The sequence below is a fragment of the Quercus suber genome, unplaced genomic scaffold (genome assembly GCF_002906115.3).
Source record: "Quercus suber isolate HL8 unplaced genomic scaffold, Cork oak 2.0 scaffold_445, whole genome shotgun sequence".
Taxonomy (NCBI): domain Eukaryota; kingdom Viridiplantae; phylum Streptophyta; class Magnoliopsida; order Fagales; family Fagaceae; genus Quercus; species Quercus suber.
This window is the reverse complement of record NW_027069896.1, coordinates 31,667-96,175: the sequence shown is the minus strand read 5'-3', so window position 1 is coordinate 96,175 and position 64,509 is coordinate 31,667. Positions and strand designations below refer to the sequence as shown.

Below are 64,509 nucleotides of genomic sequence, written 5' to 3'. Positions count from 1 at the left end.
ATATATATATATATATATATATATATATATATTTTTTTTTCTTTTTTGGTTTGTATGGCATTTCTTTTCTTTAGAATTAGCCAACTTTAATAGACATTTATATGTGGTTTGTTCCAAATGTGTGATGTGTAAGTCACAAATTAGAACAGGGAATAAAAAATTTCTATTCTTTTTTATTTGTGAGAGAGCTTTTTAGATGTATTTTTGGTTTGGTTTTTGTGATATTTATCTTTATAATATCCATATTTGTTAGTGAAATTTTCTCTTTGTTGCTGCATCATATTGATGAATGCTTAAAGCGAAACTACGTAAATTTTTAATGTTCTTTTTTTTTTTAAGTTATGATTTTTATCATAACATTAGTATTGGCTTATTCCATAACAAAAAGTGTTGTAATTGCATAAATTTATTTCCTTGTATTTTTGTGGGATTTATTTGTAATGGGTTTAGTATTAAGTGGTGGATATTTGATCAAGACAGTTAAAAGTCACATGAGCAGCACATGTTAGAAGCTGAAGAGTCATGTCAGGTTGTCGATTTCGCGAGTGTTTTGTGAGTAAGGCCTTTTTGCGAAGTACTCGCGAAACATTCTACTTTGAGGATTTTTAAGTGTGACTTTCTTACTCTTCCACCATACTATATATACCCTCATTAACCACAAAAGTAAAAGAGGCAATTTAGAGAGAAAAGCCCTTGATAGGTTTTTTGCAACACACACACACCCATTTTTTGAGAGAGAGCTACTCATTTTTAGTGAGAAATCATTCTAGCATCTTCTCTTTCCCTCTCCCATTGTCATACCTTGAGAGGGAATTTGTACCCAAACACAACCCATACCTATTTAGAGTGTAGAGAGTATTTTGGAGCTTGGGAAGTTTTGGAGATTTGCCAAAAGAAGCCAGTAAGGCTTGGTGGATGCAATCGTGTGTATTGCGGGATCCGAAAAGCTAGAGAAGACATAACTCTGAGAAGTCCACTGGTAGCAGGAGTTTGGAGGGCTCAAGTACATTTGGTAGACTAGGCTTGGAGGGTCTTTTGTTTTTCTTGTACTCTAACTTTATTCTCTAATGGATCGATTACTGCTTGGTGGGTGGTGGAGAGGTTTTTCACTGAGTTTTTTAGTTTTCTCTTTGATAACATATCTTAGTGTTATTTTGTGGTTGCATCTCTCTTCCTTACTCTTGTGTTTTACTTTTATTGTTTGTTGTTCATGTTTATGCACTAGAGTAGTTATCAGTTTATTGGCTTCATTTACTCTTCTTTCGCACTTAGATAAGTTAGAGTAAAGCAATCTAGCCGTATCTTTTAAAATTTGGGTCTAAACAAGCTCTTGTGTTCTTACACAAATTCGACCTTTCATTTTTTCGTGTGTATCGCTAGCTATGTCTACTTTCTTTTAGGTTTCCATCGTTCCTTTTATTTAGTTATGACATTGTTCTAAGTCTCACAATAGATTCCAAGTCATCTTGTTTTGCAGTGCTTCCTTGGCCCCTTTGTGCCAGAAACTATGATAAAAGGTTTGCCATCTAAATGTTTAGATTTGATCTCTTTGGAGAGAATTTGTTGATTGGTTATAATAATAAAATGCTTTGACTAATAATGAGGGAGATGGATAGGGATGGCAATTTTTGCCTGACCCGCGGTACCTGGCCCAACCCGACCTTAATGGGTCAGGTTTTACCCAGTCCGATTAGGAATAGGGTCAGGTATGGGTTTTTTTTATAAAAAAAAACCGAAGTGGGTCCAGGTCAGGTTCGGGTTTTATCAAAAAAATTTGAGACCCGACCCGAAACCCGGCCCAGATAAAAACTTAGTACCCTGAAATTACAAAAACACCCCCTATATATTATATATATACCTAAAATCTAACCCTAATCCTTCATTTCTTTAGCAACAACTCAGAACTCACACCTCACTTCTTCAGTCTTCACCTTCACTCCAACACTCCCTTTCCCTCAGCTCAGCCCTCATTTTAGCTCATGCAGTCATCCAGTCACTCCAACACTCCCTCAACCTTACTCCCACACTCCCTCAGCCATGCCTTCCTTGCCTCCTCACCCTCACTCCCACACTCCCTCAACACACGGCCTGTTTAGGCATAACCATGTCTAGTGGATGGCAATGACATGGCAATGGCTTTCTTCAACCCTTGAATCAGTGAGCATGTTTAGGCAAACTGGTATAACCTTTGATGGTTTAGGGTTTATTGGAAGATGGAGGAGGAGATAATGGCCGATTTGGTTTGGGATTCCTGCTTACAATAGCACTGTGGAGAACATTGCTAAGGATGGGTGTTGGAGTGGGTAGTAAAGTTCCGATCTGCAATATTTCCTTTTGTTTTCTGTTTGGTTCTCAAGAAAAACAAAGAGGAAAGTATAGTGGGAAAAACAAATCCATCTGCTACTTCTTACTGGCTTTATATTATAGTTCATTTCATTTTGTTCTTATTTTCGTTTTGCCTGAGTTTACTGCACTAAAGCTCTTGTGTTTCTTGAAATGTCTCTATGATATTTATTATATATTATTTTTCAATTTGGTTGCTTTGAAAATGAAAGTGTATTCAAAAATAATTGAGACTTCTTTGCGATGGTTTTAATTGTTGATATTACTTTTGGTTGCTGGTAAAGCAAAGAACCGAAAAGGATGTGTGTTGCTGGAAAAGCAAATAAAATGGGCTTCAAAATTTTTTTTTTTGGGTTGGGCCATGAATTAGGCCATCCCTTAACGGGGCCCGGCGGGGCGGATCCGGGCTCCGGGAAAAAACTCGCTTAGTAAATGGGTCGGGTTCGGGCCATGGGTCTTGGCCTGCGGGTTGGGTCCAGGTATGGAAAAACCCGGCCCGAACCCGACCCGTTGCCATTCCTAGAGATGGAATCTAAGGATTTGTGAGAAAAAAAAAAAAAAAAAAAAAAAAAAAAAAAAAAAAAAAAAAGAGGAGTACAAATACATGACCACGAGTGTGGAAAACCAACTCAATTTGAAGAAAAAGTCTTTCGTTTTTAGTATCGTAAAGGCATTTCTATGTCAAACTCTTGTATCATTAAAAAAAAAAAAATGGTAAAATCAACTTTATCCCAAAACTCTCAAAAAACTGTATCACAAGAGAAGGTTGAAAAAAAAAATTATCCTTAATACCCTTTACAGGTTTCAGTTAGCTTAACTAGTAAAATCTCTAATGGTTGAATAAAAGATTTGGATTCAATCCTCGCCTACACCAAAATTGATTGGTGTCTTGGTCTAATGATAAAGAGCTATCATCTAGAGAAAGAAGTTGGTGACACCAAACTATTTCAACTTTTAAGCTTCATCCTCACAAGAGTGCAATTCGTCTCACCTAAGAACCACTATGAAGAGCCCCAGGAAATAAACCTATCCAAGCACCTCTAGAAAGGATCTTAGGACTGATGCTTCCACTATTACATACCAAGGTCAATTTGTGAAGAAAATCTTGTATGCTTTATGTTCCATGACAGTTGGTAAGTTTGGATCCATATCTCTGTCTAATATAGAAATTCCTCTACTCGTAATTCTCCTTTACCTCTAAAGTGAAAGATTCATTTTGTTTAGGTATGGATAGACTCTAACTTGAGAGTTTAGCATTCCATCCTTGATCAAATTCTTCTCATCTTTTGTAGGACCTACTTGTACATTAGGCATTGAATCTGCATGCATTTTACCTTATGCTAGCTGTTTACTGCTTTAGGGTTTTTTCTTTTCTTTTCTTTTCTTTTTTTTTTTGGTCTATGCTTTTGGTTTTGATCAAAAGTACCAAAAAAAAAAAAAAAAAAAACTTTCAACAAGAGTGTAAGCATATAAGATTATGATTGGCCCTTGTGCATTTGTATATTGGCTTAGTGCAGTTGTTGAAGTTTAGGCTTGCATATGTATACACAAATGAGTTTGACTGTGTTTGACCATATGTGTGAGTGTTTGATGGGTAATCACTCATGTGACTAATTTCTCTATATTATGAGTTTTGTGAAATTTTTTTCAATTTCTTGATTGGGCTCTGTCCCATTTGATCTGTTTGTGTTTGTGTTGGCCAATTATGGAAATTTAACATTTATTTAGGCAAGATTCACTCATGTTCATGCATTGCTCACATGTTAGTTTTATAGGTGCACATGAAGTGTTTGATAAAATGCCCAAATGGCATTTTGGTGTTGTTTTGGACTCCAATGAATTCCAAACTTTGGGATTACCATGATTGGACTTGTTTATCATGTTTTGATCATTGGGTGTGTGTTTTACACACTTTGACCCAAATGTGCTTAGTCATGCCTTGCACTTGCATCATATATGCACAACACATGCACACTTGATGCATACCCTTGCACACGTGTCATGTTTTTGCATTTCAATGATAATACATGTTTTAGCGCTTATAACATGACTGTATGACATTGTTTATGTTCTTTTTAGGACTTTGTGTTTATTTTATGGACTAACTTGGGTCTAATCAAGTTTGTGTTCTTACTTTCTGTTTTTGCACTTGTTGCTTTTTTCTTTGTATCTATTTTCGCAAATGTCTCCTACTAAGCACTCTGCCTCCAAGAAATCCTCAAAGCGTCCACGCACGAACTCAGAGAATTTTTGAACCATTAAGGCAGGCGTGACCTACAACGACTGTTATAAAAGGGCAACGATCATCATGGAAAGGGTTGTAAGAATGGAGGCCCTTGAAAACACATCCATCCCTGAAGTGTTTAAGGAGAGAACTTGGACAAAGTTGTTGAATCCAAGTGGAAATGTCTTTGTTGAACTCATAAGGGTATTCTTCACTAATGCCACTGTGGAAAGAGATCACATTAACTATTGGGTGTGACAAAAAGAATTCATTATCACAAGGGATTCCATTCAAGAGTTCTTAGAAGTTCGTCCACCATCTCAACAAATCTCTATACTATATGATGATAGATTGGATTCTGTTGAGCCAATGGCAGAGATCCTCAGTGGCTCTCTAAAAAAGAAGTCAATAAACACCATTCCTTTCAATGCGGAGATGAGGACATTGGCTTATATAATGATCCACAATCTCTACTTGGTGATGAACTTGACAACATTGTTTGGACCAAAAACTATTTTCTTGTATGATCTTTTCACACATAAGGAGATCGACATATGCAGTCATATATACTACCTCCTGACCAAAAGAATCACCAAGAGGAACTCAAGGGCAATTTTGCCATTCCCAAGTCTCATTATGGCTCTCATAGCAAAGACAAAGTTGAAGATTCCAAACGGTTTTACCATCGTGCAAAGAGACTATCCATTGGTGCTCAAATGGTGACCCGAAGTAAAGCCCACATCATCGGATCAAAAATCGGCATTTCTCAAATCCCAAGGGATGATGTTGAGGAAGAAGGTGGGGACACAGAGGAAGTGATTGACAGGTTCACATCAACCCCAGAGGGCTCTGCACAACCATCTTCCCAAGCACAAGCATGGGGACCCGATCTTGTCTCATTGTTAGGGTTGAGCAGATGTATGGTATGCTAGAATCCCATGTAGCACACCATGGATCAGTTTACCTATGTCAAAAGCCAGATTACTACGCTATCGTCTTAGATTGAAGACATGATGATGGAGTAGCGGCAGCAACAAGAGGGGTCTGACTCAAAATTTGAGTAGTTGTAGCTCCTTTGGCAATTCCAATCAAAAAGGGGGAGAAAGTTTTGAGGGGGAGTTGCATAGTTTGAGGGGGAGCATAGCATAGCATTTCATAGATATTGGTTCATTTTGGTGGCTTAACGGTTTAATTCTATTTTTACCTTTATAACTCTTGGATATTTACATTGCTTTCTTTTATAGCTTTTAAAGTACTCTAGTAAATCTTTCAGTTTATATTTAGTACTTGTTTTTGTATCCCTGCTTTGTAGCGTTTTTAAGTATTTTTAGATTTTTTTGCATTATCTTTAGTACTACACACATGTGCCCTTGTTGGATCTTATATCCTTGATGCAAATACTTTTTGTATTTCGCATTGGTTGTGTGTTGGACATGTAATTGATTTTTGCATTGCTTTTAATTGCATTGCATGTCCGAATGATCATTTACTAGCTAAATGTTCATTGTAGCCATTCTGTTATGACTACTCTTGTTTGATCAAGTTAAGCTTTATAGTTTATATCATGTTTATTACCTTGATCTCATTTTACTTACTCATATACGTACCGTGTATTAAACTTGTCACAAGCTTAATGAAAGTTTTGTTTACGTGCAAATGTTTCAAGTTATAGGTGTATACGTGCAAGTGCTTCACAGCTTCTAGATTAGGAGTGAGTGAGTTTTACCATTGTTCCCAAACTCACGTTTAAGTTTAGAGTCCGTTTTAGTGGTTTTTTCACGGAATAGACAAAGGGGGAGATTGTAAAGTTGTGATTTACAACTATTTTGTGTTGGCTTTAATTCCGTACCAAATTTGATTGTAATTTTGTTCAATCTTTTGTATCCTGTATTTTATGTGGAATTTCATTATAAGGGTTGTGTGTGAGAGAGAGTGTGAAGACTTAAGACTCATTGAAGATCAAATGTGTTTTCACGGGTAGCTTGCGAGAAGCCTTCCCTTGAAGTGAAGCATGTGCTCAACACATAACTAGAATGCGAAGAGTCATGACAGATGGTGACAGCTAGTTTTTGCGAGGGTTTGGCGGGTAAGGCCTTCCCGCGAGATACCAGCGAAATATTCTGTTTTGCCAATTTGTCATATCTGATATACCAGGTCTCTACCCACACTATAGATACCCACATTACCCACATATTGAGAGGAGTGCTTTTAAGAGAGAAAACCCTAGCCATTACCCTTGAGAGTGAGAGATTGTCATACCCACAATCCTTTACACAATCCATTGTAGTTTTCCTCAATTCCTACCTTCCCATATCCAAATCCTTAAGAGGTAATAGCCCAAACACTTACCATACCCATCCTGAGTGTAAAGTGAGGTTTTGGTGCTGCTAGGAAGCATTGGAAGAGGTCATTTGTTTGGTGGATGCAATCGAGCTGAATTGTGTGATCTGGAGAGCTAGAGAAGACAAGGTTTTATCAAGTTAGTTGGTAGCAGGAGCTTGGAGGGCTCAAGTACATGGGGGTAGACTAGGCTTGGAGGGTTTTTTGTTATTCGTGTAATCCAACTCAATCTCTAGTGGATCAATTTACCGCTTGGAGGGCAGCGGAGAGGTTTTTCACCGAGTTCTTTAGTTTCCTCTTCAATAATACATCGGTGTATTATCTTGTGTTTGCATTCTTCTTCCTTACTCTTTTAGCTTTCATTTTATTGTTGTGATTTGATGAATATGGCTTAGAGAATTTATATTGTTTGTTTGCTCGCATTTACTCTATTCTGCACTTAGTTTAAGTTAGAGTAAAATTAATCGAGCCGCAATTTTAATTTGGGCGTCTAAACAGCTCTTGTGTTTTCACACAAATTCAAGTTTTCAACACCAAAAGAGATGAGAGAAAAAAACGGATGATTTGATTAACCCACAAAAAAAAAAAAAAAAAAAAAATTGGAGGAGAAGTAACATAAAATGAAAAAAAAAAATGAAAGAATAAAGAAAAGGATGAAAAAAATAGAAAAAGAAAGACCAAAACAGATGAGAAGTAAAAATTAAATGAAAAAAAAAAAAAAAAAACGAAAGAGGAAACTAGAATGTTGTTGCACAAATATTTTTGATCAAAACGCCAATGAATTTTGTGTTTCCATTAATTTTCTCTCCTGATTTCTCCCCAATTTAGGGAGATTGTATTTTGGTGGGTCCGAAGAGAAAACACCCGGGTTCTACCAAATTTCCCTCTCCTTTTCTCTCCCAACCAAATAACGCAAAAGTTACTTTCTCTCATATATATTTTTTTTTCATCCTCTTCTAAATCTCCCCAACCAAATGGACCGTTAGTTGTTGAGTTTGTATTAGGGTGTTATGTCAAAAAAATTTCAATGAGGGAGTTTGTTAGGACTTTTAGTGTCGGCTAATTCTAGGACAAATTTAATTATAATTTTGAATATTTTAGTTTGTAATAAGTATGGGTAATAAAGGCTGAAGGCTAAAGTTTCTTATCTAAAGACTTCAGTTAAGTAAAATACAGACCTCAGTCATGCAAGACTGAAGGTTCTCAATCGATCAAGATCCTAATATGGAAATTCCGGAGTTTTCCTTCCAAGTTTATATTTGTAGCCACCTCTAGAGCAAAGGCTACTTATATTTAAACCTTATTTCAACTCTAATGAGTCTAATCACAAAAGAAGGAAAACGGAGGCAATAAAACTTAAAAGCCTTCTAGTTCTTCACCTCTCTAATTGACTATTCTTAAAAGTTTGTTTACTTCCAAACACAAGATCATTACTTGTGTATTGGAGTTGTTTGAAACCACAAGTTCCACAACAACAACATCGAATCTTCAAGAATCCTTGGAGTGATTAAGAGATCAATTTTACGGTCTGCAAATTGAGTTGCAAAAATAACAACTTTGAAGGCACAAGAAAAGTCTACAATTGCTAGCAGGAAATGGAAGCTCGGGTACTTAATTTGACTACATATACGGGAAGTTATGCGAGCGTCATTTATACTACAACAACCTTCATAGTTGACTTATTGAGTGTGACTACAAATACAAGAAGTCATGTGTTTTTACTATTTATGTTTTCACTCCATGAACAAATATTGTTTCTCTCTCTCTCTCTCTATGTGTATTTATTCTTTATTGTTTTTCTTTTTCTTTTTTCTTTTTATTTAAAATCCATTTTGTATATTATACTTAAATACTGAATTAGTAACTACTTAGTTGAATAATGTTATAAATGATTAAAATTGGTAGTTAAGCTTACTAAGGGTCTAAACATAATCCTCCACATTGGACAAAAGATCGTACTCTTTTGAAAAATAAGAACAAAAATGATTCCAATGCAAACGTAGCACAATATTTTGAATTGGACTTGATTGATTCATCATTTGTTTGCTATTCAGATGAGTGTATAGTAAATTTTACTGGTACCTATCATATTTGTCCCCATAGGGAATGGTTTTACAATTTACAGACTTGAATAGTTGTAAGGTGGTTTTATCTACATGAACGAAATTGAAATTGCATGATGCAACAATTCGTTTCCTAACGAAAGTTCAATATTTACCAGACATGAAGAAGAATATAATCTCAGTGGGGATTTGTTAAAATCCAAAGCTTTGAATATTGTTATGGAAAATGGAACTATACAAAGTAATATTAGGTGCATTATTAGTGATGTGGACTACACATCAAAGTAACTTATATTTCCTTAAGAGCCTGTTTGGATTGAGGAAAGTAGAGTAGAGTTAGCTGAAAAATAAGCTATTTTTCTGGCCATTTTTTGGGCCAACTCTATTATACTTTTCTTCACTCTACCTTAATCTAAACGGATCATAAAGGGAGTACAAAGTTCAGATAGAGCTACCAAAGTTTTGGTAAAATTAGGGAGAATCAGGGTTTCAATGTTCACCTTTTTAGTAAGTATAGAGACATACCTATAATGACAATCTTCGATTTAGATTTTCTCTTGTTGCAAATATAACCACCATCTGTGTTTTCACATTCCAACTTGTTTCCGCAATAATTGAGATCATTGTCTTCACATTCATTAATATCTGATAGGATAACAAAAAAATTAATAAACTTATTTTTGGAGCTCTCACCATTCGTATCCTTTTCATTTATGCGTGATAGTTTGACAAACAAATTAATAAATTCATTAAAGTTTTGTGCAATTTATAGCTCAACCTACACATAGACCGAAAGAGATTATGAAATGAAGAGTAATTCTTAAGTACTTTCAGAATACGAAGAATAGTATTCATTTCTTTCACATTCATGTGAGAAGAGAGAGCATAATTTCTTTACTTTGAGAGTACATACCTAAGAATTTTCCCAAAATGTGAAGGAAAATGTTAATAATACTACCATATTTTTCTTTAAAAATATTTATAATTACAAATTGACATTGTAATGAATTTTATTGATAAAACGCCAATAACATAATAAATAAATTTACTAATTAAATATCATAATTATTTTTTTGAAAAGTTGACACTTGACATAATCTATACTATTTATTAGATGATTTCCCTATTCGAATTGGACTTTTATGTGATGCAAAAATACCCTCATTAATGAAGGGTAACTTCTTTTAGAAAAAAAGGTCATAAATGTTAAATAACAAATTTCATTTTGAATTCGAAAAGAGAACTCCTAAATTTTATGATGTTTTTCCCTTCAAGTTCATTTTCTTTTTATTCCCTAAAATTTAGCAGTTTTTTATTCTTTTTTCATCCAAATAAAAGTAAAACACCCCCAATTTAAAAAATAAAAAACTAAGAGAACTTCTAAAATTTAGCTTTCTTTCCCTTCACATATTCATCTTATTTTTCTTACCCAAAATTTTCTCTATATCACTACATCACTTCAAACACATGTTCAAAAAAGAAATTACAGTTATTGTTTATCTCTAAAGTTTATTATTTTTTTTTCAAAAATAAAAAATATTTCAAATTATAATAGATGCAAATTATTAAATTTTACCCAAAAAATAGAAAAGCCTCTAAGTACGTGCAACGCGCGTGTTTAGAGGCTAGTAGTTTATAAACTAAATATTGTAAAATTTATAGTATCTTTAATATTAACCAAAATAGTACTATAATTTTATTGTAAACATGCTTGGTTAAGAGATTAATCCTTAACCCAAAATGATTTAGTGATAAAAAAATGATTAATCCTTAACCCAATATATTAGCCCAATAATAATAATGGACCTACCATTAATTTCAGGGGGAAAAAATTGTCAAATTCTAAAAATAAAAATAAAACAAATTGAAACCCGAAGATTGAAACTTGAAGATTAAAGTGGCCGCAATACTAATTGAGGATTAGTTGTGATCTTAGTATTACTAATTGAAATAATGAATAGTGGATGGGAATTGACTAAACTCTTTAGTCTTCACTCTTTAGTCACAGTTAGGTCATGTGATCACACAAAATAAGAAATTTAAAAAGAGAAGCTAAGGGACAGTGACATAGAAGCAGAGAGTGAGAAGATGAAGAGGCGAAGAAGCCTAAGAAATTCAAAGACAACTGCAATAGACGGAGAAATGTAAAGACAAAGTGATTGAATTGAATTGAAGAAGAAGAAGAAGAAAGGCAAAAGAAACAGTAAAAATTTTGGTTAAATTCTGGCCCATATACATTTATTGACTGAAATCCGGAATACATCCTAGCATAGGTGAAACAACCTGATAAATCCTGGTATTTCTAGTGGTATGTTTCAACTTTGTTTCTATACTGACTTGGGTAACAATGGGGTAAATACCAATCATATTGGTCATTACGGTATGAAATTGACTCTCTTATCAAAATTGTGATTTAGGTTAAATATGTTTAAGTAACAAATAATAAGTGTCCATTTAAAATGTATTATATTATCATTTGATAACTTTCAATGAAGAAGAATAATTGAAAATATTATTATGCAAGCGGCTTTATATTTTTGAGTTTATATTTCTAACATAGAATACACTTTCAATTATGAGCTATCTATACTAGAATCTATCTGTTTAAACTCAAAGGCCTACTCATTACTGAACCTAGTACTAATTAAAAAGCATGCAACTATAGGGTATACAGGTGTGAGTAAAGTTCCACATTAAATAATGATAAGAATAATGAGTTGTTAATATAACATAATTGAGCTTATATCTATTGAGCATAAACTTTTTGGGCTGGAATGTCTAGATCTATAGTCCAAGATGGATACAAAATAAATTACATTAGATTGTGTTTAGAGAAATTCCTAGAAGGATGTAAAAATAAAATATATTAGTTTGTGTATTGGTGTTCAGTGGAGGAGCACGGTTAGTTGTATACATGACTCAATGCCTAGAACGCTTTTAAAAAATGATATAAAATTCAATATTTCTTAGTAGATAACATTTAGCTTTATAGAAAAAATTAAAAGTTTGAAACTATGAAAATAAATAGGAGATGAAAATAAATAGGAGATAAAGTTTGCCCCCTTCTTGATGGTTATGCCAGGCACGGGTTCGAGTCCTCATACCCCACGGGTGTGGGGTTTGGACTTTGGTTTCTAAAAAAAAACGAAGTGCATGGGTGGAGTCCAAGTCGCGGGCACCATTATGTGCTGGTGGTACTCACAGGCGATGTATCTGTGGGGTGTGGTCGGCTATGATATCACACATGAGCCACCCTTTTTTGATTCTCAAAAAAAAAAAAAAAAAAAAAAAAAAAGGAGATGAAAAAGAAAAAAAATTAGTGGAGGTGCTAATTTTAGTGTCATGTAAAGTAAAAGGACATCAGTACATATTTGATTCACAAAAAAATAAAATAAAATAAAAAATATGACTACGTATTTTAAAATTTAACCATTGAATTGTATATTCTTTATGCTCTTAACACACATGTTAAATTTTGTGTCAATTGAATATTATTTACTATATGATCTACAAACTTCTTTTTCATGCATAATTTTATACTTCAAAAACTTGTAATTTATTTTATACAATTGATTGATGATATAGTCATTAATATTTAATTTTATAGAAATTTTGCAAGCATGGAGTATATAAGAAGAAAACGTAATCCAATTGGTGATTTATCAAAATTCACATTCAATAAAAAGATATTGAGTGAAGTTGTAGTCTTAGGCTACAATCAAGTTTGTAGCCAAACTTTATCTTTTTAAAAAAGGTAAGATTTATTACTTTTATTTGAAAAATGTTAAAGCTAATATAAATTTTATATAGTTAAATTTACAAATTGATAAAACAATGAATGTAATTTGTAGAATTCAACCATCGAATAAATGAGTGTTAGATTTTTTATTTTTATTCTTTGTAATTAGTGACACATAAATTTGTGTACTCTATATAATAAAATTTATAATATTACCAACTTCACTTTTTTCATTATTGAGTGTGATCCACTATTTTAATACGTTAATGGTGAAATTGACGACACGTGACAAGTAAAGAAATTTTGTAAGGGTGACTTAAGTTGTGTATATATATATATATATTCCTCCCCTTTTTCAGGAGAGGTAAATTTTGTGAGAGGCAAACAATTTTCTAAACTAACATATGGATGCAACCAAAAAAAAAAAAAAAAACCTATTTTACATTATCAAATACCGCTTTATCTATTTTACAAATCTATTTCATAACTCACCCAACATTTCAATTTTTATTTTTACATAAAACTCATTAAAATAATATAAACTATGTCAACAAATAAATAATCGCTTTTATGAGGAGAAAAGAGAAGGGAGAAGAGAGAGAGTCTAATTGGTTTATGAGGAGAGAGTGATTAAAATAATCACTTTTATGTTTACAACCGTGCTACATTTGCATATATGCAACCTTACTATAATAAGGATTGGAAAAAAAATTTGGGTTTGCACAGCTGAATGTTGCTTGATTTTAAGGGTTTATGTGATAAAATAGCAACTGAAGGGGTTTAACACCCCAATGCTAGGGCTAACAAGCATTATGTCCATTCAACAAAAAGTAACTACTAATCAGGGTCGTTAAAAAAAAAAAAAAAAAAAAAAAAAAAAAAAAAAAAAAAAAAAGAAAAAAAAAAAGACAAACGAAAGAGGAAACTAGAATGTTGTTGCACAAATATTTTTGATCAAAATGCCAATGAATTTTGTGTTTCCATTAATTTTCTCTCCTGATTTCTCCCCAATTTGGGGAGATTGTATTTTGGTGGGCCCGGAGAGAAAACACCCGGGTTCTACCAAATTTCCCTCTCATTTTCTCTCCCAACCAAATAACGCAAAAGTTACTTTCTCTCATATATTTTTTTTTTTCATCCTCTTCTAAATCTCCCCAACCAAATGGACTGTTAGTTGTTGAGTTTGTATTAGGGTGTTATGTCAAAAAAATTTCAATGAGGGAGTTTGTTAGGACTTTTAGTGTCGGCTAATTCTAGGAAAAATTTAATTATAATTTTGAATATTTTAGTTTGTAATAAGTATGGGTAATAAAGGCTGAAGGCTAAAGTTTCTTATCTAAAGACTTCAGTTAAGTAAAATACAGACCTCAGTCATGCAAGACTGAAGGTTCTCAATCGATCAAGATCCTAATATGGAAATTCCGGAGTTTTCCTTCCAAGTTTATATTTGTAGCCACCTCTAGAGCAAAGGCTACTTATATTTAAACCTTATTTCAACTCTAATGAGTCTAATCACAAGAGAAGGAAAACGGAGGCACTAAAACTTAAAAGCCTTCTAGTTCTTCACCTCTCTAATTGACTATTCTTAAAAGTTTGTTTACTTCCAAACACAAGATCATTACTTGTGTATTGGAGTTGTTTGAAACCACAAGTTCCACAACAACAACATCGAATCTTCAAGAATCCTTGGAGTGATTAAGAGATCAATTTTACGGTCTGCAAATTGAGTTGCAAAAATAGCAACTTTGAAGGCACAAGAAAAGTCTACAATTGCTAGCAGGAATAGGAAGCTCGGGTACTTAATTTGACTACATATACGGGAAGTTATGCAAGCATCATTTATACTACAACAACCTTCATAGTTGACTTATTGAGTGTGACTACAAATACAAGAAGTCATGTGTTTTTACTATTTATGTTTTCACTCCATGAACAAATATTGTTTCTCTCTCTCTCTCTCTATGTGTATTTATTCTTTATTTTTTTTCTTTTTCTTTTTTCTTTTTATTTAAAATCCATTTTGTATATTATACTTAAATACTGAATTAGTAACTACTTAGTTGAATAATGTTATAAATTATTAAAATTGGTAGTTAAGCTTATTAAGGGTCTAAACATAATTCTCCACATTGGACAAAAGATCGTAGTCTTTTGAAAAATAAGAACAAAAATGATTCCACTGCAAACGTAGCACAATATTTTGAATTGGACTTGATTGATTCATCATTTGTTTGCTATTCAGATAAGTGTATAGTAAATTTTACTAGTACCTATCATATTTGTCCCCATAGGGAATGGTTTTACAATTTACAGACTTGAATAGTTGTAAGGTGGTTTTATCTACATGAACGAAATTGAAATTGCATGATGCAACAATTCGTTTCCTAACGAAAGTTCAATATTTACCAGACATGAAGAAGAATATAATCTCAGTGGATTTGTTAGAATCCAAAGCTTTGAATATTGTTATGGAAAATGGAACTATACAAAGTAATATTAGGTGCATTATTAGTGATGTGGACTACACATCAAAGTAACTTATATTTCCTTAAGAGCCTGTTTGGATTGAGGGAAGTAGAGTAAAGTTAGCTGAAAAATAAGCTATTTTTCTGGCCATTTTTTGGGCCAACTCTATTATACTTTTCTTCACTCTACCTTAATCTAAACGGATCATAAAGGGAGTACAAAGTTCAGATAGAGCTACCAAAGTTTTGGTAAAATTAGGGAGAATCAGGGTTTCAATGATCACCTTTTTTGTACTAACATATTATTAAAATAAAATAAAAATAAAAAAAAAACTGTTATTTCATATTTTATTCAAGTCATTTAAACTAAAAGCTGAAATTCGAAGTTTTTGTTTTTAAATACAAATGAACCATAAGGAAAAAGAACACTAAAAAAATATATATTTTAAGGTTGAATTTCATCAAGATATTGAAATTACTGCATGTATTGCTTGTTAGGTCTAAGACAATCTCTTTCCCCTATCACATGAAAAATTATGTTTGGGGAACCTTAGACTATTGCTAGCGATAATTTAACGAAGTTAAATTAGCTACAAGGCTCTTCGCGGAGAGCCCTGTTCTCAATCATGTAACAATATGATTTGTGTTTTTAGTTTTATATTTATTTTGATAATTTAGTAAGTATAGAGACATACCTATAATGACCATCTTCGATTTAGATTTTCTCTTGTTGCAAATATAACCACCATCTGTGTTTTCACATTCCAACTTGTTTCCGCAATAATTGAGATCATTGTCTTCACATTCATTAATATCTGTTAGGATAACAAAAAAATTAATAAACTTATTTTTGGAGCTCTCACCATTCGTATCCTTTTCATTTATGCGTGATAGTTTGACAAACAAATTAATAAATTCATTAAAGTTTTGTGCAATTTATAGCTCAACCTACACATAGACCGAAAGAGATTATAAAATGAAAAGTAATTCTTAAGTACTTTCAGAATACGGAGAATAGTGTTCATTTCTTTCACATTCATGTGAGAAGAGAGAGCATAATTTCTTTACTTTGAGAGTACGTACCTAAGAATTTTCCCAAAATGTGAAGGAAAATGTTAATAATACTACCATATTTTTCTTTAAAAATATTTATAATTACAAATTGACATTGTAATGAATTTTATTGATAAAATGCCAATAACATAATAAATAAATTTACTAATTAAATATCATAATTATTTTTTTGAAAAGTTAACACTTGACATAATCTATACTATTTATTAGATGATTTCCCTATTCGAGTTGGACTTTTATGTGATGCAAAAATACCCTTATTAATGAAGGGTAGCTTCTTTTATGAAAAATGGTCATAAATGTTAAATAACAAATTTCATTTTAAATTCGAAAAGAGAACTCCTAAATTTTATGATGTTTTTCCCTTCAAGTTCATTTTCTTTTTTTTCCCTAAAATTTAGCAGTTTTTTATTCTTTTTTCATCCAAATAAAAGTAAAACACCCCCAATTTAAAAAAAAAATAAAAAACTAAGAGAACTTCTAAAATTTAGCTTTCTTTCCCTTCACATATTCATCTTATTTTTCCTACCCAAAATTTTCTCTATATCACTACATCACTTTCAAACACATGTTCAAAAAAGAAATTACAGTTATTGTTTATCTCTAAAGTTTATTATTTTTTTTTCAAAAATAAAAAATATTTCAAATTATAATAGATGCAAATTATTAAATTTTACCCAAAAAATAGAAGAGTCTTTAAGTACGTGCAACGCGTGTGTTTAAAGGCTAGTAGTTTATAAACTAAATATTGTAAAATTTATAGTATCTCTAATATCATCCAAAATAGTACTATAATTTTATTGTAAACATGCTTGGTTTAGAGATTAATCCTTAACCCAATATATTAGCCCAATAATAATAATGGACCTACCATTAATTTCAGGGGGAAAAAATTGTCAAATTCTAAAAATAAAAATAAAACAAATTGAAACCCGAAGATTGAAACTTGAAGATTAAAGTGGCCGCAATACTAATTGAGGATTAGTTGTGATCTTAGTATTACTAATTGAAATAATGAATAGTGGATGGGAATTGACTAAACTCTTTAGTCTTCACTCTTTAGTCACAGTTAGGTCATGTGATCACACAAAATAAGAAATTTAAAAAGAGAAGCTAAGGGACAGTGACATAGAAGCAGAGAGTGAGAAGATGAAGAGGCGAAGAAGCCTAAGAAATTCAAAGACAACTGCAATAGACGGAGAAATGTAAAGACAAAGTGATTGAATTGAATTGAAGAAGAAGAAGAAGAAAGGCAAAAGAAACAGTAAAAATTTTGGTTAAATTCTGGCCCATATACATTTATTGACTGAAATCCGGAATACATCCTAGCATAGGTGAAACAACCTGATAAATCCTGGTATTTCTAGTGGTATGTTTCAACTTTGTTTCTATACTGACTTGGGTAACAATGGGGTAAATACCAATCATATTGGTCATTACGGTATGAAATTGACTCTCTTATCAAAATTGTGATTTAGGTTAAATATGTTTAAGTAACAAATAATAAGTGTCCATTTAAAATGTATTATATTATCATTTGATAACTTTCAATGAAGAAGAATAATTGAAAATATTATTATGCAAGCGGCTTTATATTTTTGAGTTTATATTTCTAACATAGAATACACTTTCAATTATGAGCTATCTATACTAGAATCTATCTGTTTAAACTCAAAGGCCTACTCATTACTGAACCTAGTACTAATTAAAAAGCATGCAACTATAGGGTATACAGGTGTGAGTAAAGTTCCACATTAAATAATGATAAGAATAATGAGTTGTTAATATAACATAATTGAGCTTATATCTATTGAGCATAAACTTTTTGGGCTGGAATGTCTAGATCTATAGTCCAAGATGGATACAAAATAAATTACATTAGATTGTGTTTAGAGAAATTCCTAGAAGGATGTAAAAATAAAATATATTAGTTTGTGTATTGGTGTTCAGTGGAGGAGCACGGTTAGTTGTATACATGACTCAATGCCTAGAACGCTTTTAAAAAATGATATAAAATTCAATATTTCTTAGTAGATAACATTTAGCTTTATAGAAAAAATTAAAAGTTTGCTTATATCTATTGAGCATAAACTTTTTGGGCTGGAATGTCTAGATCTATAGTCCAAGATGGATACAAAATAAATTACATTAGATTGTGTTTAGAGAAATTCCTAGAAGGATGTAAAAATAAAATATATTAGTTTGTGTATTGGTGTTCAGTGGAGGAGCACGGTTAGTTGTATACATGACTCAATGCCTAGAACGCTTTTAAAAAATGATATAAAATTCAATATTTCTTAGTAGATAACATTTAGCTTTATAGAAAAAATTAAAAGTTTGAAACTATGAAAATAAATAGGAGATGAAAAAGAAAAAAAATTAGTGGAGGTGCTAATTTTAGTGTCATGTAAAGTAAAAGGACATAAGTACATATTTGATTCACAAAAAAATAAAATAAAATAAAAAATATGACTACGTATTTTAAAATTTAACCATTGAATTGTATATTCTTTATGCTCTTAACACACATGTTAAATTTTGTGTCAATTGAATATTATTTACTATATGATCCACAAACTTCTTTTTCATGCATAATTTTATACTTCAAAAACTGGTAATTTATTTTATACAATTAATTGATGATATAGCCATTAATATTTAATTTTGTAGAAATTTTGCAAGTATGGAGTATATAAGAAGAAAACGTAATCCAATTGGTGATTTATCAAAATTCACATTCAATAAAAAGATATTGAATAAAGTTGTAGTCTTAGGCTACAATCAAGTTTGTAGCCAAATTTTATCTTTTTAAAAAATGTAAGATTTATTATTTTTATTTGAAAAATGTTAAAGCTAATATAAATTTTATATAGTTAAATTTACAAACTGATAAAACAATGAATGTAATTTGTAGAATTCAACCATCGAATAAATGAGTGTTAGATTTTTTATTTTTATTCTTTGTAATTAGTGACACATAAATTTGTGTACTCTATATAATAAAATTTATAATATTACCAACTTCACTTTTTTCATTATTGAGTGTGATCCACTATTTTAATACGTTAATGGTGAAATTGACGACACGTGACAAGTAAAGAAATTTTGAAAGGGTGACTTAAGTTGTGTATATATATATATATATATATATATAAAAAAAAAAAAAAAACCTATTTTACATTATCAAATACCGCTTTATCTATTTTACAAATCTATTTCATAACTCACCCAACATTTCAATTTTTATTTTTACATAAAACTCATTAAAATAATATAAACTATGTCAACAAATAAATAATCGCTTTTATGAGGAGAAAAGAGAAGGGAGAAGAGAGAGAGTCTAATTGGTTTATGAGGAGAGAGTGATTAAAATAATCACTTTTATGTTTACAACCGTGCTACATTTGCATATATGCAACCTTACTATAATAAGGATTGGAAAAAAAATTTGGGTTTGCACAGCTGAATGTTGCTTGATTTTAAGGGTTTATGTGATAAAATAGCAACTGAAGGGGTTTAACACCCCAATGCTAGGGCTAACAAGCATTATGTCCATTCAACAAAAAGTAACTACTAATCAGGGTCGTTGCCTCTTGCAGTCTTGCCTCCCTCCCTTGCTTGTGATTCTAAATGAATTGGAATATAAGTGTGAGTTTGGATAGCGCGTTTTGCGCTATCTAGTGCGTCTACGTTTCATTTCTGTGGGTCCATGGGCACTGTTAATGGGACCCGCAACTTAAGAAAAATGCAAATTTAACTTTAAAACTAAGTCTTATGACATTATTCACACATTTAAAAATTATTTTGTTATCGTATTTTCAGTAATAAACAGTAATCAAACAGAACTTAAATCTAAGACGTGTGTGACATTGTCATTGGGAGTAGAATTGGGAGTAGAATTCCGTAGTCAATTTAAATTTCTTTAATTTATATTATATTACATTAACATTAATTCAATAAATAATTTATTTAGGAAAGGAGAAAAAAGTGGACAGTGAAATCCAATTACAATAATATATAAATAGAATTGTAGATTAGATATAACATAAATTAACCACTAAAAGAATGTTATCAAAATCCTATTCTCATTATATTATATAATATAGAATAAATAAAAACAGAAACCACCAAAACAATATTATTGGCTCCGACAAAAGCAAGAAATGGACGTACCATGACAATAATTATATCAAAGCTCTATAAAAAAAGAAATATCAAAGTTACTATAGCTTTCTATCTTTTTCTTAAGTAAAAGTCACTTTAGGACCATGTGACTGCTCCCTCACCCAAAGGTCAATTTCAATCGCATAAAACACTCCTCGAATCTTCCTACCAAATCGGACTTTACTGAAAGAGTAGGTAACATATGAGACTTTGCTCTCATGATATATCGGACTCATACATAATGTAAGAGAAAAATGTCTTATTAGGAGATTATCTCATAAGATAATTTTTTTAAAAAGAAAAACATAATATTGCTTTTTTATATTATTATTATAACATGGAGTAATTAGTAATTATATATGTGATTAGATTATTATAAACTGGAAATACATATTTTACTTTGAATTAAATTTAGATGAAAATATATATTTCAGAATAAAGTGCAAAACATTAGCTTAAGATGACAATATGAAGGTACATAATTTACAATAAAAAAGGGGTGTTAAAAATAAGTTTATTTTATTTTTTAAACAAATTCTAATCATATAACTAATCTAGTTAGTAAGCATTATTTTGAGGTTATACTATATAAGAATTTAATTTTAAAAATATGTATTTTGACATAATTATAATGCACATAAATGGCCATAAGGGATTATTTGTTAGATATATTAAAACCTAAATAAATGGAATATTATTTATACAAATAAGAGAGGGTTTATGATATTTCCTATAACTCAAAAAAGATTTTGGAGTCAGTATATGTGTGTGTCTGTATATATATATATATAATCCTAACCACAAAATAAATAAATAAATGAAATGAAATTTACTTGAAATGGAGAGAATGGTGTTGGGGTGCAAAAACGGAGTATATAAACTAGTATTTGAAGTTTACCTTCACATCCCCCTTCAACATAAGGATTTCCTCTGTATCCCGGAGCACAGTCACAATAAAAGGTGTAGACGTCTGGGTAAGAACAATTGACTTTGCGTCTATTTTTTAGCAAGTAAAAGAACTCACGTGAATTGTTGTTCCGTTGAAATATTGCCCATTCCAGCACCACGGGAACATATTCCCAATATTGCACAGAAGAAGGATCTGGTTTGTTTTCCTTCAACCAAACTTGGTCCACTAGGAAGGCATATTTGCAACCCTTTACTACTCCCTCTCTGTCATTTGATTCGTTTACACTTCTGAATTCAACGTCAAATGCTTGAAGGTTTGAAGGGATATTGGTCGACTCGCAGCAGTTGAAACCTGAGCATATAACTTCTTTGTCTACCTTTGAGTCCCTCTTGCAATCTGACTTGCACCCGAAAACCTTCGGAAAAATTCCAGCTATTGTTGCAAAGTTGTCGCAACCAACCGAAATGAATGTATTATCAGAGGCAGAAAAGTTAAAAGGACTTCCTGAAATGTTCGTAACTCTGTGATTTCCCGCGAGCTGACAAAACTTCGAATAAATGATTGGGATTTGAACATGAACCGTTGGAACAAAAGAATAGTGCCTATTTAATGGACTGCTACTAATATTGATTTGCCGTATCTCCATGTTCATACTAGTTAAGAGGGCTTTAGCAGAGCCGCCAGTTGTATTGCAAACAATTTCGAACCACTTGTCCAAGTAGCAATCTGGTCCAATTCCAAACGGGTATGGAATTTGAAGGTGTCCACAGCTACTTCTACAATTGGGTTTCGCTATAGATGGTGCTGCTTCTGCTAACTCGCATGTAAACAAAACTATGAAAGTAATTCGTATTACCAAATGTCCAGCCATTTTTCTCAGGTGTCACTCGCAACAGGAAGACTTTAATAGACCTCTGCCACTCGCATGTTCTCATATCTGTTGCTGAGGAGAAAAATTCACCCTCAGGTGAAAGGTCAATACATGCATGTAACACATGTGGCCACTGCCAATAATAGAGAAAATGGGACCCACTTTGATCCCAAGGAAAAATGAGCACCCGCTTTGGTCATTGTGGCTTTTCCGATCTTCTCCTAAACAAAAATTCAATTAATAAAAAAAAAATAAAAAAATAAAAAAATAAAAAAAAAACCCTCTCAAAGTTATATTTATGAGTTGTTTTAACGATTTAAGAGCTCCTTTTTTTTTTGGGTGAAACATATATGTCGAGCTCGTTTGGTAATGTTGTTTTAATAACGTTGTGAAAATACGTGTAAGTAAAAAAATATTGTAAAAATACATGTTGTGTTGCTTAAATAACGAAAATTGTTGCTCAAACAATACAACCAAATGGGCCGACCATGTCACTCACAACAAGAGGACTTTTATTGACCTCTCACCTCTATAATTGAGGTGGAGATTAGATGCATTGTCCTCCTTGGTGCAATTGCTCAATTCTCTCTCATAAAATTTTCTACTCTTTCACTTTTTAACTTTGTCTAACTTTATTATATTCAGTAGTTGAGATTGAAAGTTTTTTTTTTTTTTTTCTAACTCTCAATCTCATCTATTAAGAGTTATTGCATGGACCATTACTAATGAAAGATTGAGATTAGGTGCAATACTTAAGGTATAACACCTAATGTAATAGCTATCAATAGTTAAGATTAAGAGTTAAAAAAAATTTTAAAAAAATAAAAAAATAAAAAAACTTTCAATCTCAATAATTGAATAAAAATTTTTTTAAAAAAAAATAGAAAAGTGAAAGTATAAAAATGAAAATGGTAAAAGTGTTTGAGTGGAGAGGGGATAACTACAACTAGTGTACCTGATCCTAATCCACTAATGATAGAGGAAATGGGGCCCACCCTAATCCCCATGGAAAAACAAGCACCCGCTCTTATCGTTGTGGCAAGTAAGATGTTGCTTTCATATATATATATATATATATATATATATATAATAGTAAAATCTCAACCTTCTCCTCCAAAAAATTTCCATTAGTTAAAAAAGAAAATCTCTCCTCTCAAAGTTATACTTTGTTGAGTTGTTTTAACCAATTAAGAGTAGGGTTGTCCAACCCACCCACCCAGACCAACCGAGCCAACTCAGAAACCACTCGATTCAAGGCTTGTGATAGTTGATGGCAGGTTACAACCTCCAGAAATCAGATTTTGAAGGGTCGGTTGGTTGGCCGTCGAATCGAAATCCGATTCTAATCAACCCAATCGATCTCCAACAACCAATTCAATCAAATCTTACCAAATCCAGCAAGATCTCGTTGAGATCCATCTAGATCCAACAAGATATTGACAAGATTTCATGTCAATCTTGTGATATCTCATTGAAATCTCAATAGATCCAGCAAGATCTCGACAAATCTAGAGGACTTCAGCTAAATTTGACTGAATTTCAGCTAGATTTGATGAGTATCAGCCAAATCTCCTCCTTCTTGACTCCAATCGAGATTGACCACCCCCCAACACGAATCATACCAGTTTGACCCAAGTCCTTCACCAGTCGATGGTGGGTTTGGAAGTTTTCCACCTAATTTTGTCTGATTGGTTACTGGTTGGGCACAAAACCGACTCAGACCAACCTGCGGACACTCTTAGTTATAAGTCTTGTAACTCAACTGGTTGGTATCTTTTGGTATTTTTAAATGAGACATTCAGGGTTCAACTCTCTCGTTCTCCCAACTAACAAATTAAAAAAATAATAATAATAAATAAGAGAGGTTGTTTTAACAAAATTAATTTCCATACAAAAATAAAAATTTGTATTACTTATTTCCTTGTTTTATTTTATTTTATTACTCCATCCGTCTCACTTTGTTTGTCATGTTTGGAAAGTCAAACTTTTTAAGGGAACATCATTTATTGTCTTATTTATCTTTTAAAAATGTATAAGTTTTCAAAACTACCCTTAAATAAATTATCAAAAAATTGAATTAGTAAATTAATAAGGGTATAATAGGAACATTAGTAAATTAATAACTTTTATTTTTAGAAACAAAACAATATTTTGGATATCTCAAAATATAATAGAGGACAAACAAAGTGAGAGGGAGAGAGTATTTTGTTGCTAACTAACACTTATTATTTATTGACCCATGATGATTTTGACGTCGGATTGTGTGGCTAAAAGGGCGTCAAAGTGTGCAATAAATAAAAATTAATTTATATCAACCTTGTACATTATTTAGTACGTATATTTTTAATAAATAATTATAAATAAAGGATTGCATGTTTGGTCATAATGAGCTGCCTGGGAGGATTTAATTAGATTAAACATAAAACAAAGATTATTAAAGCCCCTTGTGGGTTTAAAAAACCCACTTGACCTCTTTGGAAATGATTAACACACAGGGTTCCTAGTTTCCATACAGAAAAAATCATTGCTAACCAAACACTATCCACTTTGTGTCTCACATTCATTGTTTTATTTTAAGAGTTTTATTTATTTATCTATTTATTTTTTGCTTCATTGGTACTAGAACATGGAAGCAAATTTGTTCTATCTAAATTTATTTCACTTATTCTTATCCGGCTTCATCCTTGGATAAACGCCAATTTTTGTAGGCTTCTTTACTCTATTCTATTAATATTACCAAAAGGAGTGCAATTTATTTTATTTTTCTATTTCGGTAACATCCAATGTTATCAATTTCGTTCTGTAGGGTCAGAATTTGTAGCCCAAGCCCAAAACAATGAATTTGTAGAGAGTGGGTGAAAGAGCTAGGTTAGTTGTGAATTTAGCAACTGTTAACTATAATATCCAAGAATGAACCAAAGTAAAAACACACTTAAAAACTAAACAAATTGATGTCCGAAGAGGAATATTATTGATTGAATAGTGAATACAGTTCTTAGAGCTACAGTAAAATCTTTCTTCCCCTCTTATTATCTTTTTTCCGATCCCCTATTATCAGAGGCCTTTCCCTTTATATAGCATCATTCCCCATCATCTCCATCGTCCACTTGTTTCTCATTTATGTATTCACTTGAGTATATGTCACATCAAGTATCTTCTTTAGCTCTCTGTGAGTGGTGGTAGCTGAGATTACACTGTTCAAGGGTCTTCTCCACGTAAATGCAGCCAGGAAAGTTGCTGCAGTGCATTAAACACGGTGGTAACAACTTTTTCTTTTAGATATTTCTCCGTTTTTATCATCTTTAGGCATGCCCAAAGCTTATCCTTCTTATTGAAGTCGTTAGAAAGATCACTCGAACCTTCCAGATATTTGTTTGATCGAGACTCTTTGTATCCGAGGAGAATGAACTCTTCGGACCACTGGTGCTCTCTTCGGACTATACTCCTCTTTCATTTCCAAGTATATCTCTTCCACACAAACTCCTTCTCAACCACTTTCTTCTCTTCGGACACACAGTAATCTTCAAGTAGGGTCCTAGGCCCAATACATAAGGTTGGACTTTTACCCCCACAATAGCCCCTCAAAATTTTAATTTTTCCCTCGCATCCGAGGAGAAAAAATAGGATTTTGACTTGTCACAGAAAATAATGGCTAAGAATATGAAAAGTACCTGAATTTACACGTGCTAGCACAGATTTAGGCGCTTCATCATTATTTGCTGACATTTCAGTATTCACGAAGTGCTATTAATTGCTCCAGGCGGCGCTATATCTTTGGTATCCAATGATGAGCCATCGATCCAACGGACAGCATTTTCCCTCAAAATTTGGGCGGGGTAATTCCCACTCATTTTCTGACCCCCCCCCCCCCTCCCTATATAAAGCCTTGAAGGAAAATATTTTTCCTTTACTTTACAGTTTCTTAGATTTCTCAACGAACTCAGACATTCAAACTTCCAAAGCTTTCCAGATCACCAGCATCATTTCCTCACAAATTCGCAAAACTCCTATCAAAGATTTAAGGATCTTCCCCTAACCCAGTTCGTGTAAGTTCTAATTCCTTCGAGTCTATCCTCTTCTCTTCGGCCACCTTTCTCGGCCACCAGATTCTCATATTTCCTCTATTCTTAGTGTTTCTTTCTTTTTACTCATCTGAAATGGGTAAATTTCAATACCTGGTCGATAGTCCTTACTTAATTGAGGCATTTAAGGAAACATATGGCATACCACAGGGAGTAAACCTGAGGTATTGTCCTCCAGAAAAGATATTAACCGACCGAAGAGAAGGAGAAGTCGTAATCCCTATGATAGCATTCATAGAAGGAGGAATGACTCTCCCTATGGGTCCAGTTACCCAAAATTATCTCCGTAACCATAGACTTTCTCCTGATCAATGTGCACCTAATATGTTTAGGATCTTATGGGCAATTGACGCTTTGAATCGTCATTTAGGACTGGGGCTTACTTCGCTTGACGTAGTACACATGTACGAATGTCATAGCCAAAAGGGAGCGGGATATTATCTTAAATCCTGATCCGACATCGTTAGACTCATTTCCTACCTACCCAAGTCTAATAAGGGGATGAAAGACGACTATCTGATCACCTCAGGCGCATGACCTGACGGTCCTCATTGCCCAACCCAACTAGGAGAGCCAAGTGGGATATCCCAGATTTAGGTTTCTGAACAATAGACTTAGGCTACTCGTCGCTTAACATTATTTTTCTTTTCTCCATATCAGTATCTTTGAGTTTTTGATTATTGTTAATTTCATTGTGGTGTTAACAGATAAAAGGCAAGTTGCTCCTCAGCTCAGCTTGACTAATATTGCCACACTCAACTATCTACTAAGATCAGAGATTTTCATAAGTGAGGACGGACAACTGTTGGCTGTCCATCTTATTCTCGGTTATACCCCAAAATCGAGCGATTTTCAGCCGGTCGGCAATGCTATAACACAAGGAGACAATCGGATTCATCGAATAGACGTCTCTCAGCGCCATTTTCTAGAGTCATTCGATCTTGCCCCCATGCCACATCCAAATTCGCAGGGTGCACCATTACTCATCCAGCCCGTTCAACAGGTTCCTCTCGAGCCAGTAACAGAAGGCGAAGGTGTTGCTTCCTCGACTTCTTCACTTGAAGAGCAAATTGATAAGTTTAAATTCAAAGGAGAGGCTTCGGGAGAGGTTTAAGTGATACAAGTTTCGGACGCCGAGGAGGAAATTGAGAGGCAGTTTAATGTCCGCCCTCCTGTTTTGATAACTGCTCTTCTAGAAGACTCTTCAGAAGAAGAAGAAGACATGGCGAGCTTAAGGGATTTGATGAAGGCTAGGAAGCCAACACCTAGGGCTAAAGGGACTGGCCCTTCTCAACCAATCGTCAACCTTCCTCCACCACCTTCCTAGATCCCTTCAGATCTCAGCCTACAGTCATTACCTGATCTGAAGAAGAAACGACCCTTGATAAATACTAAAGAAGAGGTGATGCCTCTAAAAGGGCCTAAGCAGCAATAGGTGGTTAAGGACCATCGTAGTAAAAGAGCCTCATCTACTAAAAGCCGAAAAGACAATCTTGCTGCTGAGGTGCGTTAGGGGAAACGCACATGGTGCCCCAAATTGGAATTGGACAGTGCTCCCATCCCCTGGGAAACCTCCCTCAAAAATTATCAAGGAGGGAAGGTAGGTCTCATTGCTGAGGGCTTGGAGCAGCCACTTCTCCTTCCAAAGGACATGGAGTCTTACAAGCATTTCAGCCAACACAAGCTCTTCCTATCCCTTAAAAGGGATTTAGCCATGGTAAGTGAACTGATTCGCTTAATTAAGATACTGATCTTTTTTTATTTGTCCCTTTTCTTTGCTCTATATTGAAAATTTTTGTTATGTAGATTACTCAGCAAGTTTATATGGTCGAGGAATAGAACAAGAAGTCCTATATTGAAGCCCAAGTGGAGGCCTATTCTCGATCTGAGGCAGAAAAATCACTGGGCAATCTGAAGAAGGATTATTCTTTGCTGTCCGAGCAGTTGAAAGAAATGACTAGACAGAGGGACAGTCTTGATGTAGGCCTTAAAAATACTGAGAAGCAGGCCGAAGACCAACACAAACAACTGCACATGGTCGAAATCAATCTGGCAACAGAGAGAGAGTTGGTAAAAAATCTTCGTGCTGAGCTTCAAAAAGCCAAGGAAGCTACTCAGTTGGCTGAGAAAAATGCCCAGTTGGCCAAGGAGGCAGTGGAGGCTAAACACAGGCAGCATATATGCTCGGGGTGGAGAAGACCCAACTTAGACTCACTAAGGAGTTCGCCACGCTCAGCAGATATTACTGCGATATAACTTGGGGCAAAGCCCTTGATGCCGTTGGGGTTTCTACAAAGTCAAACTTGAGGCAACCTGGGAGTATATACTATGACCCTGAAATTTGCGAACTCCCAAGTCCTGACTCTTCTCTCCCTAAACAACTCCCAGAGGCTTTGGAGTAGTCTTTGATCAGCCAAGTCCCTCCTGTCATTCTTGAAGCCCCCCAGGAATCTGGTCAGCCTGGAGACCAGGGTAAACAGGCTGAAAGTCCCCAAAACAAAGATAAAGATTTAAAGAAGAAGAAAAACTCCTCTTGAACCTAAAGGTTAGACCACGGATGCTGCTGCCCAGCCCAGCCAAACTGCTAACCGTTTGGCTCTTCGGACGAAGACTTAGAAGTCTAAGGATTTCTATTTCGTACTTGTATTAGTTAGTGTTTTTTTATTTTTATTTTTATTTTTATTTTTATTTTTATTTATTTTTATTTATTTTTTATTTTATTTTATTTTATTTTTATGTAAGGGATTGTAATGTACTTTATTTTTAATGAATGAAATTGTTCTTTTATTTTCTATCTTCGTTGTACATGTTGCAAAATTTACTATTATTGCAAATGACTGACTTGTAGTTAATATAACATAGCCAAAATTAACAATGATATCATATTAATGATGCAAACAATTTACTCCAATATTGGAAGAAACTGATTATGTAAGAATTATTAACAAACACTAAAAGCAACGAATGATATGAAGAACTCGCAGTTTTTCTCGAATATTTATGAAGAATACTACTGAGCACCAACTTTGTATTAAGTGCATGGCCGAAGAGATTTATCATAAGCTAGCATTTATTTAAATAAGTTTAAATACTTAGGAGAATCGTAAGAGAGTATTAACTAACCCGAATCACCTGGTCCGAGAACTTCAGGCATGATTGAATTTAAGTTTAAACACTTAGGAGAAATGTAATGGAGTGTTAACTAACCCAAATCATCTAGTCCGTGGACTTCAGGCATGATTAGATTTAAGTTTAAACACTTAGGAGAAATGTAATGGAGTGTTAACTAACCCAAATCATCTAGTCCGAGGACTTCAGGCATGATTGGATTTAAGTTTAAACACTTAGGAGAAATGTAATGGAGAGTTAATTAACCCAAATCATATGATTCGAAGACTTCAGGCATGATTGGATTTAAGTTTAAACACTTAGGAGAATCGTAAGAGAGTATTAACTAACCCGACTCATCTGGTCCGAAGACTTCAAGTATGATTGGATTTAAGTTTAAACACTTAGGAGAAATGTAATGAAGTGTTAACTAACCCGACTCATCTAGTCCGAAACCTTCAAGCATGATTGGATTTAGGTTTAAACACTTAAGAGAAATGTAATGGAGTGTTAACTAACTAAAATCATCTGGTCCGAGGACTTCAGGCATGATTGGATTTAAGTTTAAACACTTAGGAGAAATGTAATGAAGTGTTAACTAACCCAAATCATCTTATCCGAGGACTTTAGGCATGATTGGATTTAAGTTTAAACACTTAGGATAAATGTAATGGAGTGTTAACTAACCCAAATGATCTAGTCCGAGGACTTCAGGCATGATTGGATTTAAGTTTAAACACTTAGGAGAAATGTAATGAAGTGTTAACTAACTCAAATCATTTGGTTCGAGGACTTCAGGCATGATTGGATTTAAATTTAAACACTTAGGAGAATTATAATGGAGTGTTAACTAACCCAAATCATCTGGTCCAAGGACTTCCGGCATGATTGGATTTAAGTTTAAATATTTAGGAGAACTATAATGGAGTATTAACTAACCCAAATCATTTGGTCTGAGAACTTTAGGCATGATTGAATTTAAGTTTAAACACTTAGGAGAACTGTAATGAAGTGTTAACTAGCCCAAATTATCTGGTCCGAGGACTTCAGGCATGATTGGATTTAAGTTTAAACACTTATCCAAACAATTTATATAATTAATTGGCATAATGATTAAAGAAAAGATTTGATTAATAATAGTACCTTTTAAGGTTGTTTACATTCCAGGGACGTGGTATTACATGACTATCTAAATATTCCAAGAAATACGCCTCAATGCCAGCCCCTGAGGTAATACGATATGGCCCTTCCTAATTGGGTCCTAATTTTTTCCAAGCTAGGTTCTTCGCAGTGCCCACAACTTTCCTGAGTACCAAATCACCAGGTTCTAGAGGCCTTAGCTTTACGTTGGCATCATAGCCCTGCTTGAACTTTTGTTTGTAATGTGCTAATCAGATCATTGCATTTTCTCTCCTTTCCTTAATTAGATCCAAACTCTTTTCTAGCTGCTCATTGTTGCCGGTCGGACTGAATGAACTAGTTCTCATGGTTAGGAACCCAGTCTCCAGAGGTATGACAGCTTCAGCTCTATAGGTCATTGAAAAGGAAGTCTCTCCAGTAGACTTACGAAGTGTAGTTCTGTATGCCCAAAGTACATGTGGCAGTTCTTCCACCCATTTCCCCTTTGCATCGTCTAGTCTCTTTTTTAATCCATTAACTTTGACCTTGTTAACTGCCTCTGCTTGCCCATTCCCCTGGGGATAGGCAGGGGTGGAGTATCTGTTTGTGATTTCCAGTTCGCTACAATAATTCCTGAATGCTTTGCTATCAAATTATAGGCCATTGTTCGAGATGAGAGTATGAGGAACCCTAAACCGAGTGACAATATTCTTTCACACAAATTTCTGGACATCTACGTCTCTGATGTTGGCCAGAGATTTAGCTTCGACCCATTTGGTGAAATAGTCTGTACCGACCAGAAGGTGTTTCCTGTTTCCTACGGCTTTAGGGAATGGACCCACGATATCTTAGCCCCATTGAGCGAAAGGCCATGGGCTGGATAGCGGATTAAGGGTTCCCCCTAGCTGATGAATGTTTGGGGCAAACCGTTGACATTAGTCGCACTTCTTAACATACTCATGGACTTCTTTTTGCATATTCGGCCACTAATAACCTTGGGTAATGGCTCGGTGAGCCAAGGACCTACCTCTAGTGTGGCTTCCACAGATTCCTTCATGTAGCTCTTCTAGTAATAACTCAGCCGCTTCAGGATGCATACATAATAAGTACGGTCCTGAATAGGAGCGTTTATATAGTTTCTGGTCCTCGGATAGCCAGAACCTGGTCGCCTTCCTCCGAACTTTGTCAGCTTCCCTCCTTTTTTTGGGTAAAGTATCCTCCTTCAAGAATTTAATTATAGGATCCATCCAACTGAGTTCGGCCCTGATTTGGTGAACTTGGACTACCTCTTTTCTTGCCTCTATAGGCCCATGCAGGTCCTCGATGAGGATAATTCTCAGCAAATCTTATGCTAAAGAGGTAGCGAGCGTGGCTAAAGAATCAGCATGTGTATTACCATTTTTGGAGATGTGCAGCAAATTAAAAGAATCGAACTCCGACTGCAGATGCTTAACTCGGCTCAGGTATCCCCACATTCTTTCATCCTTTGCTTCAAACTCACCTTGTACTTGACCAATGACTAATCTCGAGTCCGAGAACACCTTCACTGACTTTCCTCCCATTTTTCGAATCATAGCCATTCCCATCAGTAAAGTTTCGTACTCGGCTTCATTATTTGTGGCCATGAAGTTTAGTCTTATTGACTTTTCGATAACAATCTTCTCTGGAGATATTAACACCAGCCTTACACTAGAACCCTTCTGATTTGCTGCACCATCTACATATACTTTCCAGGGTGATGGGCCTCGTTGAGAAATTATGCCAACCGATTTTTCATCCATGTCCTTCTCTACTGTTACCTCTTCTAAACTAGGCTCTGTGAACTCGGCCTCCAGATTTGCGAGAACCTGGCCCTTGACTGAAGTGCGGGGCATGTATTTAATGTCAAAAGCCCTTAGGATAGTGCCCCATTTAGCTATTCTTCTCATGTAGTCAGCACTTCTAAGTATAGTTTTGAGCGGAAGTTATGTGAGTACAACGACCGTATGTGCTTGGAAATAGTGAGGCAACTTCTGTGTACCAAGTACTACTGCCAAGATGGCTTTCTCCAGCGGCAGGTACCAAATCTCGGCCTCATGTAATGACTTACTCACATATAAACTTGCCTTTGCACACCTTGGTCCACTCGTATCAGTACCAAACTTACAGCACAAAGAGCCACTGCAATGTAGGCAAACAAGACCTTATCTGGTTCAGGACTGGACATAATTGGTAGCCGAGCCAAATAGTCTTTAAGTTGTTGAAAGGCTGAAGCATATTCTTCAGTCCACTCAAACCCTATCCATTTTTTTATCAATGAGAAGAAAGGTTTACACCTATCTGCTGATCGAGAGATGAATCGGTTCAAAGGTAGCTGTCATTCCAATCAATTTCTGGACTTCTTTGGGATTCTAAGGAGCTTGTAAATTGTTGATGACTTTTATCTGATCGGGATTGACTTCAATTCCCCTGTGAGTCACCATGTACCCCAAGAACTTTCTTGATCCCACACCAAATGAGCATTTGGAAGCATTTAAATGCAGCTTGTACTTTCTCAGAACTTCAAAAATGTTTTCAAGGTCCTTCACATGTTCAGAAACGATTTTACTCTTCACCACCATGTCATTTATATAAATCTCAATGCTCTTTCCCAATTGTGGCTCAAACATCCTCGTCATCATTCTCTGGTAGGTGGATCCTGCATTTTTCAAACCAAATGGCATCACTTTGTAGTGGTAGTTCCCAATAGGGGTGACAAAAGCAGTCTTCTCCTGATCCTCCAGAGCTAATGGTATTTGGTGGTAACTTTGGAATGCATCTAGGAAAATCAATCGAGGATGGCCGACAGTAGCATCTACTAGCTAATCAATTTTTGGCATAGGGAACGGATCCTTAGGACAAGCCTTATTCAAGTCGGTGAAATTTATACATACTCACCATTTCCCATTCTTCTTCTTCATCACCACAGTATTTGCTAGCCACTCAGGATTAAAAAAAAAAACTTTTTTAATAGCTCCAGCTTGTTTGAGCTTTGTTACTTCTTCTCTCATTACATCAGCATGCTCCTTGGATAGGCGTTGAGGAGGCTGCTTCTTAGGGGTAATCAATGGATTAACCTTTAGATGGTGACATATGAACTCTGGATCCACCCCTGGGGCTTCGTAGGCATTCCAGGCGAATACGTCAAGGTTTCTTTTAAAGAACTTTATTAACTCTTCCCTCTCCTATAGAGGTAGCTGAGATCCAACTTGAAAAAACTTTTCTGGGTTGTCTCCGATAGTAACTTTTGCTAAATCTTCACACCTAGTGCACTCGGATGGATCTTCAACGGGTGATGGCCGAGGTTTTAACTGTTATAAACTCCTCTCAGTCTGGGCCAAGGACTCAGTTTCGGGCTTATGCTGGATGGTAGCCACTACGCATTGTCTGGCCACGGATTGATCTCCCCGGATTTCACTAACCTGTCCTTCAGATGGATACTTAACCTTCTGATGCAGGGTAGAAGAAACAACCCCTAGCGCATGAAGCCAAGGTCTGGCTACAATTGCCATATAGGGGGAATACACATCTACAACAATGAAATCCACCTCCACTACCTCTGAGCCAGTCTATACAGGTAATCGTATTTGGCCCTCCGGGGTGACGACTCTTCCTTCAAAGCTAACCAGGAGAGAATTGTATGGTGTTAAGTCATCAGGTTTTAGGTTCAACCCCTTGTAAAGATCAGGGTACATTATCTCTACTGCACTACCCTGGTCCACCATTACCCTTTTTATATCATACCCTCCAATTCTGAGAGTGATTACTAAAGCGTCATCATGGGGTTGGATGGTTCCAATCTTGTCTTCGTCCGAGAACCCTAAAATCGGTTAAGTATTCGGTCTAGCTCTCTTCGGACCTTGGCCAAAGTCCCCTGCGAGTAATCGGGCTACCGACATAACCTTGGATGGCTAGGATCCTGTTCTCCGCTGTGCGGAGAAGATGACATTGATAGTTCCCAATGGAGGCTTTGAAGAGTCATCTCTTCGGGGCTCTGAGTTCATCTGACTTCCTCGGCCACTAGAGTGGTGCAAGAGGTGTTTCAATTTACCTTTACGGACTAGTTGGTCCAAATTATCCCACAGGCTCCTGCAATCCTCTATGGTATGCCCATGGTCTTGGTGGTACTAGCAATAGAGATTATGATTACGCCTCTTAGGGTTCCCCACCATCTTATTTGGCCACTTAAAGAATGGTTCATTCTTAATCGTTTCCAAAACTTGGTGTACTAGCTCTTTGAATACAATGTTGACTGCTTGAAGATTTGTTGATCCTGATTGCCCAGCAAAATCTCTCCATGGTTTACTGTTATTGTAACGGTCCGACCAAAAATCCCTCCTCTCTTGGGGGATAACCTTATCCTTTCCCTTCCTTTGCTGTTGATCTTCTTCAACTCTTTTATATTTTTCAATACGGTCCATGAGCTGACGCATGTTAGTAACTAGCTTACCAGTTAAGGACTTTCTTAAACCATGGTCAATGGGGAGGCCGAGCTTAAACGTGCTAAGGGCCATTCCATCAAAATTGCCCTCCATATTATTGGACATCTCTCAGTACCTATTCGAGTACGTTTTCAAGGTCTCACCTTCTTACATGCTCAAGGATAACAGTGAAGACAAGAGCCTGGCCACTCTTTGGTAGGTAACAAAACGGGAACCAAATGCTTGAGTGAGCTCCTTGAAGGAATTGATGGAATTTGCTCTCAGGCTGTCAAACCATTTCATCGCAACTGGTCCAAGACTGGAGGGGAAAACTTTGCACATCAAAGCTTCATCTTTAGAATGAACTGCCATCCTCTGGTTGAAGTGGCTCACATGCTCTACAGGATCTGTTTTTCCGTTGTAAATAGTGAACGTTGATTGATGAAAACGGCGAGGAAGTCTTGCTTCTTTAATCCTGCATGTAAAAGGCGACTTAGAGATTTGATTCAAGGCCTTGCTCATAGCATCGTTCCCTACGCCTCCACGTGATGGGCTTCGAGGTTGCCTCTTATGATGATGCTCTTCTTCATAAGAAAAGGATTCATTGACTGGTGTTTGAGATTTCTGCTTATAAGTGACGTCCGGCTCGCCATCAGAATCTTCATCAGAATACGAGGAAATCTGTTTCCACTTTGCATGGTGCAATTCCCTTTTCAACTTGTTGATTTCTAATTACATGTTCTAGTTCTTCTCTGCATGAGACACGTGACTTCCACCATGTGACTGGCTTCGATCAGTATGCGTAGTGTGTACACTACCTTCACGATCCTGTCTCTGTTCCAAGTTAAGAAAAGGATCAACGTGTTGGGATGCTCTAGATTCAGCTGGTTAATGCTCTAGTTCCTCCATCATCAATCGTTGCTTCCACTCTTGCTCAAGCTCTCCCCATAGACGACGCCAATTGTAGGGTCAGAATTTGTAACCCAAGCCCAAAACAATGAATTTGTAGAGAGCGGGTGAAAGAGCTTGATTAGTTGTGAATTTAGCAACTGTTAACTATAATATCCGGGAATGAACCAACGTAGAAACACACTTAAAAGCTAAACAAATTGATGTTCGAAGAGGAATATTATTGATTGAATAGTGAATATAGTTCTTAGAGCTACAGTAAAATCTTTCTTCCCCTCTTATTATCTTTCTTCTGATCCCCTATTATCAGAGGCCTCTTCCCTTTATATAGCATCCTTCCCCATCATCTCCATTGTCCACTTGTTCCTCATCTATGTATCCACTTGAGTATATGTCATGTTAAGTATTTTCTTTAGCTCTCTGTGAGTGGTGGTAGCTGAGATTACACTGTTTAGGGATCTTCTCCACATAAATGCAGCTAGAAAAGTTATTGCAGTGTATTAAACATGGTGGTAGCAGCTTTTTCTTTTAGATATTTCTCCGTTCTTATCATCTCTAGGCATGCCCAAAGCTTATCCTTCTCATTGAAGTCGTTAGGAAGATCACTTGAACCTTCCAGATATTTGCTTGATCGAGACTCTTTGTGTCAGAGGAGAATGAACTCTTCGGACCACTAGTGCTCTTTTCGGACTATACTCCTCGTTCATTTCCAAGTATATCTCTTCCACACGGACTCCTTCTCAACCACTTTCTTCTCTTCAGACACACAGTAATCTTCAAGTAGGGCCCTAGGCCCAATACATAAGGTTGGACTTTTAGCCCCCACACATTCTATTCTAAGTTGAGCTGGGAATTTCTATACAAGTGTACAAACCTAAATAAAAGACACCCTCACTCCACCTTGGAAAAAAATTTCAGATAGCCATTGCTATGATCCATTTCGGCCATTCGAGGCCATTTTGCTAAATACAGACCAAAATTCAAGATCCAATCAGTACGCAAATACAATAGCAGTCAATGTTTGGCGAAAATGGCCAAATACTACCATTTTCAGAAATTTGTAGCAAAAAAATACTGTTTCGGAACTATGTAGGGAAATACCACTTTTCTAGAACTTGAGTTTCATAAACTTGAGTTCCAAATGGTACTCGAGTTTATGAAACTCGAGTTCCTCATCAGTTTTCTACCGTGGAACTGTTGAGCTAGAAATTGGGCGATTAAAAAAAATAATATAGTACTCAAGTTCTTCATCAGTTTTCCACAGTGTTTTTTAGCTACAAATTTCTAAAAATAGTGATATTTGACCATTTTCACCGTCAATGTTTTGTGTTTTACTGTTTTTCTTTTTCTCATTTTCACGTGTTTTCTTTAGTTGTTGTACTCTCTCTCCCGCATCCAATCAATCCACTCCTCTTTCTCTACTGGTCAAAACAAAAGGTTTTTTTTTTTTTAATAAAAAAAAACACAAAAGGTGTTTATCTATTTAATTCATTTTTTCCACTATCATTTACCCATGTTAAAAAAATTTTGTTTTAGTGTACAAATCAAAACAAGCGTCGAAATAGTATTCACATCATTGATCCCACCAATAACCTGGCTAGAACTAGAAGAGAGTTTTTATTTTATTTTATATTTTATATTTTGTTATATCCGCGTATGCAAAAAAGTGACGTGCTGAAAGCCTTAGAAATCGGGAATTTCTACCTGGCCCATCAGGTTTTTAATGCGTGTGAGAGTCAAAATTAATTGGCTCATTTTATTTTGGTCCCACGTTAATGTTTGCTAAAAGAAATGAGACTTAGAAAAGAGGATTGTTGGAGAGCCAATTTTTCTACCCTACTTTATTTTGTCTGCTTTATATTTTGGGTAATGTTAATGAATGTTTTTAGGATATTGGTTAACAATTTATTTTAGAAAAATTTTGACACCATTTTTATAGAAAATGAAAAAAGTTGTTAAAATATTTATTGTTTTTTTTTTTTTTTTCTCTATAAGAATTTTCTTTAGATGGATTGCTAACAAATATCCTAAGGGCATTCCTTAGCAATTCTCTTATATTTTTATATGTGAGCTCTAACTTGACTAAATAAATATTGATGAAGCAGCGCAGTAATGTTATTTTGAGCATATCACTACACTTTTCTTATACACATGCGAATTCATTTTTGGGTTCGTCCATCAAGGTGAGCTTTCTAAACAAAAACTTTTAATTTTTTGTTATGTAGAGAGCATTTAAGTCTAGGATATTAAAAATTTTAACATTTTAGCAATCCAAAAAAAACTAATTTCTCTATCTTAACATATTATTTCACAACTCACTTTATATTCTATATGTTATTTTTCACATCATGGCCAATACTATTTATTTATGGGAAGAATTAACGAATATTTTAAGAATATTAAGTTTGGAAATATTTTTATAAACTTTTTATTAAAAAAAAAAACTTCCTTTTTAATAACAGTATGTTTGGTAACCTTTTCCCCCCTTAATTTTATGTTTTTAAGAATAGTTTTATTATAAACTTATTTAGTAATCCAAAACGGATAAAAAACAAAAATTGTTTTTAATTCTCAAAAAATAAAAAGGAAATTGAGAAAACAAGCCTTTGCCTGTTTCTAGTTTTAGCTCTTAAGCCCTAGTTCAATGTGAAAAGCCTCAATTAATGATGCCGTGCCCAAGTTCAAACACCATTGCCACTGACAGCAAAACTCAGAATTTCATCTGTCTTTTTCCCTCTTTCTCTCTCTCGCACAGGACACGAGGGCTATTTCTCTGCATTCCACTGTGCGGAACTCAACAATTCGGTGATCTTAGAGAAGAGAATGACAGACCACCTTTGCCCACTAGTGGCATCAATATCCATTGCCCCACGGAATGAAGCAAATAAGCAATGCGAATTCACACGCCGACATGATGGACCTTTGATAGGCACCTGATGATGTTTATCTTGTAGGGACTTAAAAACCGAATGACCCCAAATTATATTGATCTTGTTGGGACTTTAACCAGTCCGATATAACTTCACCGACATTATTTTTATATTTTTAAACTTTTTTTTTTTTTTTAAACTTCTAAAACGCGACATTTTTTTTTCTTAAAAGCAAAATTTTGAACACAGAAAACATAATTAGTTATCAAAAATAATCTTATGTTTCCCATGAAAATTATAATTTTTTTTTAAAAAAAATAATCAATTAACCAAATATACTAAGGACGTCCGTTAACCGGATCCTTTATTTGTTTATTCATTTCTCTCTTTTCCTTTATGTCTCTTTTAAGCAACCTAATAACCACCAAAAACCTATTAGCACTCCACAACTCACCACCGCCAGCATAACCCACCATTATTGCCACTGCAAGTATATATTGTCTCAAAATAATAATAATAATAATAATTAAAAAAAAAAAAAAACCACAACAACCATATTCAGAAACAAAACTAATCACCAAACCCACCACATGAAACCAACAAAATCATGCTATCCACCATAGATTTTCCAAAAATACCCAAACAAATCACCAACTCATCAGCAAGTATTCACCCAAAATCATCACGTGCAAACCCACTACAAATCTCTAACCCATGACCAGCCACCACAAGAAATCAACCAAAACCCAAAATCAACACGAGAGAGAGAGAGAGAGAGAGAGAGAGAGAGAGAGAGAGAGAGAGAGAGAGAGAGAGAGATCTTAGTTATGGCAAGTAGAAGTATAAGTGAAAACGCTAATATTAATATTAGAGGAAAATAAAACATTAACATAATTTAAAAATGTTAGGGATATTTTGCTTATATTTATAGCACTCGGCATTGAAATTCTATTTATATATATATATATATATATGCACATGCTTAAATAATGTTTAATGCTATTATTAACACATATCATGCTTCCTCTAAAACATACATTTACATTCAACTTTTAATTAAGAGATTTAATGGAACCACAATGAAAGAATGTGATAATGTTATTAAACATGTAAATAAATTAATCTCAATCATTACAAAAGATTCAACTGTTCTAGGAAATCTAATTCTGCATAATATGCTTGCTCAACATAAAATGGTTTGAGATTTAATTTGCTGCTTTTTTTAAATCTCAAAATTTTTTTTTTTTGTTACTTCTGAAACCATAAGATTTATTTTGTTACAGTCTTAACTTATAGGTTTAAAAGGAAGTTTTTCATTTTATTTATATTTTTTTTACCTTACTATTCTTTTTTGATAAATATTTAACCTTCCTAATCAGTGTGGTGCTTAAATGGTTTCTCAAAAAAAAAAAAAAATTATTATAAAATATATAACCTTTCTTGATAGGGCATATTAAAAGATCCATCAGTTAAATGGGAAAGACAAATTGTGGGTGCCCGGCCCATTTAGCTACAAGTGCCTTTCGGGTGGCAACGAACTACCTAGTTTCTTTTATCATTAAATACCTGCACCCCAATCATTTGTGTGCCCATAATACTACCTAAAAAAATGTGAGCTTGCATGCGATGGTGTCCTTTAATGGGCTTTTGGTGACTCTTGCATTGGGCTTTAACATCTTCAAAGAACCTCCGGCTTCCTCACTTCACAAACAGTATATATTTCCTTGAGGTACTTACATATAAGTACCAAGTAACACCACGTGTGTGAGTTTCATGTACAATCATTGGGCTCAGACTGACCATTGCTAGGATTTTGGCTAATATGTAGGATTTACCACTCTGCTGCCACCATAGAATGGGGTCTTCAGGTATTTGCTTTAATGCTCATAAACTTGAATTGCCTGTTCCTTATATAATTGTGTGTTTGTTATTTTATTTTATCTTTTTTTTTTTTTAATTTATAATTTGGGTGGGAGGATTTGAATGGTGAACGTCTTTATTAGAAACACGAGGAGGCGTTAGTTGTGCTCAAACATGATATTAGTTGTTTTGGCTTGGATTTTATTTTTTGACTTTTGAAGCATGTGTGGGTTCCTTTTTTGGAAAGTACCCAAGTCCATTGATGACAAGGGATCCTAGGCCTCCAAGGATGGATGGTTGGATTGGGTCGGGTTCTCCGTGGCCTATAGGGGTCGTTATATGAACCAGTTTGTACGCAAATTACATAAAACTCCTCAAGACAAAAATGCGATTTCCTCCTAAGCAATAAAATATCATTGTAAGTGTTTTAGTGTCATAAAATGACATTTTACTCTTACGAAATAATTATTCATAATATTCACAATGAGAAGGAGACTGAACTAGAATATTTAAGGCTTATAGTTTATTATGTGAACATTTAAAAGAGTTTCTTCACTTGGTACCCCAAGCGTGATGTCATGGTTCCCAGGAGTACCAGGTTTGTAATCCATGTAACCCAGAATGCTAGTTCTTTGAACTATAAGATCTTTGTCCATGCTTATTATGCAATGAAGTTTTGTCATTTCCCTTTACCTCTATAGGTCCTGCATAGGAACAATTATACAATACACATATCTTTAAATAATTGTTAGTTCCTCAGATTAGGATATACATTCTAATACATATACATATATGTAAATAAATTTCATAAGAATGAGTCGGCAACAAGGATCCTGGCCCCAATTCTCATAGACTTAGTGCTTTTGCACAAGACTTGTGGGATTTGGAACTCGAGTCCAAATAGTTTTGCTTTGGCATTGCCTTCCAAGATAGTCAAGGGAGGAGGATTTTGTGAAAGAGAGTGAAATCTGATGTGTACATGTTTTGGCATATGTTTCTTTGGAGACTAAGTGATATTTTGAATGATCTCAAGGATCTAGGATGAATTCATCCTCCGTAGCTCTATTATTTTGTTCCTTTTCTCTCCCCTCTTCCCTGTTGGGCTCTTAAAACTCTAAGATTTATCATTTTGAACCTCTTATTAGGACATATGTGATTTGATGTTAGGAACATATGTAAAATTAGAATTGGCTAATTTTTTTACAAAACACACTCTACTTGTAATTGGGTAGATCTAGGATATGTTTAATACTTCAAGGAATAAGGTTTCAAGTTGAAGTGTTAAAGCCATGCAAATCTATCCAAGAACCAAATGAAGAAGTGTTGGATTTTAAAGTTCGATAGCTAGTATCTATCGAGGTTTAAAAAGTTACTAAAACCCGAAGCTCGACAGCTAGCTTGATAGATACTCTATCTGTCGAGGTTTATGTAATTCAGTTTTTCAGAGCTGATTTTCATCCAATCCTTATGTATATGTTTGGGCTTTCTTTTCTCACAACCCTAAACATATATAAGGATTATTTTAAGGGCCGTAAAAGGTTGCGCAAGTGTGAAGCAAAGTTTTGTTCATGCATGTTGTGATCGGAGACAGAATTAACCCTAATTCATCTTTCTCTTGAAGAAGCTATTATGTTTGTACACCGTAGGGTTTTGTGACCAATGAGCTTCTTGATCTTCATCGTGTGATGAATTAAAGAACTTTGCACCCAACATCTTTCTTAAGTTGGTGATTAAGTCGCGTACTGGGATCCACGTATCTATTGGTTAGTTACGTACTAGGAGCTGTGCATTGAAAATGAGAGATTGTCACTACAAAATAAGTCCAATTGGGTATTGGAGTGAGGGTTCAATTGTAGGTTGGTATAAGGTATTGAGATTCCTTTACTTGCAACCGCTTGTTTTGATAATAGTGGATTCTTAGGAGTGGTGACCTTAAAATCGTCCGGAGGGGTTTTTACCATGTAGGTTTTCCCCATTCGTAAATAAATCACCGTGTTAATTTAATTTCCGCTGCATTTAGTTGATTGGTGATTTGTTTATGCTACCATGCATTTTGCATGTTAATTGAATTAATTAATTAAATTGGCTAAATCAATTGGTTAATTTATCACAAGGGGTTAATACATTCTTGGCCTATCACCTCTGAACTCTCCCATTTTTCCTCCATTTGAATCTCCCATTTTCTCCCCCCATCCCCCCTTCTGCTATGCTTTAGTGTTCTTTTTATAGTGGACATGGTCTGGTACCCCAGGCAAGGACATCATTGTTCTGCTGGGTAAAACCGTGTCCTTTAGAACTTGAAAAAGTGCAATGGGCAAAGATTTAGCTTAATTAGGCAATTATAACTCAAAAATGAGTGTTTGGCTTTAGCTACAAATGAAAGATTCATTCTTAGTAAGTCAAAAGAGTGGGTGGGTTGTTGAATGCAATGGATGACAACTTTGATTGAAAATGACAATTGAGAGGAAATTGTGAGGAGATGTCATGCATATGGAGGAACTGAGTTTTCCATTGGTTTATGCATTCTAAGCAAATATATGAACTAAGAGAAACCTTTGGGATCCTTCTTTCACCAAAAATCACCCCCTACCAACCAAACCACTTCTCCCTTACTACAACTCTAGATCCTATGGGCTTGGATCATGGATTACAAAAATAATACCTGGTTTTGCTGGATTTTTTAATGGATTTTGCTGGAAATTTGAACATACACCTTGGCTTTCCCATGTGTTAGCCAATGTCCTCTTTTCAAGGCTTCAAAAGGACACATCAAGGTTCTTAGGCATTGATGATGATTCTTCTTGTTGCATGTCCTCTGGCCTAATCGAGATCCCTCTTCTTGCTGCATGTCCTCTGGCCTGACCAAGTATGGGTCCTCTTTTTTATTCATTTTTATTTATTTTTATTATTTATTTATTTATTTATTATTATTATTTCTTTCTTTTTCCTTCTTTTTGGGACTTTGGGCCTTCATGGTCCTTTTTAACTTCATGAATTGGGCATTCTTTTGCTAAGGCCCATAGTCTTTCCTTACATTTTGAGTAATGGGCTTTGTTGTAAAATTTTGGTCCTCAACAACAGGTTCAGTAGCATTCTTTATGTTTGAAATTCTACCTTGAAAAGGATTGAAGGCTTCACTATGTTATAAATTTACTACATCTGTATTGTACATTTGGTTACATCTTTTAATTAGTGCATGTCCTTTTATTAGTTCTTTAATTGGAAGTTTCATATTGAAAGTTCAGATTTGTGCTAAAACACAAGCACTTGTTTAGACCCTAATTAAAAATTACGGCTAAATTGCTTTTACTCTAACTTAAACAAAGTGCAGAACAAGAGTAAATAAGTGCAATGAACCAATGACACTATCCTAAGCCATGTTCATCCATCAGCAACAATAAAATGAAAGCTTAAAGAGTAGGGAAGAGAGATGCAAACACAAGATAATACCAAGACGTGTTATCAAAGAGGAAACCGAAGAACTCATCAAAAAACATCTCCGCGACCCTTAAAGTCGAAATCGATCCACTATAGAATAAAGTTTGAGTACATGAATAACAAAAGACCCTCCAAGCCTAGTCTACCCCATGTACTTGATCCCTCCAAGCTCCTGCTACCAACGAATTTCTCGGAGTCTTGTCTTCTCTAAATTATCGAATCCCACAATTCAGTCCAGTTGCATCCACCAATGAATGACTCCTTCCAATGCTTCCCAGTAGCACCAAATTCTCACTTAACACTCAAAATGAGTATGGTAAGTGATTGGGCTAATAACCTCTCAAGGATCTTGAGATGGAGAGGTAGGAGTTTAAGGAGAACCACAAGGAAATGTGTAGATGATTGTGGGTATAACAATCTCTAACTCTTGAGTGTATTTGCTTGAATTTTCTCTTTGAAAAGCACTCTTTACAACTCGAGGGTAATGAGGGTATATATAGTGTGGGAAAAGAATTGGCGAAAACCACATTTTCGTCCCTACATTTTCATGCTATTCCCACTTTAGTCCCTAACTTTTTTTTTTCCACCACTTTTAGTCCCTATCCTGGAAAACGCATCTTGTTTTTGTCCCTGCTGTTACATTAGAGATCGAAATTGCACAGGTGGCAAACGGAGTGCACTATTGGCACACTAAAAGCTGACGTGGCCATTAAAATAATAATAAAAAATGTTATTTTGCGTTAAAAAATGCCACGTCAGCATCTAAATTAAAAAAAAAATTATTAATTTTAACTAAATAAAAAAATAAAAACATAAATAAAAACCAAAAATCACATGAATTGAGATCTAAGTGTGTCTTAAATAAAAACAATAAGAACACAAACCCAAATCTAAGAACACAAAATTAAAATCCAAAAATCACAAATAACTCAAAAAATAAAATCACAAAATTAAACATAAGATCCACATTAGAATAAACATGAACAAGAAATTAAATAAGAATAAGATCAATATTTCAAGCTCAAAACAATCTTTCCCGAACTATTAACAGGGATCTAAGCATATAGAAACAACACATGAACCCCCAAACAACACATCCACCCATGATCGGCCTCACCTCCACCCATGACTGGCCTCACTTCCACCGTGGTTAGCTCTACACATCGATTCTTAGGTTTGAACTTCCTAGGTTTTTTTTTCATTATTTTCCACCTCCATCGACTTTACCTCCATCGTCTCTACCTCCACCTTCAATAGCTCACCCATTGGCTTTACTTTTTTGCTGCATGGGGTTACTGATTTTATAGTTTTAGTGCTACGTGGGCTTATGGCTTACCAATCTTGATTTTAAGGCTGGGTTTGTGGATTTTTGTTGGGTGGTGGGGACATGGTGGTGGCTGGGATTGTGGGTTGCGATGGGTGGTTGGCCGGCTGTTTTTTCTTTTTTCCCTCTCCAACACGTGGATTTGTGTGGTCGGTGGAGTGGAGGTGGTGGTTTTTTTTCAATTTGTTGGTGGTGTGGGAGGTCAGTGGAGTGGTGGTGGTGGGTTGGGTTTTGCCAATTTGTTGGTGGTTGCTTGGGTTTGTTGGGATGTGAGATTTAGAGGCTCAAATTTCATTTTACTGGGTTTGAATTTAATTTTTTGGGTTTTAAATTTGCTGGGTTTGTGTTCTTGTTCAAATATATAATGTGTTCATCTTTAATTTATCAATTTTATCTAGGTTTGTCAAGAATGTTGGCATGAATTCTAATTCTGGGTTTCGGCTCTAAGGTTTTAATTTTCTGGATTTTAAATTTTGTTTTCATGTTTAATTTCTTGTTCATGTTTAATTTAATGTGGATTTATAGTTTAATTTTGTGTTCTTTGAATGCTCAAAAATGTGTTGAAAACACAAAAACTGTTTAGACCCCCAAATTAAAGTTACGACTCGATAGATTTTACTCTAACTTAGTATTAAGTGTGGAACAAGAGTAAATGCGAGCAGATAAACAAACAAGCTACTCTAACCCATAATCATTATAACACAGCAGTAAACTTAAAGGTAAAAGAGTAGGGAAGAAGAATGCAAACACAAGATAACATGCCGATGTGTTATCGAAGAGGAAATCAAAGAATTCGGCGAAAAACCTTTTCACTGCCCTCCAAGCGGTAATCGATCCACTAGACAATCAGTCGGGATACATGGGTTAGCAAGAGACCCTCTAAGCCTAATCTACCCGATGTACCTAAGCCCTCCAAGCTCTTACTCCAACAAGGCTTCTCGGAACCGAGTCTTGTCTAGCTCTCCGGATCCCGCAATACGCCTGATTGCATCCGCCAAAGTCTGGCTTCGTCCAATGCTTCCCAGCAACACCAAAACCTCACTTGACACTCTGAAAGAGTGTGGTAAGTGTTTGGGCTATCAACCTCTCAATGATATGGAAATGGAGACGTAGGAGTTAAGGAAAATCCATAAGTAATTGTGTAGAGGATTGTGGGTATAACAATCTCTAACTCTCAAGGTTTGTGGCTAGGGTTTTCTCTCTGAAGTGCTCCTCAACATTTGTGGGTAATATGGGTATATATAGTGTGAGTACAGAAAGTATGTATCAGGTAGCACAGTCTGGCAAAACAGAATGTTTTGTGGATGTCTCGCGGGAAGGTCTTACCCGTGAGCTACTTGCGAAACACAGCTGTCTCCATCCTGTCCTGACTCTTTGCATTCTAGCATGTGTAGGTCACATGGATCACTTCGCAGGATGCTTACTCGTGAGCTGCCCGCGAAAACTCTTTAGTCTTCAATTTTCTTGAGTCTTCACACACACTCTCTCTCTATCACATAACCCTTACAATTAAATCCCACAATAAATATAGGGTACAAAAGATTGAATAAAATTACAATAAAATTTGGCACGGAATAAAAGCCAACAAAACATATAGTTGTAAATTACAACTTTACAATCTCCCTCATTGTCTATTCCATGACAAAACCCCTAAATCAGACTCTAAACTTAAATGTGAGTTTGGAAATAGTGGTAAAACTCATTCACACCTAATCTAGAAGCTGTGAAGCACTTGCACGTATATACCTGTAACCTAAAACACTTGCACACAAACAAAACTTTCATTAAGCTTATGACAAGTTGAATACGAGGTACGTACATGAGCAATTAAAGAGCAATCAAGTTTTTAAATACTATAAACATGTAAGCATATCTTAATCATACAAGAACAGTGATTAAAGAATGACTACAATGAACATTTAACTAGCAAATGCTCATCTGGACATGCAATGAAATTAAGATCAATCACAAGAATCAATTGCATTTCCAACACATAACCAATGCAAAATACACGAAGTATTTGCATCTAGGATACAAGATCCTACTAGGGTACAAGTGTGAGGTACTTAAGACATATTAGCAATATCTTAAAAGTGCAAAAAAAAAAATGCTACAAAGCATTGAGATAAACATACCCACAAAATTTGCCAATAACCATAAATATATCCATGCACATACCACAAAATTTTTCCATGTTCATAAAACAAAGTTTACACATGTGACAAGTTTTCCCACATACATCATGAACACATTCATATAAGTCAAACACAAAGTTTTCACAATGCCAATACTCCCAAAATCCAAACCAAAGTTCATCCAACAACATCACAAATTTCCTACGTTGTCAAAATTCCAAAAGGCACCAACATTGCCCAAATTGCACCATGATCAAAGAAAAAACACACTTCAAGAATGCTCCAAAGACAACATTCCAAACATGATCAATCACATAATACCCCCAAAATTTCAAAAGTGACAATATCTCACTATGAAACTTTCAATGAAACATGCAACAACATATTTCCAACCAAAGAAAAACTCGCCTTGGTGTCCTCATGACAATATGGAGCATGGGTCCTAGGGTCTTGAAGAAGTCCAGCATCATCATTCCAATCAAATGTTGGATCATATTTCTTACCATAAGAAGCTAGAAAAGAAGATCCCTTGGAGGAAGAAGCCATTTTAATGCAAAGAAAATGGGTTTCACCAAAAATGGGTGTGGGATGAAAATGCCCAAAACACAAAGATCTAAAGAAATATTAATAGAGATAGATAAGGGAGAGTTGAGAAGCTTAGAAAAGTGTTTTTTTGTGAAAAGAAATGGTGAAATGAAGAAGAAGGTGAATAGTGCCAATGGAGGAAGTGAAGTTGATGGAAGATGAAGCTAAAAAGAAAAAAGAGAGAAACAATGAAGTGTGGGGCCAAAATTTCGGCCCCCCACACTCTTTAACTCAGTAAAAGCTGAGTCAACCCAAAAAAACAAAATTAAAAAAATTTCAAACTTTAGATTTCATGATCAAAATTCTAAGGCTTAATTTTCAAAATTCTAAGGCTCAAAATTTCAGATTTTAAATAAAAAATTTCTAGTTCAAAAGTCTTAGAATTTGAAATAAGAATTTCAAAACTTTCAAGTGTCAAAGATCAAATGTTTCTCAAAAGGAAAATCTTTTTTTAATTAAACTTTTTTTGACAAAATTCAAATCAAGAGTAAGCAAATGAAAATCACACATCTCAACAATGGTGCGGCCATGAAGCACCTGTCAGTTAAAGTCTAATTTAAAATTTTGACTTTTTGCAGAAAGCAAATCTAGATCGAGGTAGAGGAGATCCCCTTGATCATCATTCCATTCTAGATCAAAGTAGAGGAAATCCCTTTGTTCGACATTCCCAAAGCCAGATTGAGCTAGAGTTGACCCCCCTTGATCATCATTTCAGTTCTAGATTATTGAGGTAGAAGAGATCCCGTTGATCATCACTTCAATTCCAGATCAAAGTAGAGGAGAGCCCTTTGATCATCATTCCAAAGCCAGATCGAGGTAGAGGAGATCTCGTTGATCATCATTTCAGTTCCAAATTATTGAGGTAGAGGAGATCCCCTTGATCATCATTTCAATTCCAGATTATCAAAGTAAAGGAAATCCCTTTGATCATCATCTCAAATCCAAATTGAGCTAGAGGAGACCCCATTGATCATCATTTCAATTCCAGATTATCGAGGTAGAGGAGATCCCCTTGGCCATCATTCCAAAGCCAAATTAAGATCAAAGTTGAGGAGATCCCTTTGATTGTCATCAAAAACAACTCCATCTTCAAGATTAGGATAAGAAAATTTCCTAGTTATTCCAAGGTTTTAGATTCAAGGACTAGGTAATCTTTGAAGATTCAACCTCAATTAAATCATGGTCGCTAAAATCAGTGTCTTTGTTTTACATTGACATACGCATTTCAAGCTCCGTCAATGAGGGGCATTCTGTAGACACTCAATTTTGCACCCACAATTTAATCAAGGAGAATGACTTGAATGACCAATCCATGTACCCCAAAAAATCATAATTGCATTACATGCATCAATTTGTTCTTGCATTACATGCATCATTTTTTCTTTGCATTACATGCATAATTCATTCATTGCATATCATAAAAATGATCTTGAGATTTTAACAGTCGCAACGGTGTTTCTGGTTATCAAATCGGACTATTGAATCGAAAGATAACGTATGATTAATTTTGCACGGTCAACATGCATTGTGTCTAGGTAGAATCGACCACACATGATCAATTTAAATTTATTATGATTGATTAAACAATTAAAATTAATTTTATGATTGGTTGACAAGTAGTGTTTAAAATAGGGATGCATGCATGGGAATAAAAGGGATGGTCAAATAACAATAAAACTGTGGATAATCTAAAGTTTATCAAGATTTATTTTAGGGTATTTATCTACAAGATAATTGTCCTGAATTATCCAAAAAAGAGATGCAAAATCGTAGGCGGAGGATGAAAACGCTTCTAGGTACAAGGACCGGCCAAAAAAATCCTAGAAAAGGAGTCCAAATGGCACCCAAACATGAAAGTGCATTCGGAGTGATAGGGTCAATTCGGCAGTTTTGGAGTGCCGAAAGGCACTCTGAAATGGCCGAATTTCCCTGACGTGGGCTTTGGCACAATAGCCTTGGTGACGATTATGCATACCCTTTTCGATCTTTTCGCAAAAAGATGCGTCTAGATTCAAAACTTAATCGTCTGTACCTAATTTTTAGAGTCTTCTGGCCTGTATAAATAGAGACTAAACCTCATAATTCAGCACATTTTTTTCTACGCTCTGAGAGGCATATGTTTTAGGCTCTCAAATCACCCATATTTTCTAATCTCTTTTCTGAGTTTTGCTACTTCAATTAGGGTTTTTAGGTTTCAAAGAGAATTGAATAAATTTCTTTGAACCCTAAAACATCCTCTCAAGAATAAAGAGTGCTCATCCAAGAGGTTGTTTCCTTCATCCTTTTTCTTGTGATGTGATGATGCATATTATATCTCTTTCTTTTTCAAATATCCATAACATGAATTGTAAATTGTTGTTTTGTTAAAGCATGATTTTTTTTTATGTGATTGTTGTAATCTTTTTCTTGAATGTTAATAAATCTGCATGTGAACAATTATTTTTCTCAAAACAAAACAGATCTGAATTTTTCTCAATATATATAAATAAAAATAAATAAATAAAAAACAAATTTGCATCTTTATAAGATGTAGATCTAAGTTTTTCTCAATATAAAAACAGATCTACGTCTTCCTTAGATGTAGATTTGACTTTTCTCAAACAAAAAGAGATCCGCATGTAACTAGGAGAACAAGCCATGTAAATATTTGGTAGATTGTAAATAGGACCTAAAGCTATGTAACCTTTTAATTTTCTTTTAGATATGTAATTTTATTCAATCAATGAATGGAACAATTCAGTCATGTACTTTTTTTTTCTTTTTTGTACAAAAAAAATAAGTGGCGATTCTATACTACTTACCTAAAAAGAGAGGTGCCCTAAAAGGTACCCGAATCTCTTTTTTGAGGGACACTTTTCGTCGAGGTCTCTCACGGGGGTTTTTGATGATTTTGTGCTTTTTGATTGAAATTGTTTCATGGGTTTTTGTTCATGCATCACATAAATGTGATCCTCATGCTTTAATTTCAAAATTTTCATGATTTGTTCAAGTTTTCGAAATTAGGGTTTATGTGTTCTTGAGAGATTTGGAGATTTTGTTAAATTGGGAAAAATTTAGTAAAATTGGCTTGTGATATTGTTTAATTGACTGATTATTACATGTTTTACACTTGTTGTATTGTTCAATTGATCAATATAAGAATTTTTGAAAATTAGGGTTTTCAAAATTGGGGATTTTTCAAAATTTCTAATTTTCTTGGTCAATTTTCAAGATTGTGAGAAAATGGAAATGTTTTAGAAGATTAGATCATGCATCATATAGTCTACTGTCATGCATCATATAGTTTTTCAAAAATTCCATTTCATCTTGTCTTTAACTCTTTTTGATGCAATCTGCCCTTAGTTTTTGTTGTTTTTGTTTTTGTTATATCTTTAGACATGGCTCCTAAGGTTGGTAGGAGGTTTAAGACTAAAGCCAAAAGGAACTCTGCTTCATCTTCCTTTGGTTCTGCCTTGGTTAATAGAGTTAGGTTTCTATCTGCTAAGTGTGAAGATACTTATGAGACCTTAACCAAATATAGGTCAATTTGGGGTAAAAGGGAGATAGTTTTGAGTGAGTTAGATCCTTCTATCCATAGGAATTTAGTGTCTAGGAACTGTGTTTCTTTATGTGAGGTGTCTGATCCTTAACCTGCTGCCTTGATTAGAGAGTTTTATTCAAATCTCTCTTTCTATTCTGAGGTGATAGGTGGTCATTATTTGACTTCCTGGATTTGAGGTCAAGAGTTTACCATTTCTAAACAAATAGTTTCTGAAGCTTTAGGAGTTCCTCTAGTTCGTAAACCCACATATCCATACATTGATTTTCCTCCTGTAGATGACATCATGTCTTTACTCTATGGTAGGTTTGTTTCTCGGGGAACTGAACCAAAAATAAATTCTTGTCAGTTTATCGAGCTTAATTATCTGTATTTATGGATATCCTATCATGTCATTTATCCTATCTCTCATGTTCATACTGTCCCTATAGATAGGTGTGCATTCCTTTATGTTATCATTATTGATGTTTCTATGTGTTTTCCTTCTCTTTTCATTCAAACTATTATTGATGTTTATAGGAGTAAGAGTAAAGGTCAAAAGTTCTTCTTTTCTGTGTACGTATATAGGATTTTGAGGTTTTGAAGGTTGTTAGATTTCTCCTTTAGAGTTAGTACGTCTCACTGCCCCTATAGGAGCCACTTTTCTTAGACAACGACAAGCTCAGATGGAGAGTGTTGAACCAAGCATTGGATCTTCAAAAAGATCACGAGGTGAGGATTCTACTATAGCTTCTGCCTCTGATGTTATGCTTGCTACTAAGGAGGCTTATATGGATCTGACTGCTATTGTGGATCCTTTTGGTGGTGCTGATGATGTTGATCCTATTGTTACCCTTCCTTTCTTGCTTTGTGCCATGATGGAGTCCTTCATTACTACTCAGGCAGCTCATGGACAACTTTTGGATGAGTTGCCAACTAAGGTGGCTGCATTGCAAACTGATTTTGTTGAGAATAGAAGTGTCTTTCCACCTTCTCTGCCCTTTGATGATTGATGTTGCCTTTGGCAATTTGTAACAAAAAGGGGGAGTAGGTTTTAGGAGGTTTTATTACTTTGAGGTGACTTTGAAGATTTCTTGTTTGTAGGGGGAGTGTAAAGTTTTTTTACTTAGGGGGAGTTTGATGTATTTTCTTTTAGTTTGATGTATTTTCTATCTTCATATGTATTTGTTTATATTTTTTTAGAGTTATTGTTCTTGTTTCACAAACATTAATGATTCATTGACTATGATAGTATATTTGATGTATATATTCATTTGATATTCTATCTATCTTTTAAGCATTATGAATTCAACTTCAGTTTATTTGTTTTTTTTTTTTTTTGGATTTTTGTTGTATCTTCCACACATGCGTTTATGGTTTGTTTTCAATGTTTTAGGAATTTATAGGTTAATTCTTTCAACAACTACTGTCTATACTAGCAATTAATTGCTAGTAGTTGTGTTAGAATTGTATTAGGGCAATACCTTGTATTTGGGCTGTGTTTGAATTAAGCACTTCATTTTGAATGTGTGTTTTTTCATGAATTGCCAAAGGGGTAGATTGTTAGGTTTTAAAGATCTTGCATTAAATATTTAGAATCATATTTATTTGTATTGGCAAACTAAGAACAAAACATGTCTAGTCTATGTGTTAGGCTATGCAAAAAGGCGTAGGTTTCAAGTTTCAAGTTCAAGTTGACTGTAGAAATGGGATGTCACTTTCCGCCAAGCTTAACCGATCAAGGAATCAGACTCGACTGATCGAGAATCACAAAAATCAAATTTTGTAGAATGTTTAAACAAGGCCCAAGCTCGTGAAAATGTTTAGGATTTCATTCTAACTTGTTCACATATAAAAGGGAAACCCTAACTACGTTTTTCAAACTTTTGAAAGACTTGTGTGTTACTCTTTACAAGATCTGAGAGCTTTGTACCTTTTAACTACACAAGAATATACCAGAGCAAGATCTACAATTAAGTGGTGGTAGAACCTAGTTGCTGCTACGAAATCATTACTGATGGTGATCTAAAACCTTTGAGTGGGATCTCAAAGTCACAAGTAAGGGTGCTTGTATTGCAGTAAATACAAGGAGAGAAAGAGTTCGTAAATTCGGAGCTTGCACGTGATCATGTTAGTAAGTTACAACACGAGGTAACAATAGATTTAGGGTTAAATCTGATTGTAAAAATGTTGATTATCTTTTAGTGGATTTGCTTAACCTTAAGGATCGCAAGGTCAAATCCTCCCTAGTTTTTACCTTAAAACGATTAGATTCATTGGTTTTTTTGGTTCATCATATCGTGGTGTTATTTTCTTTTCCGCTACTGTGCATGATATGATATATGCTTGTTTAATCTATATTTGAATAATAAACCTAATAATCAACTTGGTTAATTAATTAAGTTAAACAATCTGGTTTAAGGGGTCTAAACGAACAAACATAAGCTTAGAAAATTTTGGAGATATACTTTTAGTTTTATTCAAATAAAATATTTGTTAAATATTATCCATTAATTTGAGGAAATATATCATAAAAAATAATATAAATTAATTTACTAATTAGTTGTTTTTAAGATTTTGATAACAGACTTTTAGTTAGAGTAGAAGTCAAAAGGTTATTTATATATTTAGAAAAAGAAATGTGGGTTTTTGTTTGCGATTTAAGTTTATAATTTTTATATAATAGACTTTTAATTTGAATATAATTTAAAATTGTTGTTGTTTAAATGATAAGTTTGACCTAAATTAAACAATTTCTAAATATTATCCCTTATTTTGAGGAATTATATCATAAAAAATAATATAAAAATAATATATTAATTATTTGTTCTTAAAATATTATAATAGAGTTTTAGTGAGAGTATAAGTCAGACACGGTACTTTGTAGAAAGAAAACGAGGGTTGTTTGAGATTAAACTTTATAATTTTTTATAAAGTACACTTTTAGATTAAATAGAATTTAAATTTGTTGAAATTTAAATAAGAAAATTTTACCTAGATTAAATAGTTTTTAATATTATCCCCTAATTTGTGGAAATATATCCTAATAAATAATATAAAATTAATTTAATAAATAGTGAAAGTAGTCATTGGTACAACCATGATATCTAAGCTCAACTTTTATTATTAGACATATTGTATAGTATATGATATGATATGATATGATNTGAGTTATGTTTAACTTATGCCCTAAATAGTATAGATAATAATAAACAAAATAGATCATCAATACCAATTATTTCCAATGATAGTCTACGAAAAAATCAACACACTCACCAATTAAATATAATAACCCAAACCAAATATCAAAACATACACAAAATAGTTCAAAAATTGAAAATATAAAAAAATAAATAAAAACTTACATAAGAAAACCAAGAACTTAAATTGGTGTCCATTATTTTGCTTCTTTATAATAAACCTCCTTTAGCATAATATCCTGCTGCAAATTCAGAAGTAGAGTAGAATAAGTAAGATGAATTTATTGGATTAAAATATAAGAGTAAAATGCAGTTTGCAAAAAAAAAATGCAACAAAGTGGTTTGTAATGTGTGGAATTTAATTATAGGGGTGGCTTATTAGTTAAGAAGGATTGTATCAAAAAACCATGGCTGAATATATAAGTTTTGAAAATTTTAATATATATATATATATATATATATAATAGAATTTTAGTTGGAGTAGAATTTAAATTTCTAAAACTTACATAATAAAGTTTTATCTAAATTAAAATATTGTTAAATCTTATCCCTTAGTCAAAAGTCTTTTAGATTAATATCCGAATAAAATATTAATTTGATAAGATGCAACTTGAGGAAAAAATAAAGAAAAAGGGAGTTGTGTGGTATTTAGGTTTAGAAACATTTGTTTGTAGACTTTTAGTTTTATTTAAACTAAATAGTTATTAAATGCTATCCCTCAATTTGAGGAGATATATCATAACAGATAATATAAATTAATTTACTTATTAATTATTCATAAAATGTTGATAATACACTTCTAGTTGGAGTAGATGTAAAAATGATTTTTTTTTTTTTTTTTTTTTTGGCGAAAGAAAATGTAGGTTGTTGTTTGGGATTCAAATTTAGAATTTTTGATAATCAACTTTTAACTTTAATAGAATTTCAATTTGTTCAAGTTTATCTAAATTAAACAATCGCTAAATATTATTGTAAGGTTGAATTTATTCAATCATGTGTTGGCCTTATTCGATGCCAAATTTGCTTGTATTTTAGCAATTAAATATCCTCTATTTAGGTGAGAATCATGTAAGGATTGTGTGTGAGAGAGTGTGAAGAAAACTCAAGATGTGTGCAATCAAAGGAGTCTCGTGACTAAATCTCGCGACTGACTTGTGACTAGCAAGTCGCCAAAGTGGCACACATGTGAAACATGTAGGGAACTGAAGAGTCACGACAGTTGGAGCACTGCAGGACAAAAATGTATAGTCTAGCCAAGCTGTTATCTCACAACTTAAACTCGCAACTAATTCCAATCGCGAGGCTGAGTCGCTAGAATGCCCTGTTTGGATGAAAACTAACTTTTCACATTCCTCACATACACTACTATAAATACCCTTATACCCATGAAATGTAGAAAGCTTCTAGAGAGAATTTTGAGAGAGAAACCTTAGAGAAAAACAAGATTGACTCACTCATAATCTTCATCATTTGATTCTCCAAATTGCTCTACTCTCACCCTCTTCATTGACATATCCTTGAGTGGTGCATTTTGCCAAATCCTTATCTCACCATACCCACATCAGTGAGGAGTTATTTTAGTGCTTGGGAAGCAGTTTAGAGATGACCAATTTACTTGGTTGATGTAATGGGCTTATTGCAGGATTCGGGACGCTAATGAAGACAAGGTTAGGCATAACCCTGTTGGAGCAAGAAGCTTGGAGGGCTTAGGTGCACCGGGTAGATTAGGCTTGGAGGGTCTTCTGCTATTCATATATCCCAACTTTATTCTTTAGTGGATCATTTGACCACTTGGAGGGCAGCAAAGAGGTGTGCCGGTGTTATCTTTGTGTTTACATTTCTTTTCTCTTACTATTTACCTTTTAATTACTATTGTGTTTGTGATTAATTATGGTTTAGAATGTTTTACCTATTTGGTTATAGCTCATATACATCATTCCGCACATATATTGTTTGCGTGTAAGCTTGTGTTGGTATTGTTAAAATTGGGGGTCTAAACATTCATTAGTGTTTTACACACTAATTGAACTTTCAATTGATATTAGAGCGGGTGCACTTGCTGTGGTTTGATTACCTACGTGCGATCCTAGACCCTTGTTGAGATAGATAGATCTCAATCGCTCAATACTCCATCATATTTTGATGGGAGCAACTATGCATTTTGGAAAGTCTATATGAGGGCATTTCTATGTTCTATTGATGAAAGTGTTTGGGATGCTATAGAGATAGGATGGACTAGGTCGTAGGCTGCCAAATCTACTTGGGATAAGGCAGCCCTTGCGGCAACTAACTCTAATAGCAAGGCTTTGAATGCTATTTCTGTGGTATTTCTCCTAATGAGTTTCACAAGATTTCTCATGTTACAATTGCCAAGGAGGCATGGCAAATCTTGGAGACGACCTATGAAGGCATAAAAAAGGTGAAGGACACCAAGTTGTAAATGCTAACCACACGCTTTGAGGAGCTAAAGATGAGTGAAGACGAGTCATTCAACTCATTTTATAGGAAGCTAAATGAAGTGGTGATTGGGAAATTCAACTTGGGAGAAAAGACGGAGGACTCCAAGATTGTGAGGAAGATCCTACGATTATTACCAGAAAGCTTCCATGCAAAGGTCACTGCCAACGAAGAGAGCAAAGACCTTGATGAGATTAAAATTCAAGAACTCATTGGTTCTTTTCAAACCTATGAGCTATCTCTACCATCACAAAGGAAGAGCAAATATTTTGCTTTAAAGACAATCAATAAGAAAGTGGAAGCTCAAGACATCTTGGATGAGGATGAGGTTGAAAAGGAAGTGGCGTACCTTGCTAAGAACTTCCACAAGTTCTTGAAGCTCAAGAGAGATTGGAAGTCCTTTGAGAAGGGAAAATTCTCAAATTGTAAGAAGGATAAGAAAGCTTCAAGAAGAAGGATACAAAAGACTGCCTCCCATCTCAAATGGTCACATGCTTTGAGTGCAAAGGGCATGGGCATGTAACGATAGTTCAAATTTAGATTCGGAAGAAAGTTGTGATGGAGAAGGAAACTACTTTGCATTTATGACCATTACACCTGTGGACTCTTTAGAAGATTTGAATGCACTAGTAGAAGAGCTCAGTGAGCACACTGAAGTGAAGTCAATGGGAGTTGAGGAGGAATCCAATGATGAAGGTCAAGAATGTGTCCATGAAAGAACAAAGGGATTGCAAGAAACTTATAATAATGAGAGTAGAGCAATATTACAAAAGTCTTCTAGTGCGGTACAAGGAGGCTAAATGTGAAGTTGAGATGCTGAACGGAGAACTAACTGAAGCCTATTCCAAGATCAAGTTTCTTGAACTTAAAGTGATTCAGGCTAATGCTAAAGTAGAGTGGGTTACCTCCAAAAAGCTTGATGAAGTGCTTGCACATTAAAAGCCCTTTTTTGACAAAAGTGGCATAAGATATACCAAAGAGAGTAGTTCAAGCGCCAACGTGTCTAAGTGGATGAAGTTTGTTAGAGCAAAGGAACCAATGTTGAGAAAGGGAAGCTTAAGAAGAAACCAAAGGTGGCTGCTCAATAGGTTTTAACAAAGCCTCCAAACCTAGTTGTGGCTAAATTCGAAGCAAAAGGAAAATCTCTTCCTAAGTCACTAAGAGGACCACAAACTCAACACTTTTGCCATCATTGTGGAATCCGAGGACACACTAGACCTAATTGCCACAATCTTCAGACATTAAAGAATAGCAGCTCTTAAAGGCCAAGAGGACAAAGAAATGGCAAAGGAAACCTTAAGAAATCCAAAGGGGGAGAAGCTGAGTCTAATATTGGTGATGTAATGAAGATGATAGACACCATCACCTCTTGTTTGGCAAACTTCACCCAAAGGTTTGAGAATCGTAACTCAAGTACCCAATCCTCTAAGGATATCATTCCAAACGCACGTGCCGTGTGGATGAAGAAGGGTACATATGCATAAGCATTAGAACATGTCCATGCATCAATTCTTTCTATATGTTGTGTCTTTGCTTGGCTGTTTTCCTAGTAATCATTCTAGCATATTTTGACAAATTTTTGTTTGTATTTAAGAGTATTGAATGTTTTTCTTTTTGATCAATCTTTACTTTCTTTTGTGTCAAAAATCCAAAAACATATAAAAAGCAGAAAATTCAAAAAGTTTGATTAGCATTATTGTGTTTTGTCACACACATGTTTTGCCTTGTACCTTCGTACAAATGGCTTTGTACATTTACGAGCATAACTTGTTCTCTATGCACTCATATCATTATGGGAAAAATCTTGACATCTATGCAACTGTTGTAAATAGATCATCAAACTTGTTATGAATGATTAGTTAATGGTTTTGTTGATCTTGAGACTTGCATAGACTTGTGCTTATATATCTTCCCACTATTTTATTTTATTTTTTTCTTAAATAGCTCAACCAATGTAAATCTCAAAATGAAAAGAGATAATAAGCTACAAAAAGTCGTTGCACATACTAGTATTTGACTAGGAAAAAGGGAAAGTGACTTTTATGAAAATGTATGGTGCCAAAAGCCAAAGGCTTACTAATCAAATTGAAATATCAAAAATTTAAGGCATTGATCACAAAATGAGATGTATTTTTCCAAAATGATCAAATGTTATGAAATGTATGAAGCCAAATGAAAAGCTTCAAAATTATGTATTCAAGTTTTGTGGGAGGTCATATATACATACTTCTATAATTGAGATTGAACACTCGTCTTAGTACTAATTGTGTATGTCTTGGTTGAATTGATCATTGAAGCTTCACATTGGACTATCTCATCTTTGATACTCATACATATCACACATGTTTATGTTCAATGAATGCCTTATTCATTCAAGTGATTATACTTGATTAAATATGTTGCACTTACTCAATCATATGCTGATCAAACACACAAAGATTTTGAGTATTTTAATTGTTTTTGGAAATGTTTTTGTTTTCAAAAACTTCAAAATTTTCAAAAACTGTGCAACTCTGTTCTAGCGACTCATTCTCGCGGGTCAATCCAGTCACGAGCTTACTCAAAAGCTCTCGTGATTCTTTGGCGAGTCAAGCCCCTAGTCGCGAAAGAAACTTAGAAAATTTTCAAAATTTTTGGGTTTTTATCATTTTCGCAACTCACTTTGGCGACTGGTTCGTGAGTGAAAGTTGCAGTCGCGAGTTTACTCAGAATGCTTGGCGACTCCCTTTGTAACTTACTCATGAGTGGACCTTCCAGTCACGAAAAATACTTAAACAAATTTTTTAAAATTTGTCACACGGAATTTTGGCGACTTGACCTAGCGATTTGCTCGCAACTTATTCCAGTCACGAAAAATGCGTGTTTTGCACAAATAGGGTTAAATCCAAGACAGTTTTCAAAAAGTTTTTAGTTTTCCCTTGCATCAGTGCTGTTTCATTGTCTTGTTCGCCTCTCCCTCTTCCAAAACCACCGTTTTCACTCACAAAACCTCCATTTTCTTCATCAATCCTTCACCAATCTTCAAGAAAAGGCATGGGTTTTCTCTTATTCTCAAAGTATTTCATGTTTCTAGCCCTTGATTTCTTGGATTTTGTGTTTTTGTTGAGATTTGAAAATATAATGTTAGAATATGGTTTATTGATGTTTTGTTGAGTTTGATGTATGGCTTTTGTTGGTTTTGGTAGTATAATGCCTATTATACATGTTTGATTCACATTTTTATCCATTATACCATGTTTGTGTTGTGTTATGCATATCATGCCCATGATAAAATGTCTCATAGATGTTTTCTTGTGTTTCTGTGGATTCCATGGAATGCAATGGTTGTAGGGATAATCATGTTTCTTTGATTTTGACACATCATATGATTATATGTTTTCTTTGCCCTAATTTGCACACTTTTGCATTTGATGCATACACACACATTCTTTGACATGTTTGAGTGCTTAATGTCACAATTCTATCATATATTGATGAATTATGTCTTTACATGTCAATTTTGGGTGAATTACCCTTTAAATTTCTAATTTTAGTGTTGTATTTCAATGTCCATTGTGTTGGTACTAACTGGTTACTAATCGAGTTTGTTATCATATTTTGTGCTTTGTTTTGTGGTACTTACTACTCTGTTTTTAGAGATGACTCCAAAGAAGAAAACCATTACACAATGCGCTGACAAGAGGAAGAAAATGGACAATACTTGATTCCGCTCTACCCAACACTTTAAGAGATACAATCAGTTTTTTAAGAATACTCCAATCATCCTAGAGCGATTTGTGAACCTTGTTGATTTGAAGGAGTACTTTATCCCAGGCTGTTCTCAAGATGTGGGTTAGGAAAAGCTCCTTAGTGATCTCCCCGGGGTGTGTGAACCATTGATTCAGGAATTCTATGCCAATGCTATTCTACGGGAGGATGAAATAGATTGTTGGATTAGAAGGCATGAGTTCACCATTGATGTGGAGGACATTGATGAGGTTCTTGGCTTTGAGGACCTAGAATATGATTTCACTCACTTCAAGGACAAAATACTCTCCATAGAGACGGTTCAATCCCATATCAGTGGTGTTAGAGAAGGAAGATGTCTCAATACAATTGCTTTTCCACTAGATTTGAGATGTCTTACATACATCGTGATGTTTAATCTACACCCAGTGAAGAAGGTGACCACTATCAACAATGCTAGAGCCATTTTTCTCATGGAGCTTCGGGAAAATACCTACATTGACATTCGTGCTCATGCATTCTCCATCATTGCCAATGAAACAAGGAAAATTTCAAGGGCAAAGCTTATTCTCCCTAGTCTACTCATGTGACTCTTTCATGCAAAAGGTGTGGAAATTCCCCAAGACATCAGCCTCATGCCTACTCCTCCGGCTATCAATGCTTTAACAATTGCAAGGATCAAGGTTCATCTTCCGGGAGATGAAGAGGTGGGTGATCAAGCACAAGGAGAGCCTATGGACATCGAGACTAAAGTAGAAGGACAACCCTCAACTTCATGAAGTCATGGTAATAGGAGCAGATCCTTATCATCTTTAGAAGTGCCTCTAGATGCATTTCAGATCATTCTTGAGAGGATTGATGGCCTGCAAGACATCCAAAATGAGCACTCTGATAGGATGACTGCTATTCAAGAACAAATCAAATTGCTTTCAGCTAAGTTTGATAGCTTCACTGATCAGCCTTAGCCCTTTGGCCATTCCAGTAAAAAATGGGGACTAGATGGAGTAGCTCTTGAGGGGGAACCTTACCTTGAGGGGGAGAAACTTTTATAACTTTTTATAGTTTTTGTGGTTTAGTTTCTATTATGGGTTTTCATAGCACTTATTTTAGTACCTTGGTTTGGTTTTTAAGTACTCTATAACTTTAGTACTTGGTTTTTAAAATATTTGGACATGGTGTGTTATGAATGCTTGAATGCTTTAGTAATTTAAACTATATTTAAATATGTACCTTTGCTTTTGTAGCCTAGTACTTTTAGTTAATGTTATGCATTTTCTTTAGTACTACACACTTGTGCCCTTGTTGGATCTTGTATCCTTGATGCAGCTACCTTTGTGTTTTTGTATCAATTGTGTGTTGGACATGCAAATGATATTTTGCATTGAGCTTATTTGTTTGCATGCTTGGATGTTCATTCCATGTGCGAATGATCATTGTGATCACTATTTATAATGATTGTTCATGTTTGGTCAAGCCATGCTTAATTGCTATAGTCTTTATTACTTGATCGTATTGTGCTTGTTTCATACGTATTTCAAAATTTCTACTTACAATGATCGTCTTGTGTTTTTGTTTTCAGGAAAACTTGTCCGTTTGGTTCAAGAAGAGTTAACTATGAGTGAGTTTTGGTAACTGTTCCCAACTCACATTTCTAGATTGTAAAGTTGAATTTATTCAATCATGTGTTGGCTTTATTCTGTGCTAAATTTGCTTATATTTTAGCAATTAGATACCCTGTATTTAGGAGGAAATCATGTAAGGGTTGTGGGTGAGAGTGTGTGAAGAAAACTCAAGATGTGTGCAATCAAAGGAGTCTCATGACTGGATCTCACGACTAACTCGCGACTGGCAAGTCACCAAAGTTGCACACGTGTGAAGCATGCAGGGAACTAAAGGGTCACGACAGTTGGAGCACTCCAGGACAAAAATGTACAATCTAGCCATGCAGTTAGCTCACGACTCAAACTCATGACTCGTTCCAGTCGTGAGGCTAAGTCACCAAAATGTCATGTTTAGATGAAAACTGAATTTTCACATTCCTCATATGCATTATTATAAATTTCTTTATACCTACGTAATGTAGAGAGCTTCCAAAGAGAATTTTGAGAGAGAAACCTTAAAGAAAAAAAGATTGACTCATCCATAATTTTCATCATTTGATTCTCCAAATTCCTCTACTCTCACCCTCTCCATTAACATATCCTTGGGAAGCAATTCAGAGATGACCAATTTACTTGGTTAATACAATGGGCTTATTATGAGATCTTAGAAGCTAAAGAAGACAAGGTTAGGCGTAACCCTGTTGGAGAAAGAAGCTTGGAGGGCTTAGGTGCACTGTGTAGATTAGGCTTGGAGGGTCTTCTGCTATTCATGTATCCCAACTTCATTCTTTAGTGGATCATTGGACAGCTTGGAGGGCAGCGGAGAGGTTTTTCACCGAGTTCTTTGGTTTCCTCTTTGATAACACGTGTTGGTGTTATCTTTGTGTTTACATATTTCTTCTCTTACTCTTTACCTTTCAATTCCTGCTGTGTTTGTGATTAATTATGGTTTAGAGCATTTTACCTATTTGGTTATACCTTATATACATCATTCCGCACATATATTATTTGTGTATAATCTTGTGTTGGTATTGTTAAAATTGGGGGTCTAAACATTCATCAATGTTTTACACACTAATTGAACTTTCAATTATCCCTTAAGGGATTATATCATAAAAAATAATATAAAATGAATTTATTAATTAGTTGTTTTTGAAATATTGATAATAGAGTTTTAGGTAGAGTAAAAGTCAAAACATGATTTTATATTTTTAGAAAGAAAATGAGGGTAGTTTTTTTAGATTAAACTTTATAATTTTTTATAATAGACTTTTAGGTTAAGTAGAATTTAAATTTGTTGAAATTTAAATAATAAAATTTTCCCAAATTAAATAGTTTTTAAATACTATCCCCTAATTTGAAGAAATATGTCCTAATAAATAATATAAAATTAATTTACTAATTAGTGAGAGTAGTCATTGGCAAAACTACGGTTTCTAAGTTCAACTATAGTATATGATATGATATGGTATGATATGAGTCGTGAGTTATATGGTATTTAAGATTGGTAAATTTTAGAAATAGGCTTTTATCTTTATTTAAATTAAACATTTGTTAAATATTATTCAATAATTTGAGGAAACATATCATAACAAATAATATAAATTAATTTACTAATTAGTTGTTCTTAAAATGTTGATAGTAGACTTTTAGTTAGAGTAGAAGTCAAAAGGTTGTTTATATATTTAGAAGAAAAAAAATGTGGGTTTTTGTTTAGGATTTAAGTTTTTAATTTTTTTATTATAGACTTTTAGTTTGAATATAATTTAAAATTGTTGTTGTTTAAAGGATATGTTTGACCCAAATTAAACAATTGCTAAATATTATCCCTTATTTTGAGGAATTATATGATAAAAATAATATAAAAATATTTTATTAATTATTTGTTCTTAAAATATTATAATAGAGTTTTAGTGGGAGTATAAGTCAAACACGGTATTTTGTAG

General features: G+C 34.4%; 1 protein-coding gene across 2 annotated transcripts; it reads right to left on the bottom strand.

Moving 5' to 3' along the window:
- Window positions 1-15,783: 15,783 nt before the first annotated feature.
- LOC112033782 (wall-associated receptor kinase-like 8) lies at window positions 15,784-22,305 on the bottom strand. Of its 2 annotated transcripts, none has more exons than XM_065762176.1 (2): window positions 21,311-22,302; window positions 15,784-15,989 (listed from the first exon to the last, which is right to left on the bottom strand). In XM_065762176.1, the coding sequence occupies exons 1-2, from the start codon at window positions 22,191-22,193 to the stop codon at window positions 15,799-15,801; spliced, it is 1,074 nt and encodes a 357-aa protein (XP_065618248.1). In that variant the 5' UTR covers window positions 22,194-22,302; the 3' UTR covers window positions 15,784-15,798. The 2 variants fall into 2 exon arrangements, with proteins under 2 accessions (XP_065618248.1, XP_065618249.1); XM_065762177.1 differs by lacking the exon at window positions 15,784-15,989 and adding an exon at window positions 19,716-20,595 and having other exon boundaries at window positions 21,311-22,305.
- Between the last annotated feature and the right edge of the window lie 42,204 nt (window positions 22,306-64,509).

Bases quoted from the DNA above. Each gene is read 5' to 3' on its own strand.
- LOC112033782 (XM_065762176.1), bottom strand. From the start codon at position 22,193: ATGGCTGGACATTTGGTAATACGAATTACTTTCATAGTTTTGTTTACA. The intron at 15,990-21,310 runs GTAAACTTCAAA...TTATCCTAACAG, and splicing joins TGTTGAAGGGGGATGTGAAG to ATATTAATGAATGTGAAGAC.